The sequence below is a fragment of the Lethenteron reissneri genome, chromosome 56, assembly GCF_015708825.2.
Source record: "Lethenteron reissneri isolate LAM-NWPU_2019-01 chromosome 56, ASM1570882v1, whole genome shotgun sequence".
Taxonomy (NCBI): Eukaryota; Metazoa; Chordata; class Hyperoartia; order Petromyzontiformes; family Petromyzontidae; genus Lethenteron; species Lethenteron reissneri.
In genome coordinates, this window is record NC_083834.1 from 1,601,624 (window position 1) to 1,673,712 (window position 72,089).

The window sequence follows — 72,089 nt, forward strand, 5'->3', positions numbered from 1 at the left end:
CCAGACCTCTTGGTGTTTACAACGTGAGCTCACCACTAGACCCCCAGACCTCTTGGTGTTCACAACGTGAGCTCACCACTAGACCCCCAGACCTCTTGGTGTTCACAACGTGAGCTCACCACTAGACCCCCAGACCTCTTGGTGTTTACAACGTGAGCTCACCACTAGGCCCCCCAGACCTCTTGGTGTTTACAACGTGAGCTCACCACTAGGCCCCCAGACCTCGTGGTGTTTACAACGTGAGCTCACCACTAGGCCCCCCAGACCTCGTGGTGTTTACAACGTGAGCTCACCACTAGACCCCCCAGACCTCTTGGTGTTTACAACGTGAGCTCACCACTAGGCCCCCCAGACCTCTTGGTGTTTACAACGTGAGCTCACCACTAGGCCCCCAGACCTCGTGGTGTTTACAACGTGAGCTCACCACTAGACCCCCAGACCTCTTGGTGTTCACAACGTGAGCTCACCACTAGGCCCCCCAGACCTCGTGGTGTTTACAACGTGAGCTCACCACTAGACCCCCCAGACCTCTTGGTGTTTACAACGTGAGCTCACCACTAGGCCCCCAGACCTCGTGGTGTTTACAACGTGAGCTCACCACTAGACCCCCAGACCTCTTGGTGTTTACAACGTGAGCTCACCACTAGACCCCCAGACCTCTTGGTGTTTACAACGTGAGCTCACCACTAGGCCCCCAGACCTCGTGGTGTTTACAACGTGAGCTCACCACTAGACCCCCAGACCTCTTGGTGTTTACAACGTGAGCTCACCACTAGGCCCCCCAGACCTCTTGGTGTTCACAACGTGAGCTCACCACTAGGCCCCCCCAGACCTCGTGGTGTTTACAACGTGAGCTCACCACTAGACCCCCCAGACCTCTTGGTGTTTACAACGTGAGCTCACCACTAGGCCCCCCAGACCTCTTGGTGTTCACAACGTGAGCTCACCACTAGGCCCCCCAGACCTCTTGGTGTTTACAACGTGAGCTCACCACTTGACCCCCAGACCTCTTGGTGTTCACAACGTGAGCTCACCACTAGACCCCCCAGACCTCTTGGTGTTTACAACGTGAGCTCACCACTAGGCCCCCCAGACCTCTTGGTGTTCACAACGTGAGCTCACCACTAGGCCCCCCAGACCTCTTGGTGTTCACAACGTGAGCTCACCACTAGGCCCCCCAGACCTCTTGGTGTTCACAACGTGAGCTCACCACTAGACCCCCAGACCTCTTGGTGTTCACAACGTGAGCTCACCACTAGGCCCCCCAGACCTCTTGGTGTTTACAACGTGAGCTCACCACTAGACCCCCCAGACCTCTTGGTGTTCACAACGTGAGCTCACCACTAGGCCCCCCAGACCTCTTGGTGTTCACAACGTGAGCTCACCACTAGGCCCCCCAGACCTCTTGGTGTTTACAACGTGAGCTCACCACTAGACCCCCCAGACCTCTTGGTGTTCACAATGTGAGCTCACCACTAGACCCCCAGACCTCTTGGTGTTCACAACGTGAGCTCACCACTAGACCCCCAGACCTCTTGGTGTTTACAACGTGAGCTCACCACTAGGCCCCCCAGACCTCGTGGTGTTTACAACGTGAGCTCACCACTAGACCCCCCAGACCTCTTGGTGTTTACAACGTGAGCTCACCACTAGGCCCCCCAGACCTCTTGGTGTTTACAACGTGAGCTCACCACTAGGCCCCCAGACCTCGTGGTGTTTACAACGTGAGCTCACCACTAGACCCCCAGACCTCTTGGTGTTCACAACGTGAGCTCACCACTAGGCCCCCCAGACCTCGTGGTGTTTACAACGTGAGCTCACCACTAGACCCCCCAGACCTCTTGGTGTTACAACGTGAGCTCACCACTAGGCCCCCAGACTTCGTGGTGTTTACAACGTGAGCTCACCACTAGACCCCCAGACCTCTTGGTGTTTACAACGTGAGCTCACCACTAGACCCCCAGACCTCTTGGTGTTTACAACGTGAGCTCACCACTAGACCCCCAGACCTCTTGGTGTTTACAACGTGAGCTCACCACTAGGCCCCCCAGACCTCGTGGTGTTTACAACGTGAGCTCACCACTAGACCCCCCCAGACCTCTTGGTGTTTACAACGTGAGCTCACCACTAGGCCCCCCAGACCTCTTGGTGTTTACAACGTGAGCTCACCACTAGGCCCCCAGACCTCGTGGTGTTTACAACGTGAGCTCACCACTAGACCCCCAAACCTCTTGGTGTTCACAACGTGAGCTCACCACTAGGCCCCCAGACCTCTTGGTGTTTACAACGTGAGCTCACCACTAGGCCCCCCAGACCTCTTGGTGTTCACAACGTGAGCTCACCACTAGACCCCCAGACCTCTTGGTGTTCACAACGTGAGCTCACCACTAGGCCCCATACCCCGTGGTGTTTACAACGTGAGCTCACCACTAGACCCCCAGACCTCTTGGTGTTCACAACGTGAGCTCACCACTAGGCCCCCCAGACCTCTTGGTGTTTACAACGTGAGCTCACCACTAGGCCCCCAGACCTCGTGGTGTTTACAACGTGAGCTCACCACTAGACCCCCAGACCTCTTGGTGTTTACAACGTGAGCTCACCACTAGACCCCCAGACCTCGTGGTGTTCACAACGTGAGCTCACCACTAGACCCCCCAGACCTCTTGGTGTTCACAACGTGAGCTCACCACTAGACCCCCCAGACCTCTTGGTGTTTACAACGTGAGCTCACCACTAGACCCCCCAGACCTCTTGGTGTTCACAACGTGAGCTCACCACTAGGCCCCCAGACCTCTTGGTGTTTACGTGAGCTCACCACTAGGCCCCCCAGACCTCTTGGTGTTCACAACGTGAGCTCACCACTAGACCCCCAGACCTCTTGGTGTTTACAACGTGAGCTCACCACTAGAGCCCCCAGACCTCTTGGTGTTCACAACGTGAGCTCACCACTAGGCCCCCAGACCTCTTGGTGTTTACAACGTGAGCTCACCACTAGAGCCCCCAGACCTCTTGGTGTTCACAACGTGAGCTCACCACTAGGCCCCCAGACCTCTTGGTGTTTACAACGTGAGCTCACCACTAGAGCCCCCAGACCTCTTGGTGTTCACAACGTGAGCTCACCACTAGGCCCCCAGACCTCTTGGTGTTCACAACGTGAGCTCACCACTAGAGCCCCCCAGACCTCTTGGTGTTTACAACGTGAGCTCACCACTAGAGCCCCCAGACCTCTTGGTGTTTACAACGTGAGCTCACCACTAGAGCCCCCAGACCTCTTGGTGTTCACAACGTGAGCTCACCACTAGGCCCCCAGACCTCTTGGTGTTCACAACGTGAGCTCACCACTAGACCCCCAGACCTCTTGGTGTTTACAACGTGAGCTCACCACTAGAGCCCCCAGACCTCTTGGTTTTTACAACGTGAGCTCACCACTAGAGCCCCCAGACCTCTTGGTGTTTACAACGTGAGCTCACCACTAGAGCCCCCAGACCTCTTGGTGTTCACAACGTGAGCTCACCACTAGAGCCCCCAGACCTCTTGGTGTTCACAACGTGAGCTCACCACTAGAGCCCCCAGACCTCTTGGTGTTCACAACGTGAGCTCACCACTAGAGCCCCCAGACCTCTTGGTGTTTACAACGTGAGCTCACCACTAGGCCCCCAGACCTCGTCGTGTTCACAACGTGAGCTCACCACTAGACCCCCAGACCTCTTGGTGTTCACAACGTGAGCTCACCACTAGACCCCCAGACCTCTTGGTGTTTACAACGTGAGCTCACCACTAGACCCCCAGACCTCTTGGTGTTCACAACGTGAGCTCACCACTAGGGCCCCCAGACCTCTTGGTGTTCACAACGTGAGCTCACCACTAGAGCCCCCAGACCTCTTGGTGTTCACAACGTGAGCTCACCACTAGACCCCCCAGACCTCTTGGTGTTTACAACGTGAGCTCACCACTAGGCCCCCAGACTTCGTGGTGTTTACAACGTGAGCTCACCACTAGACCCCCAGACCTCTTGGTGTTTACAACGTGAGCTCACCACTAGACCCCCAGACCTCTTGGTGTTTACAACGTGAGCTCACCACTAGGCCCCCAGACCTCGTGGTGTTTACAACGTGAGCTCACCACTAGACCCCCAGACCTCTTGGTGTTTACAACGTGAGCTCACCACTAGGCCCCCCAGACCTCGTGGTGTTTACAACGTGAGCTCACCACTAGACCCCCCAGACCTCTTGGTGTTTACAACGTGAGCTCACCACTAGGCCCCCCAGACCTCTTGGTGTTTACAACGTGAGCTCACCACTAGGCCCCCAGACCTCGTGGTGTTTACAACGTGAGCTCACCACTAGACCCCCAAACCTCTTGGTGTTCACAACGTGAGCTCACCACTAGGCCCCCAGACCTCTTGGTGTTTACAACGTGAGCTCACCACTAGGCCCCCCAGACCTCTTGGTGTTCACAACGTGAGCTCACCACTAGACCCCCAGACCTCTTGGTGTTCACAACGTGAGCTCACCACTAGGCCCCCATACCCCGTGGTGTTTACAACGTGAGCTCACCACTAGACCCCCAGACCTCTTGGTGTTCACAACGTGAGCTCACCACTAGGCCCCCCAGACCTCTTGGTGTTTACAACGTGAGCTCACCACTAGGCCCCCCAGACCTCGTGGTGTTTACAACGTGAGCTCACCACTAGACCCCCAGACCTCTTGGTGTTTACAACGTGAGCTCACCACTAGACCCCCAGACCTCGTGGTGTTCACAACGTGAGCTCACCACTAGACCCCCAGACCTCTTGGTGTTCACAACGTGAGCTCACCACTAGACCCCCCAGACCTCTTGGTGTTTACAACGTGAGCTCACCACTAGACCCCCCAGACCTCTTGGTGTTCACAACGTGAGCTCACCACTAGGCCCCCAGACCTCTTGGTGTTTACGTGAGCTCACCACTAGGCCCCCCAGACCTCTTGGTGTTCACAACGTGAGCTCACCACTAGACCCCCAGACCTCTTGGTGTTTACAACGTGAGCTCACCACTAGAGCCCCCAGACCTCTTGGTGTTCACAACGTGAGCTCACCACTAGGCCCCCAGACCTCTTGGTGTTTACAACGTGAGCTCACCACTAGAGCCCCCCAGACCTCTTGGTGTTCACAACGTGAGCTCACCACTAGGCCCCCAGACCTCTTGGTGTTTACAACGTGAGCTCACCACTAGAGCCCCCAGACCTCTTGGTGTTCACAACGTGAGCTCACCACTAGGCCCCCAGACCTCTTGGTGTTCACAACGTGAGCTCACCACTAGAGCCCCCCAGACCTCTTGGTGTTTACAACGTGAGCTCACCACTAGAGCCCCCAGACCTCTTGGTGTTTACAACGTGAGCTCACCACTAGAGCCCCCAGACCTCTTGGTGTTCACAACGTGAGCTCACCACTAGGCCCCCAGACCTCTTGGTGTTCACAACGTGAGCTCACCACTAGACCCCCAGACCTCTTGGTGTTTACAAACGTGAGCTCACCACTAGAGCCCCCAGACCTCTTGGTTTTTACAACGTGAGCTCACCACTAGAGCCCCCCAGACCTCTTGGTGTTTCACAACGTGAGCTCACCACTAGAGCCCCCAGACCTCTTGGTGTTCACAACGTGAGCTCACCACTAGAGCCCCCAGACCTCTTGGTGTTCACAACGTGAGCTCACCACTAGAGCCCCCAGACCTCTTGGTGTTCACAACGTGAGCTCACCACTAGAGCCCCCAGACCTCTTGGTGTTTACAACGTGAGCTCACCACTAGGCCCCCAGACCTCGTCGTGTTCACAACGTGAGCTCACCACTAGACCCCCAGACCTCTTGGTGTTCACAACGTGAGCTCACCACTAGACCCCCAGACCTCTTGGTGTTTACAACGTGAGCTCACCACTAGACCCCCAGACCTCTTGGTGTTCACAACGTGAGCTCACCACTAGGGCCCCCAGACCTCTTGGTGTTCACAACGTGAGCTCACCACTAGAGCCCCCAGACCTCTTGGTGTTCACAACGTGAGCTCACCACTAGAGCCCCCAGACCTCTTGGTGTTCACAACGTGAGCTCACCACTAGGCCCCCAGACCTCGTGGTGTTTACAACGTGAGCTCACCACTAGACCCCCAGACCTCTTGGTGTTCACAACGTGAGCTCACCACTAGGCCCCCCAGACCTCGTGGTGTTTACAACGTGAGCTCACCACTAGACCCCCCAGACCTCTTGGTGTTTACAACGTGAGCTCACCACTAGGCCCCCAGACCTCGTGGTGTTTACAACGTGAGCTCACCACTAGACCCCCAGACCTCTTGGTGTTTACAACGTGAGCTCACCACTAGACCCCCAGACCTCTTGGTGTTTACAACGTGAGCTCACCACTAGGCCCCCAGACCTCGTGGTGTTTACAACGTGAGCTCACCACTAGACCCCCAGACCTCTTGGTGTTTACAACGTGAGCTCACCACTAGGCCCCCCAGACCTCGTGGTGTTTACAACGTGAGCTCACCACTAGACCCCCCAGACCTCTTGGTGTTTACAACGTGAGCTCACCACTAGGCCCCCCAGACCTCTTGGTGTTCACAACGTGAGCTCACCACTAGGCCCCCCAGACCTCTTGGTGTTTACAACGTGAGCTCACCACTAGGCCCCCCAGACCTCTTGGTGTTCACAACGTGAGCTCACCACTAGGCCCCCCAGACCTCTTGGTGTTCACAACGTGAGCTCACCACTAGGCCCCCCAGACCTCTTGGTGTTCACAACGTGAGCTCACCACTAGACCCCCAGACCTCTTGGTGTTCACAACGTGAGCTCACCACTAGGCCCCCCAGACCTCTTGGTGTTTACAACGTGAGCTCACCACTAGACCCCCCAGACCTCTTGGTGTTCACAACGTGAGCTCACCACTAGGCCCCCCAGACCTCTTGGTGTTCACAACGTGAGCTCACCACTAGGCCCCCCAGACCTCTTGGTGTTTACAACGTGAGCTCACCACTAGACCCCCCAGACCTCTTGGTGTTCACAATGTGAGCTCACCACTAGACCCCCAGACCTCTTGGTGTTCACAACGTGAGCTCACCACTAGGCCCCCCAGACCTCGTGGTGTTCACAACGTGAGCTCACCACTAGACCCCCAGACCTCTTGGTGTTTACAACGTGAGCTCACCACTAGACCCCCAGACCTCGTGGTGTTCACAACGTGAGCTCACCACTAGACCCCCAGACCTCTTGGTGTTTACAACGTGAGCTCACCACTAGGCCCCCAGACCTCTTGGTGTTTACAACGTGAGCTCACCACTAGGGCCCCCAGACCTCTTGGTGTTTACAACGTGAGCTCACCACTAGACCCCCAGACCTCTTGGTGTTTACAACGTGAGCTCACCACTAGACCCCCAGACCTCTTGGTGTTTACAACGTGAGCTCACCACTAGAGCCCCCAGACCTCTTGGTGTTCACAACGTGAGCTCACCACTAGACCCCCAGACCTCTTGGTGTTTACAACGTGAGCTCACCACTAGACCCCCAGACCTCTTGGTGTTCACAACGTGAGCTCACCACTAGGCCCCCAGACCTCTTGGTGTTTACAACGTGAGCTCACCACTAGCCCCCCAGACCTCTTGGTGTCTACAACGTGAGCTCACCACTAGACCCCCAGACCTCTTGGTGTTTACAACGTGAGCTCACCACTAGACCCCCAGACCTCTTGGTGTCTACAACGTGAGCTCACCACTAGACCCCCAGACCTCGTGGTGTTTACAACGTGAGCTCACCACTAGGCCCCCCAGACCTCGTGGTGTTTACAACGTGAGCTCACCACTAGACCCCCCAGACCTCTTGGTGTTTACAACGTGAGCTCACCACTAGGCCCCCAGACCTCGTGGTGTTTACAACGTGAGCTCACCACTAGACCCCCAGACCTCTTGGTGTTCACAACGTGAGCTCACCACTAGGCCCCCCAGACCTCGTGGTGTTTACAACGTGAGCTCACCACTAGACCCCCCAGACCTCTTGGTGTTTACAACGTGAGCTCACCACTAGGCCCCCAGACCTCGTGGTGTTTACAACGTGAGCTCACCACTAGACCCCCAGACCTCTTGGTGTTTACAACGTGAGCTCACCACTAGACCCCCAGACCTCTTGGTGTTTACAACGTGAGCTCACCACTAGGCCCCCCAGACCTCGTGGTGTTTACAACGTGAGCTCACCACTAGGACCCCCAGACCTCTTGGTGTTTACAACGTGAGCTCACCACTAGAGCCCCCCAGACCTCGTGGTGTTTACAACGTGAGCTCACCACTAGACCCCCCAGACCTCTTGGTGTTTACAACGTGAGCTCACCACTAGACCCCCCAGACCTCTTGGTGTTCACAACGTGAGCTCACCACTAGCCCCCCAGACCTCTTGGTGTTTACAACGTGAGCTCACCACTAGGCCCCCAGACCTCTTGGTGTTTACGTGAGCTCACCACTAGGCCCCCCAGACCTCTTGGTGTTCACAACGTGAGCTCACCACTAGACCCCCAGACCTCTTGGTGTTTACAACGTGAGCTCACCACTAGAGCCCCCAGACCTCTTGGTGTTCACAACGTGAGCTCACCACTAGGCCCCCAGACCTCTTGGTGTTTACAACGTGAGCTCACCACTAGAGCCCCCAGACCTCTTGGTGTTCACAACGTGAGCTCACCACTAGGCCCCCAGACCTCTTGGTGTTTACAACGTGAGCTCACCACTAGAGCCCCCAGACCTCTTGGTGTTCACAACGTGAGCTCACCACTAGGCCCCCAGACCTCTTGGTGTTCACAACGTGAGCTCACCACTAGAGCCCCCCAGACCTCTTGGTGTTTACAACGTGAGCTCACCACTAGAGCCCCCAGACCTCTTGGTGTTTACAACGTGAGCTCACCACTAGAGCCCCCAGACCTCTTGGTGTTCACAACGTGAGCTCACCACTAGGCCCCCAGACCTCTTGGTGTTCACAACGTGAGCTCACCACTAGACCCCCAGACCTCTTGGTGTTTACAACGTGAGCTCACCACTAGAGCCCCCAGACCTCTTGGTTTTTACAACGTGAGCTCACCACTAGAGCCCCCAGACCTCTTGGTGTTTACAACGTGAGCTCACCACTAGAGCCCCCAGACCTCTTGGTGTTCACAACGTGAGCTCACCACTAGAGCCCCCAGACCTCTTGGTGTTCACAACGTGAGCTCACCACTAGAGCCCCCAGACCTCTTGGTGTTCACAACGTGAGCTCACCACTAGAGCCCCCAGACCTCTTGGTGTTTACAACGTGAGCTCACCACTAGGCCCCCAGACCTCGTCGTGTTCACAACGTGAGCTCACCACTAGACCCCCAGACCTCTTGGTGTTCACAACGTGAGCTCACCACTAGACCCCCAGACCTCTTGGTGTTTACAACGTGAGCTCACCACTAGACCCCCAGACCTCTTGGTGTTCACAACGTGAGCTCACCACTAGGGCCCCCAGACCTCTTGGTGTTCACAACGTGAGCTCACCACTAGAGCCCCCAGACCTCTTGGTGTTCACAACGTGAGCTCACCACTAGAGCCCCCAGACCTCTTGGTGTTCACAACGTGAGCTCACCACTAGAGCCCCCAGACCTCTTGGTGTTTACAACGTGAGCTCACCACTAGGCCCCCAGACCTCGTGGTGTTCACAACGTGAGCTCACCACTAGACCCCCAGACCTCTTGGTGTTCACAACGTGAGCTCACCACTAGACCCCCCAGACCTCTTGGTGTTTACAACGTGAGCTCACCACTAGACCCCCAGACCTCTTGGTGTTCACAACGTGAGCTCACCACTAGACCCCCAGACCTCTTGGTGTTCACAACGTGAGCTCACCACTAGGGCCCCCAGACCTCTTGGTGTTTACAACGTGAGCTCACCACTAGACCCCCAGACCTCTTGGTGTTTACAACGTGAGCTCACCACTAGCCCCCCAGACCCCCTGGTGTTCACAACGTGAGCTCACCACGAGGGTTTTTGGGCCCCTCCGCACTTAAAGCGTGAGTTGACCACTAGAGCCCCCACGCCCTCGGTGCACACATCGAGGTGACACCTGGGGGGGCCCCTTGGCACACGCAGCGCATGCTAAAAACGAGAGCATCTCGAAGTGTGCAGTGCTTCTGTACAACTGAGCCACTGGTTGACACGCTGCAATATGCTGTGACGTGATGAAATATTCACCAACAAGTCAGTTCATTCTAGATTTGAAGCTTTCGTGACTGCAAGGATTCATACTCTTAGGTTCTTTCGGTAAAGTCACGTAGGTAAAAACATATATAAATAATAATATAAATAAAAAAATAAATCACGACGTTTCGGAGGCAACACAAGTCTCCGTCATCAGGTGGGACCGTCACAGCCAGATTTACTGTATCGCTAAATTTAGCTGTGACGGTCCCAGCTTAGTTGCTCAGACGGCAGTAGCCCAGAGGCTGACAAGTTTGTTTTAACATGTTACAGTCACTGTGCACATTTTGCTCTTCATCCACACACAGATGGGGGGAAGTCTTTCGGAAGACAGATGTCAGACCGAGATTAAAATCGTTGTCCAGTACTCGGTGGAGTGCTCGGGCAGAGTCAACCAAGGCACTGTGGAGACATTACACCCACATCAGAGAGGCCTTCGGTGGTGTGTGCAATGATGGTAATGAGAAAAGAGATACTCGAATTGAGGCCGCTGGACCACGTGCTAAATTGGACACCTTAGAGGTGGTGTTCATGGCACATTTCTGGGACGTCGTACTTGACCGGTTCCACGCTACAAGCATGCACCTACAGACAAGTGACATTGACATATCTGTAGCAGCACAGCTTTTGTCTTCGCTGAGGGATTTTGTGGCTGGACAGCGAGACCAGTTTGAGGCTTTTGAAAGGGCAGCCTTCAATGTGACAGGCGTCTCTCAGTCATCTGAGCACGATCTTCAGCGACAGAAACAAGAAACATTTTCAGAGGAGAGCTCAGAGCCAGGTGTGACACATGAGGCGAGGGAGAAGTTCAAAAGAGAAACATTTGATGTGGTCACTGATAAGCTAGTGGCATGCCTTGAACGTCGCTTGGACGCTTACAAGCGTTTGAGCAGTCTCTTTGGAGTTCTGTTTATATCAGATCGGGTGTCTAACAGTGATGTCATAGTGGAAAAGGTAAATGCAATCTTGATTTGAAGCTTTCGTGACTGCAGGAATCCATACTGTTTGGTTCTTTCGGTAAAGTCACGTAGAGTAGAAAATAAAATAAATCACGTTTCGAGCGCAACACAAGTGTCCGGCATCATGACGGACGCTTGTGCTGCGCCTGAAACGTCGTTTTTATTTTATTGTATACCTACGTGACTTTACCGGGGGAGGGGTGGGGGCCCCGGGGGGGGGGGGTGGGGGCCCCGGGGGGGGGGGGGGTGGGAGGGGCACGGGAGGGGCACGGGAGGGGGCACGGGGAGAAGTGGGGGGCACAGGGGAGGGGTGGTGGGCACGGGGAGAAGTGGGGGGCATAGGGGAGGGGGCACGGGGGGACACAGGGGAGGGGTGGGGGCACGGGGGGGGGCACGGAGGGATTGGGGGGGCACGGGGGAGGGGTGGGGGCACGGGGGGGTGGGGGAGGTGGGGGGGTGACACGACCCGCGGGGCAGACTTCGTCCCACGAGCCCCAGTGGCCACGTGCGGTCAACGTCACCAAGAATTTCGCATTAACATGCTAATGTTTACATGGCAGCCCTTTGATTGGTGGAAGACCAACCACCGTCGGGTTGGCTGCCCACCACTCGCATTGTCATTGGCTGCTGACATTTGGGCCACGCCCGTTTCAAACCCTAAAAAACAGTTTGCCTTGGAAACTAACCCCCCTTTTCCTGAAGATGACCGCTTGTGTTGCGATCGAAACGTCGTTTTTTGTTATTTTCTTTGAACCTCTTCTTGGTTCTTTCGGTAAAGTCACGTAGAAGGGAAATAATAAAATAATAAAAATAAAACATAAAATACAATTCTCATTGTGAGAATAGTATTTTATTATGTTTTATTTTTATTATTTTATTATTTCCCTTCTACGTGACTTTACCGAAAGAACCAAGAAGATAAATCTCTGCAGTCACGAAAGCTTTAAATCGAAATTTTAATTCTTTGAACCTATCTACGTGACTTTACCGAAAGACCCATAGAATATAGTTGTTATTTGATCAATGTGCTTATTTCATCAGTGCTTTATTTGATTTGTTTTTATTTGATCGATATTATTTGATCAATGGGCTTGTTTGATCAATTGGTTTATTTGATCAACTGGAATATTTGATCAATGGGTTTAATATTGTTTGACCAATGGGCGTATTTGATCACACTATTAAGCAACGGATACTCACTGTGGTCCCGTCCCTGCGAGCATCTTAACCGCATGAATCGGATACTGCAGGGCGTGTATATTGCGTTATAGGGAGAGACTCCGTTCCTTGTGAACATTCAACTTGGGAACTGTCAGAGATACGAACAAACCTGTCCATATGTCCAGTTGCCCGTTCGGACCGGGAGTCGTAAGTTCAACCGCCCCGCGCAATATACGGCGGTAGTGGCATTTGCAAAACATTAAGACCCAGTGGCATCTACATCTGCAGAACGTTAAGAACCAGTGGCATCTATATCTGCAGAACGTTAAGAACCAGTGGCATCTATATCTGCAGAACGTTAAGAACCAGTGGCATCTACATCTGCAGAACGTTAAGAACCAGTGGCATCTATATCTGCAGAACGTTAAGAACCAATGACATCTACATCTGCAGAACTTTAAGAACCAGTGGCATCTACATCTGCAGAACGTTAAGAACCAGTGGCATCTACATCTACAGAACGTTAAGAACCAGTGGCATCTACATCTGCAGAACGTTAAGAACCAGTGGCATCTACATCTGCAGAACGTGAAGAACCAGTGGCATCTATATCTGCAGAACGTTAAGAACCAATGACATCTACATCTGCAGAACTTTAAGAACCAGTGGCATCTACATCTGCAGAACATTAAGAACCAGTGGCATCTACATCTGCAGAACGTTAAGAACCAGTGGCATCTACATCTACAGAACGTTAAGAACCAGTGGCATCTACATCTGCAGAACGTTAAGAACCAGTGGCATCTACATCTGCAGAACGTGAAGAACCAGTGGCATCTATATCTGCAGAACGTTAAGAACCAATGACATCTACATCTGCAGAACTTTAAGAACCAGTGGCATCTACATCTGCAGAACATTAAGAACCAGTGGCATCTACATCTGCAGAACGTTAAGAACCAGTGGCATCTACATCTACAGAACGTTAAGAACCAGTGGCATCTACATCTGCAGAACGTTAAGAACCAGTGGCATCTACATCTGCAGAACGTGAAGAACCAGTGGCATCTACAGAACATGAAGCAGTGACATCTGCAGAACGTTAAGAACCAGTGGCATATACATCTGCAGAACGTGAAGAACCAGTGGCGTCTACATCTGCAGAACACGAAGAACCAGTGGCATCTACATCTGCAGGAGATTATACAACTTTAAAGCCCTTCCCCGTGTCTAGCTGACACGCCGTACAACGCGTTTGGAATCGACAGGAGTAAAGTTGGACTTACGAACAAATCGACTTACGAACAGACCTCTGGAACCCAACTCGTTCGTAAGTAGAGGAGCCCCTGTACATCTACACACAATACACAGAACGTGATTTTGTTGAGACCTAGCAACAACACCGGGTACGTGTATAATTGGAGCGAGCGGAGGGGATCAATGATGTCACCTCGTGTGGAGGAGCTGGATGGTGACCAACTGCTAAAGGCCGTTTTCGGGGCAGAGCGCCCATCCAGCAGTGGGTAATTAAATTATAAATTAAATTATAAATTTATTTACACGACTCGACGTTCACATGGTGCCAGGGTCAAGAAGTTACCACGGGGGGGGGGGGGGAACTTAGCGATGTTTTTCAACGTTGGAATTTTTTTTTTATTATGCAACAAGTTCTAAACGAAAACAGTGTACACATTGTTGTTGGCCTTGTTGTAAAGCTGAGGTATATCATACACACACAAAGGGGGCCGAACAACAACAACAACAAATAACACAAAAATCGTCAACGCACAGAAGCCACACAAACCAAGTGGCCGTCCAAAAGGCCGACGCCTTCGACCCGGGGTGACCAATCCGAGGGCAACCAATCCATTCTGTCTCCGTGTTGCCCCCACCCCCTCCCACCCCTCCCCCCCCCTCCCACCCCCTCCCCCACCCCCTCCCACCCCTCCCACCCCCTCCCACCCCTCCCACCCCTCCCACCCCCTCCCACCCCTACCACCCCTCCCACCCCCTCCCACCCCTCCCCCCCTCCCACCCACCACCACCCCTCCCACCCCTCCCCGCCCACCCACCGCCCACCCCCCCTCCCACCCCCTCCCACGCCACCACCACCACCACCCCTCCCACCCCCCCTCCCACCCCTCCCACGCCACCACCCCCACCACCCCCTCCCACCAACCCCTCCCACCCCCCTCCCACGCCACCACCCCCTCACCACCCCCTCCCACGCCACACCACCACCCCTCCCACCCCCCTCCCACCCCTCCCACGCCACCACCACCACCACCCCCTCCCACCCCCTCCCACGCCACCCCACCCCCCCCTCCCACCCCCTCCCACCCCCTCCCACGCCACCACCACCACCACCCCCTCCCACCCCCCCTCCCACGCCACCACCCCCTCCCACCCCCTCCCACCCCCTCCCACGCCACCACCACCACCCCTCCCACCCCCCTCCCACGCCACCACCCCCTCCCACCCCCTCCCACCCCCTCCCACGCCACCACCACCACCACCCCTCCCACCCCCCCTCCCACGCCACCACCCCCTCCCACCCCCTCCCACCCCCTCCCACGCCACCACCACCACCACCCCTCCCACCCCCTCCCACGCCACCACCACCACCACGCCGCTAACACCGCTTCACATTCAAAATAAACTCGGGGGCCGTACGGCGCCCAAAACCAAGATAGACCGCACGCGCAAGGCAGCCGACGGCTCTGATATCATTTCTGTTTGCGAGAGACGTTTTCAAATCCGCTGCCGCCGCCGCCGTTTCTTGGAATGCGAATACAACCATCAGCATCGCCCGTGTCCACCCAGCGGGCTTCCAAACGCCGAGGTCAACCATCACATCCACCTCGCACCTCCTCCGCCTTATTCCCGTTCGCACGGCTGCACTTGTAGAATTCCCTCCCTCCCTCTCATCCCCGTCGTCGTCTCTGATCGCACCACCAAAGCTCCTGCTTATTCAGACTAGTAATAATAACCCTGGGCTCACAAATTCAAGATACGCGTGTTACAGTCTTACCAAATGAACCCTTTGATAAACAGTGCTGTTTGTCGCTGGCCGCTTGGCATTTTAGGCCTCTGGGCAACTGCGCCGAGCGGCTGCGTGTGTTCAAATGATAAAACCACAACAACAACGGGCATCTCGGCCGTCCACGAAGTCCGGACGAGCCTGCAAGAATGTAGGACGCACACGTGGGGCTGCTTGCCTTCACGAGGTTTAATCCACTTTAAAACAATCCTGCCAACCACGAAGCAAAGAAAATAAACATTCTATTTGTAGTTCAGCACAGGGTCCAACATTTGTGCAAAAACTACAAAAAAAGAACCATCGTTCCTGCTCTTTGGGTTATCGTTGTTATTATTATGATGCGTATTCACCCAGAGACGCCTCGCCGATTAGCTGGTTATCCATCGGCATTGGGATGTTTTGGCCAATACTGGCCACGTTGTATGGGGGGGAATGGGGGTTGGTTTTGTTTAGATGATTGAGGAAAACAGAGAACCCGGAGGAAACCCATGCAGAACATCGGGGGCGAGAGAGAGAGAACGTAACACCACTCCACTGAGAGAGGGATGACCGAGTCACGAATCGAACCCAGGCACTTCTTGCTGTGAGGCACCAAGGGTGACCCCCACGCCACCACTCTGAGGGCTGGGGGGGGACGTTGAGAGGGCTTAGAAATATTGTATTTCTACGGCAGAATGACCGCATTTCTGTATTCTCTTGGGAATATAAGGCGCTGGCCCGGTACCAGTAGGATCAAACAAAGATCCCCCTGTAGAGCCTGAACAGACTATTGGGGCCTGGTCACACACACACAACTTACGGATAAAAAAAGATGCACCCTCCTCCCCCCTCCCTCCCTCCAGCTTTTGCTTTTAAAACGCCGATTAATAATGGTTATTATTAAATCACACTTAAACTTAAAATTTAGCAATCTTTGGCAGAACGTAATCAACCAGGTCAAGTGTTAACTGTTGTGTTAGCAGACTCTCCGTGTTGCATTGCATTACATTTCTAAGTTTACGAGGTTTGTTTTCTCAAACTTCCAATTTCTCTCCCCCTACCGCTCTCTAAATTTTACTAGATTTGTCAACTTCCAATTTCTCATCCCCTACCGCTCTCTCTATATATAATGCCTCGTCACAGAGGCGTTGTTTCTCTGTCTCTCTCTGCGTGTCTGTGTCTCTCCCCCATGTGTCTCTCTCTCTGTCTCCCCCCCATGTGTGTCTCTGTCTCTCTCTGTGTGTGTCTCTCTCTCCCCCATGTGTCTCCCTCTCTGTGTCTCTCTCCGTGTCTGTTTTTTTCTCTCTCTGTCTCTCTCTCCATGTCTGTGTTTGTTTGTCTGTGTCTCTCTCTCTCTGTCTCTCTCCCTCTCGGTATCTCTTTCCGTGTCTGTGTTTGTCTCTCTCTGGATATGTCTCTCTCTCCGGGCTTGCATTCATTCACACCTGTTGACGGTTGCTTGTGTTGCAATCGAAACGTCGTATTCAATTACTTATTTTATTTCTACGTACCTTTATCGAATACGGTTTGTGTGGAAAAGTATTTTAGTAATACATTAAATCCTTCAAACCCCATCACCACCACCAACATCGATTCGATAAATATCAACAATTCGTGTTTGCGACTCAAATCAAAAGATCACTTGCCCGTCTCGTTTACTTGTTATAAAAAAGTGTTTTTACATCTCTAATTCATACACACAATTGCTGTATTCCAAGTCGCAGCTCGGCTCTGGATTGGATCAATCGCGGCTCAAGCTTTGAGCCGCTCAGCCTGATGAGCGATTGGGCTCCCCCGTGGCTCAGCTGGTGGAAAATCCTGAAGTGCGGCTGGGACCCCCCACCCACCACTGCTCCGAGCCAGCTCCAGTGAAAGCGCGTGGCTGCTGGCTCACCTGAAAGCAAGAGGGACGCCCGAGACAAACCTGCGACTTCAAGCGACGTGCGAGCGAGCCTCAAGTCTGTGCAACCTGCCGCGTTCGTGAATATCCCCGCACGGGCACAAGCTCGCGTTACAATCGTTACAATCGCCGCTGGTCTCGGGGACACACTCGCGCTTTTATTACACCATACGGATTTTCCCAGAACGACATTTACACGCCGGCCATCCTTGTGCGTTAAAAAAAGCAGACAATGATGCTCTGCGCGCATACGCGCGCGTGCGTCATGTGGTGGAAATGTAAGGCCGTGTCTCTCCCGTGCGGAGAGGTGCAGCGATTCACTCCCTCCCTCCCTAGGTCGACACCAGTTGGTTGGAGGGAGGGGAGGGGGCGGTCACGATCCACTTATTACTTTATAACACTGTGGTTTAATGTAGCGGCCTCTAGTGGCTGCGGGGGGGGAGGGCGGGGAGGGGGGTCAGGCGAACCCGTGATGTACAATGTTCACGGCGCGAGCAGAAGGGGATCGACACGATACCATGGATGTCATCGTTTGCACCTCCGAATCGTGCGTCATCACGAAATCGCGCGGACCGATTGCTCGCCCGCATGTGCATGTGTGCGTGTGCGTGCGCTCGCTCACGCAGGAGTCGAACTGGCGCGGCAAACCCTTCTGTCGCTTATTTAAACGGACGCACGACGGGTATGGAAAAGAATCAAAGAAAAAAAAAGAACAACAAAAATACCGGTACTTCACTATTTACAATTCTCTCATAAACATCGCTCGCGCACAACGTGAGCGGACGCCGTGTGGGGGGAGCGGGGGGGGGGGGAGCGGGGGGGGGAGCGGGGGGGGGAGCGGGGGGGTGGGAGCGGGGGGGGAGCGGGGGGGGGGAGCGGGGGGTGGGAGCGGGGGGGGGGAGCGGGGGGGGAGGGGGGGTGGGAGCGGGGGGGGAGCGGGGGGGGGAGCGGGGGGGGGGAGCGGGGGGGGGGGGGGAGCGGGGGGGGGAGCGGGGGGGGGGTGACGCGCGGGTGAACGCGGCGGTAGCCTGCGCTCGAGAGCCGAGGCGACAAGAAGGCCGCTCGCGTCGAACTTGGCGGCGCGTGCGTCGGCCCGAGGGGCGATTGCTTTTGACACGACGGGACGCCTCGGTCCCCATCGACGTTCCTGCCGATTGCAGGGCAATACACACAGCAGCTCCCCGCCCCCTCGCCACCAAATTCCACATTACTATGGCCGGGACTAACAACAGTTGACATTCCACACGGTTGCAATCGTCATCGTGACTATGGAGGGATGATGGTCGAGTGGACCCTCGACCCTGGATTGGAGAACGCAAGAGCACGTTGAGTTTCGCTCTCCTGAGCTCGTTATTGATCAACGGTGGAGGGGCGGTGGGCCAAGTGGCACCCGCCAATGACATGAGAATCCGCTTCTCATCCGCGTGCAAGCAGAGCGAGGCTTAACTAATGACGGCAAGCAAAGGAGTTGCAAGCGTTGCACACGCAAAGACCCCGCCGTGTCGACGTGACCAGACTGTCGGGCAAGTGCTGCAAGCACCCGATGGCACACAAGGGGGCGGGGGGGCCGACAACACCATGCCGGGCCGCCTTCGTCTCCCCAGTGCTGATGTTCACACACTGCACCAGGTGCTCATTTGAGGCTGAGTCAACCTATGGGAGGCACAGGACTGGTTCAGTTGGAATGAAGCTCGGTTCGTCGGGATCCTAGCACGGCACGCCAACTACTGCGCCACCGCTCCCCACTCACACGTGCGCATTCATACTCTCGCACGCACGCGCGCATTCATACTCTCGCACGCGCGCCGACGCGCAACCACGCACACCGCACGACCGCCGTCACGTCTCGACGCCGAACTTTTTGTGCTCCGACTCGTCCGTCGTCGTCGACGAGGGATTCGAACCTCGAACCAGCCCCCCCTCCTCCTCCGTCATGAACTCCAGCTCACAGTCGTTGGACGACTCCACCACCCGCTCCTCCTCCTCCTCGTCCTCCCGCTCCGACGTCGTCATCTCCTCATCGGCCTCCTCCTCCTCCTCACGATCCCCTCTCTCTTCCCCGCTTCTCCTGCGCCGCGAGTCCCCCGCGGGCTGCTGCTGCTGCTGCCCCTCTCCCGAGTCTCCCTCCCTGCGGGGCGCCCCGCACGCGTCCCCGTTGGCCTCGGGGCTCGGAGCGCCGGAGGAGTCGGGGGTGGCGTGCCGAGGTGAGCGGTCGCGCGGCACCGTGCGGGGTGCGCGCTGCAGCTGGTGGTGCAGCAGCAGGATGAGCTGCTGCAACTCCGTGCGCTTGCGCTTGACGCGCTCCTGCGGAAACCAGTTCTCCAGCTGCAGCGGCAGCTCGAAGGACGTGACGGGGCTCTGGGGGAGAGGGACGCGGTCCGGGAGGAGAAGGGTCGATTAAGAGCCACTCGTCGACATGCAACTATAATCGACTACTTTTGTGTTGGCTGCGAGGATCGTTCCGCAACTCGCCGCTCGGTGCGGTGAAACAAGAACAATTGGCTGGGTCGGGTGGTGGAGGGTCTTACGAGACAGTCTGTTAAGGCTGTAGATGGGATCTTTGTCTCGTGTGTGTTTGTGCGTGTACAGAGCTGGATGCGGTGGAGCGCACGCAAGATTCATCAAGTGACGATGGCAAACTTCAATATGAGTGAGACACGGAACGCACGACACTCACAGCACTCGCCACACTCAACTCACCACACTGACCACACTGACCGCATTCACTACATCACACTCAACTCATCACACTAACAACAACACCTTCATCTCACCATTCACCACACTCAACTCACCACACTCACAACACCACATCCATCTCACCACACCCGACACACCACACTCACCACCACCACCACCACGTGGGGTAGCAGTACCTCAAAGAAGCTTTCCACGTACTGCAGCAGGTACACGCCGCAGTCGCTGAAATTGTCCTGCTGCGGCACCTTGGGGCAGCAGTATCTCATGGAGTCCTTGGTGAAGGGCCGAGATTCCCCTCGGCGGACGAACCACTCCACCTCAAGGTACCTGCCCAGAAGCCAAAGCGAGTTCCCGCTCAACCGAGTGCCGGGTCATTGGCGTGCGCATCCCCGTGTCTGCGTACGTAAGCTGTGCGTACGCACGCACGTGCGTTGAACCTCTTTAGCACCGTACGTAGCCGACTGCTGCAAAGTCAGTGGTGGAAATTCCACAACGAGGCATTGACGTGCGCATCCTCCGTTTTACATATGTACGTTGTACGTACGTACGTACGTGTGTTCAACTTCTTTCGCATCGTACGTAGCCGACCGTGCAAGGCCAGTGCTGGAAATTCCTCATTCCTATGGCGTGGGAAAAGTCCATGCAAAGGACAACCCTTCACTGAGCTATAGCGACTCGTTTTCAGGAGGGTCCTGCCAAGAGTTGGGAGGCGTTGATGCTTCCTGCTGCTGCTGCATCTCAATTGAGTAATTTGCAGGTAATATTTCAGCATTGGAATGTTTCGGCCAATACAGTCATATTGTGTGTGTGTGTGTTTAGCCGTGGGAGGAAACCGGAGAACCCGGAGGGAACGCACACAGAACAGGGGGAGAGACACAGAACACACAGACAGAGATGCGCCCGAGTCTGTAATGGAACCCAGGAGATTCTTAAACTAAACTAAAAATAAACTTAGTTTTTTTACCAGATAAGGCCCATTGAGCTGTAACAGCTCTTTTTCAGAAGCAAAGTGGATTATCACGTGGACATTTACAGCAGCAGCCAAATACGTCGATTCTAAACGTGGAGGGAAAGACTGGAGAACCCGGAGAAAAATCCACACGACCACGAGGAGAGAGAGAGACACGCAAACTCCAAATATACAGCAGCAGGCGTCAGGGTCGGGATCGATCCCACGACCTCCTGTATACCAGGCGAGGTAGTTAACATCTCGCCACCGCGGCACCCTCTCTCGTGTGTGTGTTACCACCGTGCCACCACCCTGTCGCTGCAAACGACGGGTCCGGGTCAACCACCCGCTCTCCCGCCGAGCGCTGCCGAGCCACCGACGGCGCGGCACGGCGCGGTGGGGGAAGAGACCCGCGGCCGCCTGGCCGCTACTCACTCGCGCAGCGTCTTGGCGACCGCGTTGCGACACGAGCCCTTGAGGGAGTCCATGATGACGATGCAGGGCCTGCGCACACAAAGACAAAGATCCCCCGCCCCCCGTGTAGCCTTAGCGGACTGCTGGGGCAAGTGTTGTGCAGCATCTACGAAGGCCGGCACGGCTCACGAGGGGGTGGGTGGCCAGCACCACGCCCGGCCTCCTTTGTCTCCCCAGTGGCGATGTTTTTACACACCGCATCAGGTACTCATTTGAGGCCGAGTCGACCTCGGGGAGACACAGGACCGCTTCAGATAATTGTCACTGGTGTTGGCTGTGAGCGAGAATCGAACTGGGGTCGCCGGGTTTGTAACTCCGCACACACAGCAAGGACGCCCGAGTTTGGAATCGAACCCAGGCCGAACCCTTGATGCTGTGAGCCCACGGGTGTTACAACTGCACAACCATGACCACCCTTTCCCCGTTCTGAGGCGTCTGCAAGTTGCACGGGGGGCGTCTCCGTTCACTGCCGAATCTCCAAACGCGCGAGCGGCTTGGCATTCATTTAATAGTAGTAGCAGTAGCAGCAGCGCAGTTGTTGTAGTAGGTTTTTACCCTTCAACTGGTACAAAACTGACACCTTTATACAAGGGATCATGTTTGCAATAACCACAACACAAGCAGTCAAAATGCAAACAAAAAGAAACAACTCTGATGATGATATGCACTGTCCATATCATTATCAGAGTTGTTTATTTTTGTTTGCATTTTGACTGCTTGTGTTGTGGTTCTTGCAAACATGATGCCTTGTATAAAGGTGTCAGTTTTTTACCAGTTGAAAGGGTAAAAACCTACTACTATATTTTGCCACTGGTAAAGGGGATGTCTCATAGAGTGGAGTTGTTTTTAAGGACGTCGTTACGCACCGCGGAGTATCGACACGACCACCGCACTCTACGACAGCCGGCGCCAAACTGCGCCACGCGCCCTCCCGCGTGCCCTGGTGGGAGCCTCGGTACCGATAAAGTCGTTCTGCTCGGCGACGTACACGCGAGTCGTCGGAATGGCGAAGGGTTAGCCGGGTCGACGCGGTGCGCTCGGCGAGCTCGTCGCGGGCCGCACGACCATCGCGGCACCGGCGTCACTCACTGCTTGCAGACGGTGTCCGCGTCGCGCTGGCAGCGTCCCGAGGTGCGTGCCGCTGGGACGACGCCGTTACGCGCGGGACGCTGCCCCCCCTCCTCGCTCTCCCCCACCTCCTCGCCCGAGTCCTGGGCAGGGTGCGACACGCCCACGTCATCGTCGTCGTCACTGGCCCACGGCAGAGAAGTGTGACTCGCAGCATTGTGGGCGACGTGGTGGAGAAGAGCGGCTCGGTGAAGGTGAGCGGCTCGGTGAAGGTGAGCGATGCGGTGAGGGTGAGCGGCTCGGTGAAGGTGAGCGATGCGGTGAAGGTGAGCGATGCGGTGAGGGTGAGCGGCTCGGTGAAGGCGAGCGATGCGGTGAAGGTGAGCGATGCGGTGAGGGCGAGCGATGCGGTGAAGGCGAGCGATGCGGTGAGGGTGAGCGATGCGGTGAAGGCGAGCGATGCGGTGAAGGCGAGCGATGCGGTGAGGGTGAGCGATGCGGTGAAGGTGAGCGATGCGGTGAGGGCGAGCGATGCGGTGAAGGCGAGCGATGCGGTGAGGGTGAGCGATGCGGTGAAGGCGAGCGATGCGGTGAAGGTGAGCGATGCGGTGAGGGTGAGCGATGCGGTGAAGGCGAGCGATGCGGTGAAGGTGAGCGATGCGGTGAGGGTGAGCGATGCGGTGAAGGCGAGCGATGCGGTGAAGGTGAGCGATGCGGTGAGGGTGAGCGATGCGGTGAGGGTGAGCGATGCGGTGAGGGTGAGCGATGCGGTGAGGGTGAGCGATGCGGTGAAGGTGAGCGATGCGGTGAGGGTGAGCGATGCGGTGAAGGCGAGCGATGCGGTGAGGGTGAGCGATGCGGTGAAGGCGAGCGATGCGGTGAAGGTGAGCGATGCGGTGAGGGTGAGCGATGCGGTGAGGGTGAGCGATGCGGTGAAGGTGAGCGGCTCGGTGAAGGCGAGCGATGCGGTGAGGGTGAGCGGCTCGGTGAAGGTGAGCGGCTCGGTGAAGGCGAGCGGCTCGGTGAAGGTGAGCGATGCGGTGAGGGTGAGCGATGCGGTGAAGGTGAGCGATGCGGTGAAGGCGAGCGATGCGGTGAGGGTGAGCGATGCGGTGAGGGTGAGCGATGCGGTGAGGGTGAGTGATGCGGTGAAGGTGAGCGATGCGGTGAGGGTGAGTGATGCGGTGAGGGTGAGCGATGCGGTGAGGGTGAGCGATGCGGTGAGGGTGAGCGATGCGGTGAGGGCGAGCGATGCGGTGAGGGTGAGCGATGCGGTGAGGGCGAGCGATGCGGTGAAGGTGAGCGACTCACGTTGTTGGACGAGTGCTCCAGGCTTATCGTCTGCTGCATCAGCTGCTCCGTGGTGTCGTCTGACCCGGCCTGGCTCTCCGTCTCTCCGTCCTCCTCCTCTGCGACCTTCGACCCATCAAACACCTCCACCCTGGTGGGGGCAGCATTGCTGCTGCTGCTGCTGCTGCTGTTGCTGCTGCTGTTGCTGCCGTTGTTGTTGGTGGGGGTGATGGTGGTGCCGCCCTGCTTGCCGCTGCTGTTGCTAGCTGCGAAGGCGAGGCTCTTAGCCTTTGGGACGTAGCACTTTCCCTGGAGCCCAGGGAAGCAAATGATGGCCAGGAACCAGTGGGAACTGTACAGAGACACACAGACACACAGACAAGCTCGTCCCCGCGCCCGTCCCCGCGCCCGTCCCCGCGCCCGTCCCCACCACTCACGTCTCGTTGATCGGTACGAAGACGAAGTCCTTGGCGAAGATGTCTACGTGGCGCGTCCAGGTTCGCACGCGCCGGTGCCTCCGCTGAGGCAGCCTGGGACGAGCACGTGGGGGGGGGGGGGGGGGATGAGCACACGTCGGGGGGGGGGGGGGGGCGTGCACGCAGAAGGTCAATAAGCCTTTCACTGAGATATCTGCTCACCCGCCGATACACTCGCTCACATGAAGACAAAGATCCCCCGGACAGCCTGCACGGCACACGAGGGGGTGGGTGGCCAGCACCACGCCCGGCCGCCTTTGTCTCCCTAGTGTTGTTTTACATATCGCACCGGGTACTCATTTGAGGCTGAGTCGACCTAGGCAAGGTCCAGGACCGGTTCAGATAAGCGAGAATCGAACTCGGGCCACCGGGTTCGTAGCGCAGCGCTAACCGATACACCAAATCTGGACTTGTAGCTTTCGTGACTGCAGGAATTCATATTATTTGGGTCTTTCGGTAAAGTCACATAGATAGGTTCAAAGAAAATAACAAAAAACTACGACGTTTCGATCGCCGCTTGTGTCGCGATCGAAAACGTCGAAGTCAAACACTGCCATGCAGAGCACACACACACACACACGCTACCGCACACTCCGTCTTGGGGTGCGAGAAGGCATGGGGGTCGGTCGGGGGGGGGGAGCTCACGTGAGGCCGGCCGCCTCCTCTGAGCGGCTCTTGTCGCGCTGGTTGAGTCGCTTGTAAAAGAAGGAGCTGAAGATATGGATCTTTTCAGAGTCGGCCTTGGCCAACTTCTCCATCACCAGGTATCTGGGTCGGCGGCGCGCACAGGAAATGTGACGTACGCCACACACACACAGCACACACAGCACGACAAACGTGACGCACGCCAAACACACACACAGCACACGCAGCACGACAAACGTGACGCACGCCACACACACACAGCACACGCAGCACGTCACACGTGACGCACGCCACACACACACAGCACACACACACACACAGCACACACACACACAGCACGACAAACGTGACGCACGCCACACACACAGCACACACACACACAGCACACACACAGCACACACACACAGCACACACAGCACAACAAACGTGACGCACGCCACACACACACACAGCACACACAGCACGACACACGTGACGCACGCCACACACACACAGCACACACAGCACGACAAACGTGACACACGCCACACACACACAGCACACACAGCACGACACACGTGACGCACGCCACACACACACACACAGCACACGCAGCACAACAAAGGTGACACACGCCACACACACACAGCACACACAGCACGACAAACGTGACACACACAGCACACACACAGCACACGCAGCACGACAAACGTGACGCACGCCACACACACACAGCACACGCAGCACGACACATGTGACGCACGCCACACACACACACAGCACACACACACGCAGCACACGCAGCACGCCAAACGTGACGCACGCCACACACACAGCACACGCAGCACAACAAACGTGACACACGCCACACACACACAGCACGACACACGTGACACACGCCACACACACACAGTACACACAGCACGACAAACGTGACGCACGCCACACACACACAGCACACACAGCACGACACGCGTGACGCACGCCACACACACACAGCACACACAGCACGACAAACGTGACGCACGCCACACACACAGCACACGCAGCACGCCAAACGTGACGCACGCCACACACACAGCACACGCAGCACAACAAACGTGACACACGCCACACACACACAGCACACACACACAGCACACACAGCACGACAAACGTGACACACGCCACACACACACAGCACACACAGCACGACAAACGTGACGCACGCCACACACACAGCACACACAGCACGACAAACGTGACGCACGCCACACACACAGCACACACACACACACAGCACACGCAGTACGACACACGTGACGCACGCCACACACACACAGCACACACAGCATGACAAACGTGACGCACGCCACACACACAGCACACGCAGCACGGCACACGTGACGCACGCCACACACACACAGCACGACACACGTGACACACGCCACACACACACAGCACACACAGCACGACACACGTGACGCACGCCACACACACACAGCACACACAGCACGACACACGTGACACACGCCACACACACACAGCACACGCAGCACGACACACGTGACGCACGCCACACACACACAGCACACACACACACACAGCACACGCAGCACGCCAAACGTGACGCACGCCACACACACAGCACACACACACACAGCACAACAAACGTGACACACGCCGCACACACAGCACACACACACACACACAGCACACACACACAGCACACACACACACACACAGCACAACAAACGTGACGCACGCCGCACACACACACAGCACACACAGCACACACAGCACACACACACAGCACACACAGCACGACAAACGTGACGCACGCCACACACACACACAGCACACGCAGCACGACACACGTGACGCACGCCACACACACACAGCACACGCAGCACAACAAACGTGACGCACGCCACACACACACACAGCACACACACACGCAGCACACGCAGCACGCCAAACGTGACGCACGCCACACACACACAGCACACACAGCAAGACACACGTGACGCACGCCACACACACATCACACGCAGCACAACAAACGTGACGCACGCCACACACACACACAGCACACGCAGCACGACACACGTGACGCACGCCACACACACACAGCACACGCAGCACAACAAACGTGACGCACGCCACACACACACAGCACACACAGCACGACACACGTGACGCACGCCACACACACACAGCACACGCAGCACAACAAACGTGACGCACGCCACACACACACAGCACACACAGCACAACAAACGTGACGCACGCCACACACACACACAGCACACACAGCACACGCAGCACGCCACACACACACACACAGCACACGCAGCACGCCAAACGTGACGCACGCCACACACACACACACAGCACACGCAGCACGCCAAACGTGACGCACGCCACACACACAGCACACACAGCACGACAAACGTGACACACGCCACACACACAGCACACACACACACAGCACACACACACACACAGCACACGCAGCACACACACACAGAACACACACACACAGCACACGCAGCACGCCAAACGTGACGCACGCCACACACACACAGCACACACAGCACGACAAACGTGACACATGCCACACACACAGCACACACAGCACACACAGCACACACACACACAGCACACACACACACACAGCACACACAGCACGACAAACGTGACGCACGCCACACACACACAGCACACGCAGCACGACAAACGTGACGCACGCCGCACACACACACACACAGCATACACACACAGCACACACAGCACACGCAGCACACACACACACACACAGCACACACACACACACAGCACACGCAGCACGACAAACGTGACACACGCCACACACACACAGCACACGCAGCACCACAAACGTGACGCACGCCGCACACACACACAGCACACACACACAGCACACGCAGCACGACAAACGTGACACACGCCACACACACACAGCACACGCAGCACCACAAACGTGACACACGCCACACACACACAGCACACACAGCACACGCAGCACACACACACACAGCACACACACACACACACACAGCACACGCAGCACCACAAACGTGACGCACGCCACACACACACAGCACACACACACACACAGCACACGCAGCACCACAAACGTGACGCACGCCACACACACACAGCACACACACACACACACAGCACACGCAGCACGACAAACGTGACGCACGCCACACACACACAGCACACACACACACACAGCACACGCAGCACCACAAACGTGACGCACGCCACACACACACAGCACACACACACACACACAGCACACGCAGCACCACAAACGTGACGCACGCCACACACACACAGCACACACACACACACAGCACACGCAGCACCACAAACGTGACGCACGCCACACACACACAGCACACACACACACACACAGCACACGCAGCACCACAAACGTGATGCACGCCACACACACACAGCACACACACACACACAGCACACGCAGCACCACAAACGTGACGCACGCCACACACACACACACAGCACACACACACACACAGCACACGCAGTACGACACACGTGACGCACGCCACACACACACACACAGCACACGCAGCACCACAAACGTGACGCACGCCACACACACACAGCACACACACACACACAGCACACGCAGCACCACAAACGTGACGCACGCCACACACACACAGCACACACACACACAGCAGAGACCATCAACGCTGCACTGCCCGTGGAACCCGGGTGGTTCATCGCCCGCGATCTCGGCGCTGTGGCCCCTGAGCTGCCGGCCCTCCTGCATAGGCCGAGGTCTTGACGCTCACTCCGCCGCTGCTGGTTCTGCTGCCGCTTCTGCCGACACTTCTTCTGCTGCTGCTGCTACTTTTACTGCCGCTGCTGCAGCTTCTACTACATCCGCTGCCCCTGCAGCTTCTGCGACTGCTGCTACTACTGCTGCTGCTACTTTTACTGCCGCAGCTGCAGCTTCTACTACATCCGCTGCCGCTGCAGCTTCTGCGACTGCTGCTACTACTGCTGCTACTACTGCTGCTACTGCTGCTGCTACTACTGCTGCTGCTACTACTGCTACTGCTGCTTCTACAGCTACTTCTGCAGCTTCTGCCGCTGCCGTGCCACTCACTTGAGATAGAAATCGATGATGACGTCGTTGAGGAACTCTCCCGGGTTGAGGCAGGAGAGGTCCTCGCTCGTCACACTGATGGCGCCCTTGGCGGGTGGCGGAGGGAACACCACGAGCCTGGAGAGCAAACGGGGCGGGGTAGAGCACGCGGGGCGACGCACGTGCCTCCGTGTTAGTGCCATCGCGGTGTTTGTAAGTACGTACGTTGAACTTCTCTCACACCGCACGTTGCCAACCGTCGCAATCGGCGGTGCGGCACCGCACTGGTGGCGGTGCGGCACCGCACTGGTGGCGGTGCGGTGTCGGACGGAATAATTGCGGTTTAGTTTGAAGGAGTCCCTCGGGGGAGATGGGGGCGGGGGACCCACACGGTGTGATTTTCCCCAGGCCCAAAACACCCCCTCCTAGGGCCGGCCCTGGTGGCGATGATGTTGGCGGTGGCGATGCACCGTCGGCGTTCGTCGTTCTGTGTCGGGTCGCGTGCGGCCGTGCTCGGCGGTGAAACTGACTTCTCCACGGTCACCGAGAAGCCGTCGGCGCCGGTCGGAGAGGCGCTCGCGCTGCTCGCGCTGCTCGTGCTGACGGCGATCCTCCGCGTGGTGCGCAGCTGGTACGACGGGAGCGTGCAGGCGGGCGCCTGCGTACGCGGCAAAAGAGACGGAGAAAGATCCCCCCCCCGGGGGAGGGGGGGCAAAAGTGCCATTGGCGAGCGCCGGTGAAAATGCCGGCAACGGCACACGAGGGGGTGGGGTTGATCGGCGCCGCGCCCGGGCCGCGGCCGCCTTTGTCTCCCCAATGACGACGTTTTGCATCGCCGCGCCAGCTGCTCATTTGAAGCCGAGTCGACCTAGGGGAGGCCCAGGACCGATTTTACATGCTGCGCCAGGCACTCGGTAAAAGAGGGGGTGGGGGGCACAGGGAATGTTGACCTAAGGCAGTGCACCTAGCCTGGCACAGGGTACTGTGGCCGTTGGAGGAAGGTAGGGAGGGGTGGGTGGGGGGGAGGTGAGTGGGCACAGCGTCGCCCAAACCCCGCTCTCGCTCCGCAGGCCCCCCCCCCCCGCACCTTGCGACCAGCGGCGGGCGACGGGGCTCCGTCCTCGGCGGACGACGAGGAGGCGAGGGCCTCGTCGGCCGCCGCGGCGCCCGCCGGCTCGGCGGTGCCGGCGGTGCCGGCGGTGCCGGCGGTGCTCAGGATGAGCCTCTGGTTGGCCTCGAGGGTCTTGATCTGCCGGCAGAATCCCCGGATGCTGTTGCGGCATCCGACGGCTTCCATGAGGGTTTTCAGCTCCTTCTGGGCCGGATACTCGGGGTAGCTGTCCAGCACCAGGATGATGTACATCTCCTTGGGGTCTACAAAGACACAGACACAGACCCCCCACCACCATCATCACCACCACCACGACAATCCGTAAACCCGTCACGGACTGTTGGGACGAGCGCTGTTAGCGAGTACCGGCACTTGGCAAGGCCGGCGCGGGTTGGGTGGGTCAGCGTCACGCCGGGCCAGTGGCAACGTTCACATATCGCGCCGGGTACTCATTTAAGGTTGAGTCGACCTTGGGGAGGCCCGGGACTATCATTTGTCGAAGGTGTTACTCGTGAATGGGAATCAAACTCGGGTCACCAGCTACAAAGTGCAGGGTGCTAACCGCTGACCCACTGCTCACCGGGCTCCACACACACACGTCTCCGCCTTCACTCACCGTTGCCTGTCGGGTTGAACCATTCCTGCTTGTCGCGGCTCATGTTCAGCTGGTGGCAGAAGCGTTGCGCGGCGATGGATGTGGTCTGGATGAAGAGCATGGAGCACGTGCGGCTGAATGCCATCTCAAACGACGTGAGCTCCCTGGCGGCCAACGTCAGGGCCTCCGCCTTCATGTCTGTGGAACGAGAACCATGTGTGTCAGCGTGTCAGTGTGTCAGTGTGCGTGTCAGTGTGCGTGTCAGTGTGCGTGTCAGTGTGTGTGTCAGTGTGTGTGTGTGTCAGTGTGTGTGTGTGTGTGTCAGTGTGTGTGTGTGTCAGTGTGTGTGTCAGTGTGTGTGTCAGTGTGCGTGTCAGTGTGCGTGTCAGTGTGCGTGTCAGTGTGTGCGTGTCAGTGTGTGTGTGTGTGTCAGTGTGTGTGTCAGTGTGTGTGTCAGTGCGTGTCAGTGCGTGCGTCAGTGCGCGCGTCAGTGCGCGCGTCAGTGCGCGCGTCAGTGCGCGCGTCAGTGCGCGCGTCAGTGCGCGTGCGTGTCAGTGTGTGTGCGTGTCAGTGTGCGTGTCAGTGTGCGTGTCAGTGTGCGTCGTCAGTGTGTGTGTCAGTGTGTGTGCGGAGCGGCAGTGTAGGGGTTAACGCACTGCGCTACGAACCCGGCAACCCGAGATCGATTCCTGCTCACGGCCAACACCGGTGACGATTATCTGAACCGGGCCTGTGCCTCCACTAGGTCTACTCATCCTCAAATGAGTACCTGGTGCGGTGTGTAAAAACATCGGCACTGGGGAGACAAAGGCGGCCGGGTATGGTGTTGGTCACTCACCCCCTTGTGCCCCGTTCTGACCTTCACAGGTGTTTGCTAACAGCACATGCCCCAACAGTCTGTCGTGACTATACGGGCAATCTTTGTTTTTGTTGAACTTCTTTCACACCGTACGTAGCCAACTGTGCTAATCGGAGGTGCGGGGCGGGGGGACATCAAACTAAACTCGAATAAGCCGTTCTAAAGAAATGAGTTTTCAATCTAGATGTAAAAGTGCGTGGCTCCAGTGGCCACCTAATATCGGAAGGAAGAGAGAGTTCCAGATGTCCTCAGAAGCTTTTGGAAAAAGCGCGATGCGGCGAGCGCCTTTGTTCGATGGCTCGCCAAAAGCCGCTGCAAAGACGACCGGAGTTTGCGTGATGGTTCATGCTCCTTGACAAGATGAGCGAGGTGTTGCGCTTTATTTGTGTAATGAGTGGCACAAGGTAAACCAGCGCCTGGCCTGCAACCGGGCATAAGTCTGCCGGTATTGGGGGCGATGATTGCCATGTGGTCTAGCCTCGGGCACCCCAGGGGGCAGCTATGCTTACAGCTATTCTGTACAAGTGCCTGGGGTTGATTCCCGAACCGGGCGCCTTCCCGCGTGTAGTTTTGTACATCCTCCCCCTGTTCTGCACGGGGTTTGTCCGGCTAAAAATGTAACCGGCGATGCCTCAAAACATCCCGAATGTCTTCGAACAATTGCCTGCAAGTCACTCAATGGGGATCACGCAGCAGCAGCAGCATTGCCCCCCCCCCCCCCACTGTGACAACGTTGCAGGACCCTCCAGAATCTTGATTGAGACTTGTGGAGACTTTCCTGGGTGGACAGTAGTAGTGATAATACTTATTTGTATTGGTATCGGTGTGAATGTCGCCTTGCGATCGTCTCTTCCCGCTGGCGAGCGTGCGACTCACCTTCAAACCGCAATCCGTCCTCCGAAAACTGAAAGATAAACAAAGTAAAAAAATTATTTAAACACATACACATAATTTGGATGCTGCTGTTTCCTCGTGCGCAGGGTTTTCTCCTCCCAAATGCAAAATCATTCAATCAAATCAAGATGTATTTGTTACACGGAAAGCCCCGTGTAGCCCGTTACCCAGCTAGGTTTGCAAGGCAGATCCGTGGTGCAGAGGAACAGGCATCAGAGTGATCCGTGCGGAGGAAGAGAACGCATCGGAGACACGGCCAAGAAAAATGCGAAAAGAAAAACAATGAACAATGTCAACGAAAGAAAAAAAATTGCCCAAAGGTCCCAATGCAAGACCCTCCCTGACCCAACGAGTCTCAAGCAGCTCAGCGAGACATTCCCGGGGTAAACAAATGGCAGAGCAGAGATTTCCCCTTCCCCCCCCGCCGTCGTCAAGTCTGCGTACGAGCGAAGCCCTCTGTTCCGTGGTGGCTGGGGTGGCGGTGGTGGTGGCGCCGGCGGTGGTGGTGGCGCCGGCGGTGGTGCCTGCGGTGGTGGTGGCTGTGGTGGTGTTTGTGGTGGCAGTTGTGGCGGTGCCGGCGGTGGTGCCTGCTGTGGTTGTGACGGTGGATGTGGTAGCGGTGGATGTGGTAGCGGTGGCAGCGGTGGATGTGGTGGCGGTGGCAGTGCCGGCGGTGGTGGCTGCGGTGCTGTTGGCGGTAGCTGTGGTAGCGGTGGCTGTCGTAGCAGTGGATGTCGTAGCGGTGGCTGTGGTGGCTGTGGTGGCGGTGGCGGCGGTGCCGGCGGTGGTGGCTGCGGTACTGTTGGCGGTGGCTGTGGTTGCGGTGGCAGGGTGTGTGAAGCCGCGTGCGTTGTTACCACGGCGAGACACGGCTCCCTGATCTTGAGCGTCCCCACACGGAACATGCGGCACACCAGGCTGATGGCGGCCGACTCGTCGAGCCCCGCCAGGCTGCTGGGGGCGGCCGTCGCCGCCGGCCTGGCGGCCGTGCCGGCGCCGCTGCTGCCGCCGCAGGACCCCCTCCTCCCCACCGCGATGCGCGGCCGCTTCACCGGCACCGGGCTTTGACCAAACTGCGAGGTCGCACGCACAAGCAAAGAAAAGGAGACGCCTCCTCACCACACCGCATCCCTCTAACAGACTGCTGCACGCACGCACGCTGAACTTCTTTCGCACCGTGCGTAGCCAACCGTGCTGTTAGCGAGCGGCCAGCTACCAAGGTGGGGGAGCTTCCATTTCCGTTCCCTGAAGAAGCTGCCGGCACCGTGTAAGGGGGGAGGGGGGGTGGGGGGAACGGGGTGGGGGGAAGGGGGGGGGCAAAACGTCGGAAATCGCGCGACAACCAGAGACACGCCGGAGAGCTACACAGCGGTGGCAGCAGCAGCGGCGGCGGCGCGACCACGACGAGCGACTGGCGCGACCGTCGCCGGGGTTGCTAAACCCTCTGTGGCAGCCTTCTCAACAGCCCTGTTCTTCACCTGAGGACGGCTGCTTGCGTTGTGGCCGAAACGTCGTGAGAATTATTTTGTTATGTTTTATTTTTATTATTTTATTACTTCCCTTCTACGTGACTTTACCGAAAGAACCAAGAAGATGAATCCCTGCAGTCACGAAAGCTTTAAACCAAAAATGACTCCTTGTAAAAAAAAATGTGTCAGTTTTGTTACCAGATAAAAGGGTAAAAAACCAATTATCAAGATAAAATAACTTTATCGGTACTAAGGATCCCGCAAGGCCATTCGGGAAGGGCGTGTGGCACAGTTTGGCGCCAGCTATCGTAGAGTGGCGGCGGTCGTGCCGCTACGGTTCTGTGTGGTGAGCAGCAACATCTTTAAAAACGACGACGCTACGACGACTCCCCGAACAAAAGTTGACTGCGAGCCGCTGGCGCGTTCCGAGATTCAGCGGTGAACGGGAAAAGTGGTGAATGTCTACTCGTATATATTTATACATTCCAGCGAGCCAGGCCCTCGCAGGCCCAGCGGGGCGAGCTCCCCCACCTTGTTCTTCATCCTGGCCTTGATGCTCATGGTGGATTTCGTCGACATCTGGAAGAGGCTCCCAAAGTCTCCGTAGTCGTCGTCTCCTCCCGCGGGCTGGTCGCCGGCCGCGGGCCGTTCGTCCACCGACGTCGCGTCGTCGCTCAGCAGCGCGGGACGCTCGTCGGCCGAGCACGGGCCCGAGCACGGGCCCGAGACGGGCGACGAGGTCTCGCGACGGTCGCTCGGCTCTACGGGGACAGGGACGGACGGACGGTCAGACGGTCGGTCTGATGGACGGACAGTCCGACGGATGGCCGGACGGTCGGACAGATGGATGGTCCGACAGACGGTCCGATGGACGGTTGGCCGGTCGGACGGACAGTCCGACAGATGCCCAGCCAGTCGGTCGGACGGATGGATGGTCCGACGGACGGACGGACGGATGGATGGTCCGACGGACGGACGGTTGGTCGGTCGGACGGACGGACGGCTGATGGACCATCTGTCGGTTGGACAGATGGTCCATCGGCCGGTAGGACGGACGGAGAGTCGGACAGACGGAAGGACGGTCTGTCGGACGCGAGTTACTTTCCACATCCTTTAATAATTTATCACGGGCTTGTTTTTGCAAATAGTCGTTTTGTGTGGACTGTTGTTGCGGGACGTGTATTTGTTTTTATTGTCAATTTTTCGTTCGACATATCTGCTCTTGCGTATGATGACAAGGTGTGCTCAGGAGCTCGATGACAACCTCGTGGTCTGCTGCTCTACTTTACTCGATGATTCTATTATCCACGAGCTCGAGCCCACCGAGGGATTCGCTATTTTTTCAGAGGCGATCTGGCCACACATGATAATAGCTCAGCAAAGTGGCCGATATCACAATCACAGCGTGGGAGCCAACTAATCTAGACTCGAGTCGATTCTCAATTTGGAGGAGGGAAAACACCGTAGGAACCGGCAGAACGATCCACAAGACCACCCCTGGAGAGAGAGAGAGAGCGAGAGAACAAAGCGGACTCCAAACATATAAGAAGAGGCCTCGTCAGGGCTTCGGATTGAACCCACGAATTCCTGCGCAGCAGGCAAGAGAGATAAACTCTCCCCACCACCACGGCACGCCAGAGCAAACTGGAAACTGCGGTGGACGTCAGAATGATTTCCTGCTGCTCACGAGTACATACCTGTCAACCCCGTATCAGTGCCTACCTTATTACAGACCAAATTAGACCCGATTGGTGACCCCGTGCCCTTATAGATCTCCAAGTCCCATCACAAGGGAGAAACTAAAACACAAAAAAATGTTTTTTTTGCCCGTATTGAAACAGCTGTATGCTGTATGGACCTGAGAACGCAATTTCCCTGCACAAGAATACGAGTAACAGCTATGCGAGTACTTTGAGGCATTGGTGGTCACCTCTTGTTTACCACCCTGCTGAGCCAGCGGTGGAAAGTCCTCATTCCCATGGCGAGGGCAAAGTCTTATCCACAGGACAACCCCGTTAACTAACGTAGTTTTTTTTCAGAAGTGACCTGGCCACAAATGATAGCTCGACGAAGTGGCTTTTCACGTTGAAATTTATAGTAGCCAAATACTGTAAACGCGTGAAGTCGATTCTAAATGTGGTGGGAAAAACCGGAGGACCCGGAGAAAAATCCACGAGACCACGGGGAGAGAGACACGCAAACTCCAAATATACAACAGCAGGCGTCGGGGTCGGGATCGAACCCACGACCTCCTGTATACCTGGCGAGGTAGTTAACATCTCATAGCCACCGTGATGATGATGATAATGGGAGAGGCACGCAAACTCCAAATATACAGCAGCAGGCGTCAGGGTCGGGATCGAACCCACAACCTCCTGCGTACGTGGCGAGGTAGTTAACATCTCATAGCCACCGTGATGATGATGATAATGGGAGAGGCACGCAAACTCCAAATATACAGCAGCAGGCGTCAGGGTCGGGATCGAACCCACAACCTCCTGCATACGTGGCGAGGTAGTTAACATCTCATAGCCACCGTGATGATGATGATAATGGGAGAGGCACGCAAACTCCAAATATACAGCAGCAGGCGTCAGGGTCGGGATCGAACCCACAACCTCCTGCGTACCTGGCGAGGTAGTGAACATCTCCTAGCCACCGTGATGATGATGAGAGAGAGAGACACGCAAACTCCAAATATACAGCAGCAGGCGTCAGGATTGGGATCGAACCCACAACCTCCTGCGTACCTGGCGAGGTAGTTAACATCTCCTAGCCACCGTTGACTGCCACTGCTCACCTCTGATGCTGCGGCGGCCGGCCACGGGACTCGTGGTCCCCCTGGGCGTGCCGCTGGTGATGGACGTGGCGATGGGGGAAGCGCAGGCTGAGGAGTTGGCGGCCCTGGCGGTGCTGGCGGCGCTGGCGGTGCTGGTGGGGGTGGCACACCAGCCCGTGTCGAGCTCAGACACCAACAGCGGCGTCGAGGTCGGGGTGGTGCAGCCGGAGCTCCGAGTCTCGTTCTCCTCGTCCTCATCGTCACTCGACAGCACGACTGGAGGGGAGGGATCGTGGGAGGGAGAAACTATTATTGTGCTTATATATTAGTGTAACACGTAGACTTTCGCAAACCAATGTCATCCATAAGAGGTTTTTTGTTGGGGTTGGATAGCGTAAATGTATAAATGTGTCGTTAAAATCCGCCACCACCCGACAGCCAACGAGTAAGGGTTGTCACGTAAACAGAACGTGCCAATTCGTCACTAGTACAGCACACCGGTGTGTTGGAGAGCCGAATGATCAGCATGAGACTAATAGAACATCAGAGAAATATGAAACTCCCAAATGCAACTGTCAGCAGTAGCAGAACACGCGTGCCAACAAGGACACTCAATTGATTTTGATAATGTTGAAATTCTGTGCAACACTAGCGACTAAAGAAATTAAACAAAATTTTACCGTTCGGATAGCGACTGACTTAGTGCTGCGTGGAAGCAAATCGTCAAATAATACATTGTTTAAATGCACGCCTATACACGGCACCATACTTCAATAGGAATTACCGTTGGTACAGCTATTTAAATACATACAATGGAAAGGAAGGACAAGATCAAAGGGCTCGCATAATGCGCATGCATAATGTACGTTGACTCAGTAATCCTCCCCCCCCACCACTTTGCGTAAGAGCGCAGAAGCGTGGTCACCACATCTGCGCGCTACATAAGGAACGAAACAGATGGACTTCTCCACAAACCTGGCTGTCGCCTGATGAAGCTGGTTGTAATTACTGGCGAAACATCACACTCAGATTGTAAATGTTGTGGCTTTGCTCTCCAACACACCGGTGTGATGTACTAGTATACTACACTATATACTACACTACTATACACTACACTATACACTAGTGCTGTACTAGTATACTACACTATATACTACACTATTATACACTACACTCTACACTACACTATACACTAGTGCTGTACTAGTGACGAATTGGCCACGTTCTGTTTACGTGACAACCCTTACTAGTTGGCTGTGTCAGGTGGTGGTGGGTTTTAACGCCACATTTATATATTTACGTGATCTATCGGTAAAAAAACCTCTTATCCTTACATATTATATTACGTAACATATTGCAAGGCAAATAGTCTGTAATTATTTTATGACTTGAGAAACAAAAGATTAGGTTTTACTCTTTGTGGAAAATATACAGGTGTTAGGATGTTCAAACACCAAATAAAAAGCTTCATCAAGGAGAGGCAATGCATTTTTAATTATCGGAACATGCTTTGTTTGCATATCCGCCACAAGCACGTGCGGTTAATGCAGACTTTATTCCTTGCTAAAGGGGTTGCTGTTTGGCGATTGAACATGTTCGTGTTTTTTTTGTTGCGGTTGCCCCCGAGTCAAGATCCACACGGCTCACAGGGCTGTCGCCAATAAATGAAATTGAATCTTAGCACCGATTGTTTTCTTGCCACAAAGGGTGAAACCTATTCTTATTAAATCCTTTATATTAAGTTCACTTGCTTGCGTGCTTGCGCGCTTACGACCGTGCAAATCTTTCGGTCGTTTTTTAACCCACTTCTCGTGATCCAATCGAGCTGACATTTTGCACACAGACTCGTTGTGCGTGACAATTTTTTTTCGTGAAAATTTTTTTCCATAACTTTACAATTTTTAGGAAAATAAATTATATTTAATTACCAATTGCTTAATGGAGGCAGGCAATCATCTGACCCATAGGTGGCAGCCATCTCAAGCCAGAGGACGAGAGGACTCTAGCCGCCACACATATAAAGGATTTATAGTGAAAAACTTTGTTTTTACGGGTTAATTTTTTTTTCATACTTGATTCTGGCAAAAAAGGTCCCATGTTATATTACTTCTGCTGTTGTTTTTGCATTTCGAGTACAGTAAACTCTCGATTATCCGCGCTAATGAAGGGAAGGACGACCGCGGATAATTAAAAATCGCGTTTAATCTATAAAGATAAATTTTCCGCGGATCTCTAGTCCAAAAACTAACGATCGACCGATGGATGCGCGCGTGACTCAGTGATGACAACTTTCCTTCTAGATTTGAAGCTTTCGTGACTGCAGGAATCGTACTCTTTGGTTTTTTCGGTCAAGTCACGTAGGTAAAACAATTAATAAAATAAATGAAAACAACTAAATGTCTCATCACAAATAAGTCTGGCTACAGTTATTTTACCGTGCCTTTTTACACCTGATGAGGGAGGCTTGTGTTGCCTCCGAAACGTCGTGATTTAATTTAGTTGTTTCCATTTATTTGATTTTATTGTTTTACCAACTGCAGCAGCAGCAGCAACTGCAGCAGCAGCAGCAACTGCAGCAGCAGCAACTGCAGCAGCATCAGCAACTGCAGTAGCAGCTGCAACTGCAGCAGCAGCAGCAACTGCAGCAGCAGCAGCAGCAACTGCAGCAGCAGCAGCAACTGCAGCTCCCTTTGATGCTGTTAATCCTGCATAATGCACATGCATATGTAGTACTAATCACATTCCTGCATTTCCCATAAATATGCTAAATTCCTCTTTATATGCAAATTATTTTGTCAAGGCGCCCAGCTTATATATATGCTCCAAGCTCGTGTGCTGTTTCATTCAGACTCTGTCGCCTCGACGGACCTGGTTTTCACCTGAGGACGGCAGCTTGCGTTGTGGCCGAAACGTCGTGAGAATAATTTTATTATGTTTTATTTTTATTATTTTATTACTTCCCTTCTACGTGACTTTACCGAAAGAACCAAGAAGATGAATCCCTGCAGTCACGAAAGCTTTAAATCGAAACACGTGACTAGTAATGAACATTTCCAAGAATAACAATGTAGAAATGATTTTTGAACGTGAATTTCGGCTTCAGGGAAAATCCATGAGTTATTAATCTACGTCAAAATCTCAGGTGCGCGCAGCTTATCTGAAAATTGGACAATCCGCACGCGGATAATCTACAGTCGACTTTATTTCACAGACGGGTGTTGTTTTTGTTGACAAGCCCCGGCCATCCGGAGTCCGGCTCACCGGGGGTTTCCACCCCGTGATTGTAAACACGTCGCTGACGACTCGACTACCAGGCCCGGAGGTCGTGCGGCTCGTCCAGAGGTCACTCACTCGGCTCCGTGGGCAGCTGAGGCTTCCGTGCCCCACGACCCCTCCCCCTCCCCCTGCCCCGCACGGACGCGCGAGGGACGGTGCTGCTGCCGCTGCGCGCGAGTTTGACGTGGTCGGGTCTGCCCAGCGGCGACACTCCGCTGAAGTCGTTCGATCTCAGCCTCAAGGCAGCCGACTGCACTCGCAAGCAGAGACAAAGATACCTCCCTCGTAGCTTTTGCAGGACGCGGCGGGGCGAGTGCCGTTAGCGAGCGGCCAATTCGTGAGCGGCCAATTCGGAAGCGCGCGCGCAACCAGTTCCGACTGCACGCGCGCAACCACGGTTAAGACCGCACACGCAACCACAGCCGCGATCACGGGCAACCACTTACAACTACACCACAACCACAGTCACAACCACAAGGCAACCACTCACAACTACACCACAACCATAGTCGCGACCACACCACAACCACAGTCGCGACCACAGGGCAACCAGTCACAACTACACCACAACCACAGTCACATCTACAGTGCAACCAGCCACAACTACACCACAACCACAGTCACAACTACAGTGCAACCACTCACAACTCCACCACAACCACAGTCGCGACCACAGGGCAACCACTCACAACTACACCACAACCACAGTCACAACTACAGTGCAACCACTCACAACTACACCACAGTCACAACTACACCACAACCACAGTCACAACCACAGTGCAACCACTCACAACTACACCACAACCACAGTCACGACCACAACCACAGTCACAACTACACCACAACCACAGTCACAACTACACCACAACCACAGTCACAACTACACCACAACCACAGTCACAACAACACCCCAACCGCGGTCACGACCGCACGAGCAAGCCGGCCACATTCTCCCGAAATCGCCGCAACGTCGGCTCACAACGGGGCGACTCTGGTTCCCAAGGGCGAGGGGAGGTTGTCCACCCACCTCTACGGCCTGCAGGCGCTCCTCCGGCGACCTGTACGCATTCTGCGCCCGCAGGCTCAGCGTCAGCAGCAGCGGCGACCTCTTGCCGATCGCCGTCAGGTGCTGGTAGTTGCTGGACGTGCCGCTCCCCGTCCCGCCGGCACTGGTGGCGGCGCCGGTTCCGCCGCCGCCCTCGGCCGCTTCCTTGAGGCGCTTGCGCGCCGTGTCGGGGATCAGCTTGTGGCACGAGTCGCAGGTCGTGAGGTTCTCGCTCTTCTTGCCACAGTTGTTGCAGACCGCCCAGAACTGTTTGTCAGCGCCGTCGAGAGACGGGCGCAACTGGGAGAGCGAGCGAGCGAGCGAGCGCATTAACATACTGCGGTGACCTCGACTCGGCACGGCCCACGACCTCGTCTCGACACGGACACACGGAGAAACCGATCCCGCACCTCCGATTAGCACGCTTGGCTATGTCTAGTAAACCCATTGAGACACAGAGAGACACAGAGAGACACAGAGACCTATAGAGATACATAGATACTCACGGAGACACAGAAACACATAGATACGTTAATCACAAGCCACAGTAACGCAATTGTGGCCATGCAATGCAAACCATGGACCGTATAGTCAACCAATTGAGACACACAGAGACTCAGAGACACATTCACAGAGATACTTTAAAGACGAGCCACAGTAGTGGGATTGTGGCCATGCACCAACCCTACAGAACCACACAGTAAACACCGCTGTTATCTACACTCCTTCAACGGAGGCGGAGGCAGGGGGGAGGGCCGCACAAACTCTCTCTCTGCTGAAGCGCTCTCGTCACGACAGCAGCAGCAGCCCTCCTCGACATCGACACCGAGCCCCTGACCGCACTGCCGCCATTGTTCTTCCCCCCGCACCTCCGATGAGCACGGTCGGCTACGCACGGCGCGAAAGAAGTTCAGCCAGATGCCTACGTACATGCACACGAGTGTGGGTCTCTATGGGTCTCTGTTAGTTCTCTACAGTTCGATACGTACATGCACACGAGTGTGGGTCTCTATGGGTCTCTGTGGGTTCTCTACGGTTCGATACGTATGTAGTGGTGATACGCGCTGGGGTAGGGATCGTGTACCAGCGCGTAGTGATTGGCTGTGTATGTGGTGACGCGCGCTGACGGTGGAGGATCAGGGGTCAGCGCGGGGTCGTGGGTTACGTGGTGCTGATTGGCTGTGTGCCGGTGACGCGCGGAGAGGGAGTGACCGGGTGGCAGCGCGGTGTGATTGGTTGAGTAGTGTTAACACGCGCTGGGGAAAACGGATCGTAGAGATAGCGCGTCGTCATTGGTTAACTAAGGAGCGATGCTCACGTCGACGTCCGCATCAGCTCCATCTCCCGTGAGCAGGGGCTATAAAAGGGGATGCACACAGGCGTAAGGGCAGTATGTAACCAGCGAAGAATGAAGACGGGGATCGAAGAGATAGGGCCCTGTGGTACCTAGTCCCGCTGTCCTAACGGGACCGGGACTCTGTGTAACCCAGAGGCGAATGCATTGTGTGTAGCCATAGGCATAGGGTCTACACGAGTCGAATGCATGGTGTGTAGCCAGAGGCATAGGGTCTACACGAGTCAAGTGCATTGTGTGTAGCCAGAGGCATAGGGTCTACACGAGTCAAGTGCATTGTGTGTAGCCAGAGGCATAGAGTCTACACGAGTTAAGTGGAGTGTATAGTCAAAAGAATAGAGACCACACGTTGTATTGTGACACGTCAAGATTTAATAAAAGTGTGTTACCCGTCAAGAAGTTCCTGCCGTCATTTCCAATACTTCACGTACATACACATGAGTGTGGGTGTCTATGGGTCTTGGTGGGTTCTCTACGGTTCGATACGTACATACACATGAGTGTGGGTCTCTATGGGTTTCTGTTAGTTCTCTATGGGCTCTCTGGGTTGTCTATGGTTCTATATGAGGATTTTTGTGGGTCTCTTCCAATATGAGGAAGCCATTGGGAGCTGTGCACTGCTTTTTGTGCTTAGTTTGTTGTCCTTCTACCCCCCCCCGCACCTCCGATGAGCGCGGTTGGCTACGTATGGCGCGAAAGAAATTCAACGTACACACACACACACGGAGGGCGCAGCAGCAACCGACGCGGCTGCAGGTGCGCAGGGATTGACGCCTCGCGCTAGGCCGCAACGTGGGGCAAGGGGCAAGGGGCAAGGGGCGGGCGTTCCTCTCACCGCCGAGCGATGGGCGGTGACGTTGGCGGAGGGCGGCTCCGTGGGCGTGCCGGGAGAGAGCAGGAGGCTGCCCGCCGTTACGTCCCTGCCGCCCCGCTTGAAAATCACCTTGCGGCAAAACTCCGACACCTTCTCCACGTTGGCGGCGGCGGCGTCCAGGGCGTCGTCGTCTGCGCGCACCAGCGGGCGTCACGACGCGCCGGGGGGAGGGGGGGGGTGGGTGGGGTGGGGGGAAGAAGCACGCACGGGCGTCAGGAGTTTCGTCAGCTTTATTTTTGTTGCAGCAGGCGAGAAGTCACGTGGCTCAGGAGAGAGTGGGGGGGGGGGGAAATCTCGTTTGCAAGAGCGAGATGTTAACTACCTCACCTGGTATGCAGGAGGGCGTGGGTTGGACCCCGACCATGAGGCCTGCTGCTGTATATTTGGCCCTCCGGTTTTTCCCTCCACATTTAGAATCAACAACACACGTTTAGGGTATTTGGCTGCTATAAATTTCCACGAGATAAGCCACTTTGTTGAGCCATCATTTATGGCCAGGTCACTTCTGAATAAGGAGCTACATAGCTCAGAGGGCCTTAGGCCTGGTAAAATAAAACTAGACTCGAGCGATAGCATCGAAGCGAGTAGAGCGACGACGCAAACCGCAACCGGAGCAACGACAACGACGAAAACAACAGCGGCAGCCGAACAGAAATCTGGGAGCGAGAAAAACAACAACCGCATTGCAGATGAAATCCAAAATGGTGCACAAAACACAAACCGATGCCAAATCAGACGGCCGAGAACCGACGGCATTCCGGGCGGCTTTGCTCATCGGCCTTTATTTTTCAGACACGTTCGAATTTCAAACCGGGGTCGGCCTCCACTGCCGCGCTGCCCAGAGGAGCACGCTTGCTGTGGTTCACAAGGACTTGAGCGCAGTTACCTGCTGCATCAGCAGCGGAGGTCACCCGGGTCACGGAGTCACTGCCATTGCCGAGTCTGTCCTTCACTCCCAGCACCACCACGGGGTACAGATGCGGCCTCACAGTCGTGTCACCATCCTTGCTGTTAGACAAACACAGCGGGGCGGGGCGGGGGGGTTCTTATTCGCGTCTCTCACCACACATGCTCATTACACACTCGCTCGTAACGAACACTCTGCTCACACGCTCGTAACACACACTCACAACACACACTCGTAACAATCAATCCACTGGCGCAATCATATCACACACTCACAACACACACACTCTCACAACACACACACACAACACACACACTCACAACACACACACTCACAATACACACACCCGTAACACACACGCTCGTAATGAACAAGCAACGGCTTTAGGCGGGCATTCCAACAAAGATGGTCACAACATCGCGGCACTTTCAGATGCACTTCTGCAGCCGTCTGGAACGCTCTCCCCTCCGATATTAGGAAGCCACTTTGATATCGTCTAGAGTGAAAACTGATTTCTTTAAAACTGCTTTGTGTGTTTAGTTTGTTGGCATCCCTCCGTAGAGCAGAGAACCTACGGAAACGCAGAAGGAAGAAAGAACAAACTAGAACTCGATTCTATAAAGATCCCTTCAAGTTCCTTAAAAGTCTCTTCACGAAGGAAAAAAGTGGAGTTCTAAAAACAACAAAGAAAGACCTAGAAGAGCACCTGAGAACAACAAACTTTGACTCAAAGCGACATGAACATCTGGCCATCCCATCAGATGTCCCACCCATTGAACCCCCGGAACATCATATTGAGACCAGCCCTCCGACATGGAAAGAGGTGGAAAACACAGTTCGAAGGGCAAGAACAGCATCAGCCCCGGGGCCAAATGGAGTCCCGTACAAAGTGTATAAGAACGCACCAGACGTCCTGAGGTTCCTCTGGAGGCTTATGAGAACAGCTTGGCAAAAGAAGATAATACCCAAAGTGTGGCGTAGGGCAGGCGGGGTCCTGATCCCTAAGGAGAAGGATGCAGTGAACATCAGCCAATTCCGCCCAATCTCCTTACTGAATGTCGAGGGTAAAATCTTCTTTAGGGTCATTGCCCAGAGGATGGCCGAGTACCTGCAAAGGAATGCGTACGTCGATACATCTGTACAGAAGGCAGGAATATCAGGGTTCTCTGGCTGCTTGGAACATTCCAGCATGATCTGGCACCAGATCCAAATGGCCAAGGTGGAGAAAAGGGACCTCCATGTAGTCTTCCTCGACCTCGCCAATGCATTTGGCTCTGTGCCCCATGAACTCCTGTGGTCTGCCTTCAGATTTTTCCACATACCGGACACCATCACAACCCTGGTGAAGTCGTACTTTCAGGATCTGCAGTTCTGCTTCACCACCTCAGAGTTCACCACCTCATGGCAATGCCTGAATGTAGGTATAATGGCGGGATGTACCATTTCTCCATTGGCATTCATAATGGCAATGGAGGTTATCATCAGATCCTCAAAATGGGTTGCTCGTGGACAGCGAGTCGACTCTGGTTTTCGCCTCCCTCCACTCAGAGCCTACATGGACGACATTACAACATTGACCACCACTGTCCCATGCACCAGGAGACTGCTCAGAAAACTCGAGGAGAACATCAGCTGGGCCCGTATGAAGATTAAACCATCCAAGTCACGCAGCATCTCGATTGTGAAGGGAGTACTCTGTGACCTGAAATTCTTCATCGGAGATGACCAAATTCCAACAGTGTCTGAGCAGCCGGTAAAAAGCCTTGGAAGGTGGTATGATGCAAGCCTGAAGGACAAAGACCAGGTGCAACAGCTGCGCAAAGACATCAGTAGTAGCCTACAGTCCATCGACAACACCCAGCTACCTGGAAAGTTAAAGGCCTGGTGTCTGCAGTTTGGTCTCCTACCCCGGGTGTTGTGGCCCCTAGCAGTGTATGAGGTTCCAATCTCAACAGTGGAGAAGATGGAAAGAGGAGTCACGAGCTACTTAAAGAAGTGGCTCGGAGTTCCACAATGCCTTACCACCATAGGCCTCTATGGAGATGGTGTCCTCAAGCTGCCATTCACCAGTCTAACAGAGGAATTCAAGTGTGCAAAAACCAGGCTCCAGATGACACTGAATGAATCTCGAGACCCAGTGGTGAGCAACAACGCGCCGACCTTGGCAACTGGGCGCAAATGGAGGCCAGGAAAAGCAGTCCAGGAGGCAACAGCAGCCCTCAGACATGCTGACATTGTGGGTCATGTTCAGCAAGGGAGAGGAGGCCTTGGGCTAACTAGCCGTGCTGCTTGGAGTAAGGCCACTGCACCAGAGCGGCGGAAGATGGTAGTGCAGGAAGTACGCCATCAGGAGGAGGCTGCAAGGTGGGCCAAGGCAGTCTCTCTTGCCAAACAAGGACAGTGGACTCGATGGGACAGTGTGGAGAAGAGGAAGATCAGCTGGAAGGATCTGTGGGCCATGGAAGTGAGGCGGTTGAGCTTTTCCATCAGAGCAACATATGACATCCTTCCAACACCAGTTAATCTTCACCAATGGTATGGTGAAGATCCGGACTGTGCCCTCTGTTCCATGCCAGCCAACCTCAGGCACATTCTCACAGGGTGCAAAACAAGCCTCACCCAAGGACGCTACACTTGGCGTCACAACCAAGTCCTTAAAAACCTTGCGTCCGCCCTGGAGGACAAGCGAGCTGCCACCAACTCCCTACCACCCCCAGCAGCATAACACCCCTTACGGACGACCTTTGTCCGCGAAGGGGCTAAACCACCGAAGAGCGGCTCTACACCATTAGAGCGAGACCAGCTGCGCTTGGCCCGCGACTGGAAAATGCTAGCTGACATTGGCCGGCAACTTGTGTTTCCTCCGGAGATCGCAACCACCACCCTAAGACCTGACATGGTGCTCTGGTCCCGTTCGCTCAAGAAGGTCTTCATCATTGAGCTCACAGTACCCTGGGAGGACTCAGTAGATGAGGCTTATGAGCGAAAACATCTGCGCTATGCCGATCTAGCTGCCGAAGCACGGCATCATGGCTGGAGCACAGAAGTCCGACCAGTGGAGGTGGGCTGCAGAGGTTTTGTGGCAACATCTACAACCAGACTGCTTAGAGACCTGGGAATTAAGGGCCAGAGCCAGCGTTCGGCAATCAGAGCTGTATCGGAGGCGGCAGAAGGCAGCAGTCAGTGGCTCTGGATGAAGAGGAAAGACCCCAGCTGGGCCCCAAAGTGAGAGGGCCAGGAGGTATGCAGTCAACAATGCTTGACTCAGGGAGGAGGACGCCCCTGCCATGCATAGTCCCAACAAGGCAACTCCTATGACTAATTGGGAATGGGACGCAAGCGTAGGATTGATCACCCTGTCGCTGGCCGCCTTTGGGGAGGGTGTATAGTATGAAAGGCCGAAACACCCTAGGAACCAAAGATTCACTACTGACGATGCGCTCCCCAAATTTCACCAGGCTCACTGTTCATGAACTCTTGGAAGTGCTTGCACAAAAGATAGTAACATCTCATCCTGTGTTCTTTGGAATCTGTTGTCCTCCGGTTAGCACGGTTGGCTATGTACGGTGCAAAGGAAGTTCAACATACATACACACTACACTACATACTACGCTATACACTACATTACACTACACACTACACACACTACGCAATACACTTCATCATACACTAAACTACTATACATGACGACACTAGACTTATTTCAACATACGTAAATAAATTACACATTCACCAACTTCGAAACTCCCGCAACCTACGCCCCCCCTGCCCCCCCTCCCCTCTGTAAAACACAGCGGCCTGGCGGCAGCGGCAGCAGCAGCCACGGCACGCTGGCACCGGCGCCGGCACCGTAACAAGAACAACGAGAAATCCGCGTGAAGAGCGACTCCCGCCGGAGGCGTCTGGCTGCGCTCACCGCGGGGATGGCTCCTTGCTCTGGGCGTTGGCGTGCAGGAACCAGCGCCCTCCCACCACCGTGCCGGCCGCCGTGGACGCCTGCGGGCTGCTGCGCAGCGGGCGCAGCTGCTCCCTAGGCCAGACGGTGCAGCGGCACAACAAGACAAAAGACAAAGGATCCTCCCCGTATAGCCTTCACACGACCGCCGGGGCAAGTGCTGTTTGCGAGCAGCACCTGTAAAGGAAGGCCGGCACGGCGCAGGAGGGGGTGGGTGGCCAACACCACGCCCGGCGATGTTTACACACAGCACCGGGTACTCATTTGAGGCCGAGTCGACCTAGGAGAGGGCCCCAGGACCAATTCAAGATAATCGTCATCGCTGTTGGTGGCCGTGAGCGGGAATCCAACTAGGGTAATTTGCCTGGTTCGTCGCGCAGCGAAGCACGAACCGCTGCGCCACCACAATGGCTGCTGTTGAATTTGTAACAGCTGCGAGGTTGTCGCGTAAACCACAGACGGACGGGAGGCAAGGCGGACAGAACCGGAGCCAACAACAACTGCCTGAGCTCTGGGGTCCTATGTTGGGATGTTTTGGCCAACTCGGTTATTAATAATAATGGCTGTTTATTCATTAATAATTTCATTTTATAGAGCGTCATTCATGCAATTGCATCCCACAACGCTGCACATCAATTATCCAGTTCCGTACAAAAAAGTTCCCCACTACTTAGCAAATTAAAAAAATATGAATACGTAAATAACAGGAAAAAAATGCACATGACAAGCAAAAAATAATCGCAGAAAAAATGTATTTAAATAAATCCGTTCGTTCTCCATACCGCAGACCACAATCCCAACATTTTGCCGGATTCTGGAGAACTTTCACTGGAGAGGTGGTGGAGTGGCCAAAAAGTTACGAGTCAGTTGGACAATAATGTAAATGCCTCTTTTCCAGCGTATGGCAGGAGGAAAGACACGCAGAACAGGGGGAGAGCGTACAAACTCCACACAGAGAGGCGTCACGAGTTGGGAAACGAACCCAGGTGCTTTCTTGATGCGCGAGGCCGGAGCGTCGGCACTGCGCTGTCACCACCTTGCCACATTTGCCGTCCTTCCCCCCTCCACGCCTTTGATTGGCACGGCTGGCTACGTACGATTCGAAAGAAGTTCAACAGAAGCGTAATGGGCTACAGATTGTGGAACCCCGGAAGCGACCTTGCCGAGTTCTCTACCTGGACGAGTTTTCCGTGGAGGGCAACCGGGCCCTGGTCTGGGTGGGCGACGCTCGTATCCCGCGTCCTCCTTTGGCGAAGTACGAGCTCGTAGACTTCTGCGCACAACACACAACGCGTCACCACCACCACCGCGTCACCACCACCACCGCGTCACCACCACCACCGCGTCACCACCACCACCGCGTCACCACCACCACCGCGTCACCACCACCACCGCGTCACCACCACCACCGCGTCACCACCACCACCGCGTCACCACCACCACCGCGTCACCACCACCACCGCGTCACCACCACCACCGCGTCTCCACTACCACCGCGTCACCACCACCACCGCGTCGTCGCCACCACCGCGTCACCGCCACCACTGCGTCGTCACCACCGCGTCACCACCACCACCGCGTCACCACCACCACCGCGTCACCACCACCACCGCGTCACCACCGCGTCACCACCGCCGCATCGTCACCACCACCGCATCACCACCGCCACATCGTCACCACCGCCACGTCACAAGCACTAGAATTGACAAACTAATTTCTTGAGAACTGCTTCTTGTGATTCGTTTGTTGTCCTTCCCCCTGCAACTCCGATGAGCACGGTTGGCAACGTACGGTGCGAAAGAAGTTCAACATATGTACGCACAAAGGATAGAGAGGCGCAGCCCTGCAACGTCTTACTCGCACCGCTGTTGACGGAAAGACCCCCCAAGAGTGGGAGCTCTGGAGAGCTCCTCTGGGAAGATATTTCTCCCCTTAACCCCACGCCGGCCAGACGTCTTCGGAAGAGGTGGGGGTACCCACACTTTACCCCACCGCACGCGACCTGACGATCGACCAACCGTGGCGCGTAGCTACTGTGACCGCTGCTGAAATCCGCACGACGCCGACCCCAACCTAAACTTAACAATTTTGTATTTTACCAGGTAAGGCCCACCGAGCTATGTAGCTCTTTTTCAGCAGCGACCTGGACGTCACAAACGACAGCTCAACGAAGCGGCTTGTTACTTGGAACTTTCAAGCAGCCAAATACTCTTTGGTTCTTTCGTTTCGATCCCAACACAAGCGGTCGTCATGAAGACAAGCGCTTGTGTTGCGATCGAAACGTCGTGATTTGTTTTATTTTATTTCTACCTACGTGACTTTACCGAAAGAACCAAAGAGTATGGATTCCTGCAGTCACAAAAGCTTCAAATCAAGATTCAGCCAAATACTCTTAAACGCTCAGTGTGGAGGGAAAAACCAGAGGACCCGGGGAAAAATTCACAAGACCACGGTGAAAGAGAGAGAGACACGCAACTCCAAATATACAGCAGCAAGCATCAGGGTCGGGATCGAACCCACGACCTCCTGTATACCAGGCGAGGTAGTTAACATCTCCTAGCCACCGTGATGATGATGAGAGAGAGACACGCAGACTCCAAATATACAGCAGCAGGCGTCAGGATCGGGATCGAACTCACGACCTCCTGTATACCAGGCGAGGTAGTTAACATCTCCTAGCCACCGTGATGATGATGAGAGAGACACGCAAACTCCAAATATACAGCAGCAGGCATCAGGGTCGGGATCGAACCCACGACCTCCTGCATACCAGGCGAGGTAGTTGACATCTCCTAGCCACCGTGATGATGATGAGAGAGAGAGACACGCAAACTCCAAATATACAGCAGCAGGCGTCAGGGTCGGGATCGCACCCACGACCTCCTGTACACCAGGCGAGGTAGTTAACATCTCCTAGCCACCGTGGCAGAACCCACCTTGACATCACCGCATTCCGTATTGAGGTGCCTCAGCGGAGACAGCTGAACCATGGACACGTCCTTGGTCAGATCCGTCCTCAGCGGGATGGTGAACGGCACGCTCTTCACCTCCTTGGGACATAAAAAGCGGCACGCAGATTCAGCCGTGCGGCAAAATGCGGCAGCAGCGGGACGCCGCGGTGGCTAGGAGATGTTAACTACCTCGCCTGGTCTACAGGAGGTTGTGGGTTCATCGCCACGTCCATCACCAGCGGCACGCCTAGAAGAACCACGAGTCCCGTGGCCGGCCGCCGCAGCATCAGAGGTGAGCAGTGGCAGTCAACGGTGGCTAGGAGATGTTAACTACCTCGCCAGGTACGCAGGAGGTCGTGGGTTCGATCCCGATCCTGATGCCTGCTGCTGTATATTTGGAGTTTGCGTGTCTCTCTCTCTCATCATCATCACGGTGGCTAGGAGATGTTAACTACCTCGCCTGGTGTACAGGAGGTCGTGGGTTCGATCCCGACCTTGACGCCTGCTGCTGTATATTTGCAGTTTGCGTGTCTCTCTCTCTCATCATCATCACGGTGGCTAGGAGATGTTAACTACCTCGCCTGGTCTACAGGAGGTCGTGGGTTCGATCCCGACCCTGACGCCTGCTGCTGTATATTTGGAGTTTGCGTGTCTCTCTCTCTCATCATCATCACGGTGGCTAGGAGATGTTAACTACCTCGCCTGGTGTACAGGAGGCCATGGGTTCGATCCCGACCCTGACGCCTGCTGCTGTATATTTGGAGTTTGCGTGTCTCTCTCCCCGTGGTCGCATGGATTTTGTTGTGGGTCCTCCAGTTTTCTCCTCCACATTTAGAATCGACGCCATGCGTGTAGAGAGTATTTGTCTGCTGCGATACATTTCCACGCGATGGAAACCCACTTCGTTGGGCTATCATTTCTGATCGCCAGGTCGCTTCTGAAAACGAGCTATGGAGCTCCGTGGGCTTACCTGGTCAAATAAAAATAGTTTAGTTGAAGAGTTTAGGTGAGCGCGGCGGGAGAGAGCTCGTGGTGGCACTCGTCGCCTGGGTTCGACTCCCCACTAAGGCCGCCCTCACCGAGTGGAGTTGGTACATTATCTCTCTCTGTCGCCTGCTGTCCTGCTTTCTTTGGGTTTCTCCGATTTCCTCCTCCCATTGTTTAAAAATAAAATCCACAGCGTAACCGGTATTGGCAAAAAAAATGCCGGCAATTTACCTGCAAATGACTCAACTGTACGTATTTCTTTCACTCTGTACGTAGCCAACCATGCTAATCAGAGGTGCGGGGGATTACACACAGCAGCAATATCTCCCACATACTGCGAAAACTTGGTAGAACCCTCCTGAATAAGAGTCTCAGTGATGCTTTCCGAGGTAAATCGGTGCAATAGTAATAATTTGTATTATTGTATTGACAGTAGAGCCTACATGCGGTGTGAGTGGACTAGTGGCCACGGGAGGTAATGACAGGGGAGTCAGTTGTGAGTGCGAAGGGACTGGTGGCTACGGGAGGTAATGACAGGGGAGTCAGCTGTGAGTGCGAAGGGACTGGTGGCCATGGGAGGTAATGACAGGGGAGTCAGTTGTGAGTGCGAAGGGACTGGTGGCCACGGGAGGTAATGACAGGGGAGTCAGTTGTGAGTGCGAAGGGACTGGTGGCCACGGGAGGTAATGACAGGGGAGTCAGCTGTGAGTGTGAAGGGATTGGTGGCCACGGGAGGTAATGACAGGGGAGTCAGTTGTGAGTGCGAAGGGACTGGTGGCCACGGGAGGTAATGACAGGGGAGTCAGTTGTGAGTGCGAAGAGACTGGTGGCTACGGGAATGTTCTAGAAGGGAGCGTGGTCAGGTGACGGAAGAGGCCGTGGAGTCTGCCGGTGGAGCGAGCGTCCAGAGTCAACGAGACGGTTCGGGAAGGGGGGCGTGGCCTCGTGTTGGTATAAAAGGGGGAGATGCTCAGGAGACCCGGGGCTGTTGCAGTGGGGGTCTCCGCCGATGTCAAGTGAACGTGTCCGCAGTAAAGTGCCATCTCAAGAGGAGTGTGTCAAGTCGTCATTACAACTGGCGTTAACAACTACCTGCTTGTCATCTGGAGACTCGCTGTCCTCCTCGTTCAACAGAATTATCTCACTGTGCACACACACGCGACACAGGACACAAAAGACAAATGTTGGAGCAAGTGCCGTTAGTGAGTAGCAACACCTATGAAGGCCGGCACGGCACACGAGGGGGTGGGTGGCCAACACCACGCCTGGCCGTCTTTGTCTCCCTAGTGGCGATGTTTACACACCGCACCGGGTACTCATTTGAGGCCGAGTCGACCTAGTGAAGGGCCACGGGACCAGTTCAGATAATAGTGAACTGGTGTTGGTGGCCGTGAGTGGGAATCAAACTCAGGTCGTGGGGTTTGAAGCGCAGTGCGTGTGTGGCGAGAGTGGGTTTGAGAGTGTGTGTTGGGGGCATATGATAACGGTGTATGTTGTGCGAGGGTTGGGGGTGTGGTGAATTTGGTGTGGTGAGTGTTGTGGTCAGTGCAGTGTGGCGAGTGTGGCGAGGCGAATGTGTTGTACTGTGTGTGGTGTGGTTAGTATGGTGTTGTGTGTGTGTGGTGTGCTGTTGTATGTGTGTGATTAGTGTGTGTGGTGAGTGTGGTGTGTGTGGTGAGTGAAGTGAAGTGAGGTGAATGGGGTGAGTTCCGTGTCTCACTCGTGTCGAGGTTTCTCTTCGTCACTTGATGTTTCCTGTATGCGTTCCACTGCATCCAGAGCTGTACACACACACACACGTACACAAGGCTTATGAAGACCGGCATGGCACACGAGGGGGTGGGTATCCGGCACCACGCCCGGCTGTCCTTGTCTCCCTAGTGGTGATGTTTACAGACCACACCTGGTAATCATTTAAGGGCTGAGTGGACCTGAGGGAGATCCACCACCGGTTCAGATATTTGTGACGGTGAGTGGCGAGCGACGTACCTTTTAAGAGTTTAGACCTCCGCTCCGACATGGTCGAGGGAGCGTCGATCCCACTGGGTCTGCTGACCGCCCCGTGCCTCTCCTCCTGCGGCGGAACACAACGCTCAGTAACCACGAGCTTGCTCATCCACTCATTCACTCGTTAACTCACTCATTCACTCACTCACTCGTTAACTCACTCATTCACTCACTCGCTCGCACAGTGACTCGCACACTCAACTCATTGACCATTCACACATTGAGCGTGGTGCTTTAGAACCGAGCCAGGCAGCAGCTTCACAATCTACGCAGTCGTCAACGATGTCATCGTTTGTCTTGCGCCACGGCTACAGTTCGGGTTGCAGCGTAACGAGCCCCTACCCGCCCTAGGCCTTGCTACACACCAGAGGTCGCAAACGGGTACCCGGTTGCGACCTCTGCTACACACACAGGAGGCAGCCTTGGCGAGTTCGGACCCTGCTTGAGGAGGGTCCGGGGTCACAGCGCTGAAGTACAAACCCAAGCCGGGCAGTCCGTTGTATATTTGAAGTGTGCGCTGTCTCGCTCCCCATGGTCGCGCGGATTTTTTTCTGGGTCCTCCGTTTTTTCCCTCCACATTTAGAAACATGCGTTTAAGAGTATTTGGCTGCTTTATATTTCCACATAAGCCACATCGTTGAGGTATCATTTATGGCCAGGTCACTTCTGAAGAAGAGCTATATGGCTCAGGGGACCTTACCTGGTAAAATGAAAATAGTTTATGGTTTTGTTTAGTTTATAGCCAGCAAGATTCCTTCAGTTACGCACTCGCTCATGCAACACACTCATTCACTTATTCATTCACACACCCGTTCACTCCCTAAAGGACTCCCTCAATCGCTTGTCGATGCACTCCTGGCCACTGCGCCACTGCTGCCCATACCGACGCACAAACACTACTTGCCATAACCAAATACACACACAATCAAATCCACGTCACATGCCACCACGCGCTGCGCAATGGAAGTCTGTCTCACTGGGCATCTATTATATAACACTTATCAGATCACACATTGGCACTCGAAATGGAGTGCTACAGAAGGATACTGCATCTCAGTTGCACCCAAAGAGTGAGCAGCGTAGAAGTAAGAAAAAAGTAGCACATAGAAGACAACCTGATGATGCAGGCAGTGATGAGGATGAAACTGGCGCTATTTGGACACACATGCAGGATGGACAACAACAGGGAAATTAACAGCGTGTTGTTCGGGAAAAATTGAAAGGAACCGGACAGAGAGGAAGACCTCACAGAGAATGGCTTGACGACGACATCACAAGAGATTGGTGCCAGTAGCCTGGTGACGCACTCCTTGAGCAAGTTGGCACAAGACGGAGGAAAGTGGAAACAAATGTTCAAGTGTACAGCGGACACCTACGGGCAATCTGCCCATGCATCGTGACGGTGATATTACTCCAGCAATAACGCTGCTCCTTGGACCCAAAATCAACTTTTGAATCGTCCCCATAGCAAAAACATGCGCACTCTAGCTCAGACACACAACTGCCGCTTCAACATGGAACGACCTCCCATGCCACACAGGCGTGCGTGTGTCTTGGCAGAATCGACCCCGCGTGGTGTGACGCGGATAACACAACGGTAAGCAGCTTCTCACGCTGCTCAGGAGGCGGCGGCGGTGACCCCGCACTGCTTATCGGTTAACTGCACTCCCATACACGGAAGTAAATAAACACAACCCATCCCGCCGTTGTTATTTTCTCAGCAACCTTGGCTGCCACAGGAGCCCAAAGGCCCCAAAAACGTCAAGAGACCAGCAACAAACAGCACGATCAGAGATCCATTCAGTATTTGTCTTTTGGGTCAGGCCAAGTCTATTTACCTTACATAGGTTTACATAGCGCCTTAAACCCAAGGCGCTTCACAACAATCGTAACATTGTACGTAAGATGACAGTGGTTGAAATAAAGAGTGGGATTGTTATTAAAGAAACAGGTGGTGGTGTAGCGGTGGTGACAGTTAGAAGAACAGGTGGGAGTGGTTAAGGATGGGTTGGGGTAGTGATAGGGGTGGGAGTAGTGATAGGGGTAGTGAATAGAGGTTGATGCAATGATAGGGGTAGTGATATTGATAGGGGTAGGGATATTGATAGGGGTAGTGATATTGGTTGGGGTAGTGATAGCAGTAGTGATAGGGGTACTGATAGGGGTAGTTATATGGGATGTGATAGGGGTTGGGGTAGTGATATGGGTAGTGATAGTGATAGGGGTAGTGATATTGGATGGGGTAGTGATAGAGATAGTGATAGGGGTTTGGGTAGTGATGGGGGTTGGGGTAGTGATGGGGGTTGGGGTAGTGATGGGGGTTGGGGTAGTGATGGGGGTTGGGGTAGTGATATGGGATGGGGTAGTGATATGGGATGGAATAGTAATAGGAGTAGTGATAGGGGATACAGTAGGCCTGGTCATAGCCGGGGAGCGGGGGCAGGGAGCAGCCGTAGCAGCAGAATGATGGGCTAGGGGTGAAGAGATGGAGGTTGTTTCAAGGGAGTAACGGAAGGAGGTTATAGCGAAGATGATTGTTTTCTGAGCAGTGGGAGTGTGTTCCGGTGTAGGGCGAGTAACAGTCCTACACCAAAATTGTTGTCAACTCAACTCTCCACAACCTTGTCACGCACACAAAGACATAATTCACGCGTGCCAATATATTGATCATATTCTGACCGATAAAGATCCTCTCTACTCAACGGTGGGGGCCTGAGACTTTTCGTGGCTAAATTTGACATCGCCCTGCGAGACGTTTCGCTCAAACTGCTCCTCTATTAAGTCCACCCTTCTGCATCAGGCAGACGGATAGATGTAACAATAGGTGGCCGTGAACGTGTCTGCTGAGTTGAGCAAGGTTTATTACAGCTTCAGGAAGAGAAAGACCCGGAGCGAATTCCCGAGTCAAAGTAGTACGAGGCTGGAAGCTGGAGAGAAGTGTTTGTGTCTTTTGCTCTGATCTGCAGGTGTGGTGGCTGGGTGGGTGAAGTTTGTGAGTTGTCATCGGGCGGGTGTGTGCGTGATAAAAGAGTGCGTTGTGCTCGCTAACAGCATGTGCCTCAAAACTCTATTAGAGCTTTCGTTAAAGTCACGTTGGTATAAAATAAAAGAAGTGCAATTTTCTACCTACGTGACTTTACCGAAAGAACCAGAGAGTATGGTTTCCTGCAGTCACGAAAGCTTCAAATCTAGAATCTGTTAGCGCTGTATGGGGGATATTTGTCTTGTGGTGGTTGAGTGATGGGCACGGCGGTGGTGAGACGTTAACTGCCTGGTATGCAGCAGGTCGTGGATTCGATCCCGACCCTAAAGCCCCTGTACATATTGAGTTTGCATGTTCTTCCCGTGGTAGAGTTCATTTTCTCCGGGTCTTCCGGTTTTTTTCCCGTCCACATTCAGCATCACGCGTTTCGAGTATTCTGGCTTCTGTCTCCTGCTATGAATGTCCCACATGATTAATCACTTCGTTGAGCTGTCATTTGTGGCCACGTCGCTTCTGAAAAGAGCTACATTGCTCAAGCGGGCCTTACCTGGTCAAATAACAAAAAATGCTGAGTTTAGAGTGGGTTTCGATTTAAAGCTTTCGTGACTGCAGGGATTCATCTTCTTGGTTCTTTCGGTAGAGTTGGTGTGTAGGTAATGGGGGAGTGGATGAGTGTGTGTGTTTGGGTGCAATGGGGACCGGTGGTATAGCGGTTAGCGCGCTGCTCTACGAATCCGGCGACCCGAGATCAATGTATTCTCACGGTTAACACCAGTGACGATTATCTCAACTGGTCCTGGGCCTCCCCTAGGTTGACTCAGCCTCAAATGAGTACCTAGTGCGGTGTGTAAACATCGCCAGTGGAGAGACAAAGGCGGTCTGGCATGCTGCTGGCCACCCACACCCTCGTGTGCTGTACCGGCCTTCATAGCCGCTTGCTCACAGAATTTGCCCCAACAGCCTGTTCAGCCTATAGGGGAAATCTTTGTCTTTTTGCTTAAGTGGGCAAATGAGTGGGTGGTTGTGAGATGCAGTGTTGGTGGTGGCGATTGTGCACATTGTGAATGAGATTAAACATTTACGTCTGATACAGCGAGTCCTCAACGTGAGTGAAGGGAATTCGAGTGAGGTTGAATGGATGGATGGTGGCAAGGCGGTACTGGTAAATTAACCTCAGAGGGACCCCTATACACATATGCACCGTGCGTTTCAATCTGTCGAGTTGGAAGCTGTTTGCTGTCATTATCCTCTTGATTCTGTGTGTTGCATGATAATCCGCGCCGTTACAATGTATTGATACGCCATTCAGGTCTCACTTGAAAAATATACTTCTGGATTCAAGAGGGCGTTTTAATAATCAAAACGTAACTATGATTGACAGCCCTTTGACAATCCACAGCCGGATGAAGGCCGTATTGGCCATGGGATGTGTTAGAGCATACTTCACCACCCTGGTCAAGTGTTTGCCAAGTACCGGGTGGACCAGGCAAGATCACTGCAGATATCAATCGCGACTGGCTTCACGATGAAGTGCGCCAACTAAAGCGGCCACAGCTCTCCCCCAGCCAGGTTCTTAGCCCGTCTCAAACACAACTAGAAGCAACATGGAACGTCTCCGTTCACCCACATCTCAAGAGGCTAAGCAGGCGACACACGGGAGACACAAGCCACTGGGGACAAGGGGGCACAAAGGAACAGGAGACACAGGACAGGAGATACGGTGGGGGGTGGGTAGAGACGTGGGAGACAGCGAGACACGGAGACACGAGGGACAGGAGACACAGAGAGACACAGGAGATAGAGAGACGGGGGGGCAGGAGACCCAGGGGACAAGGAGAAGAGGAGACACAGGACAAGAGATACGGTGGATGGGGGGGGGGGGGTAGAGACGTGGGAGACACAGGGACACAGGGAGACAGAGAGACATGGGGGGGGGGGGGTGGACAGAGAGACATGGGGGACAGAGAGACACAGAGAGACACAGAGAGACACAGGAGATAGAGAGACACATGGGACAGGAGACACAGAGACACATGGGACAGAGAGACACATGGGACAGAGACACAGGAAACAAGGTTGACAGTAGACAGGAGATAGAGAGACACGGGGGACAAGGTTGACAGGAGACACAGAGAGACATGGGGGACAGAGAGACACAGAGAGACACGGGTGGACAGAGAGACACAGAGAGACAAGGTTGACAGGAGACAGAGACACGGGGGACAGGACACACAGGCTACACAGAAGACACTGGGGACGGGAGACACAGGAGACGAGGGGAAAGAGGAGACACAGGGAGAATGGAGACATGGGGGGACAGGAGACACAGAAGACAAGGTTGACAGGAGACAGAGAAACATGGGGGACGGGAGACACAGGGGTCAGTAGACACAGAGAGACACAGGAGACGAGGGGAAAGAGGAGACACAGGGAGAATGGAGACATGGGGGGACAGGAGACACAGAAGACACAGAGGGACAAGGGGAGAGGAGACACGGGGAGACAGGATACGCAGGGGACAAGATGCACATGAGACAAGGGGGTAGGAGACACGGAGAGAGAGAGAGACATGGGGAACGGGAGACACGGGGAGACAGGAGACAAGGTTGACAGGAGACAGAGAGACACGGGGAGAGGAGCCAGAAGACACAGGGGGCAGTAGACACAGAGAGACACAGGAGACGAGGGGAAAGAGATACAGGGAGACAGGAGACACGGGGGCCGGGAGACACGGAAACCTGAGGAGAAAACAGGGGGGAACGAACAGAAGACATGGGAGACACAGGCCACGAGAGACCCAATAACTCAGAATTCAAGTTTCGCAGCAATGGAAGCTGCGGCCTGGACTGCCTCGGGCCCCCATCTCTTGCCTGAGCCACGGCCGGGTCCGGGTGTCTCTCAGCCGGGGAGGGTTGGCGGGGGAAAGGGCCGGTCGCTTTGTCGAGGCCCAGGTTCCAGGCACCGCACTTTGTGTGGAACGCAGCAGCAGCAGCAGTCGCTGCAACGGGAGCAGCAGAGACCGGGGGGGAAGCAGAGCCTAGTCGAGGGGTCTGTGTGGAGGGAGACGTGACGTAACTTGGTGACGAACACACGACGTCAACAGAGCTGACGCGCGATGAACCTCTTGGACTGACGTCACTTCGAATTACAAAGATTGCGTCACCGCGGGCAAATGAAGCAACATCCGAGTCAGCGGCCATCTTACTCAGGGAAAAGTGAGATGTTGCCATCTTACTCGGGGTAGTGATGGTGGCCATCTTACTGAGGGGAAGAGGGAAACGGCGGCCGTCTTACTTAGGGAGAGTGAGGCGGAGTTATCCTATTTAGGGAGAGACGGTGTCATCTTACTTCGGGGAGAACGAGACGGTGGCCATCTTACTTCGGGGAGAACGAGACGGTGGCCATCTTACTTCGGGGAGAACGAGACGGTGGCCATCTTACTTCGGGGAGAACGAGACGGTGGCCATCTTACTTCGGGGAGAACGAGACGGTGGCCATCTTACTTCGGGGAGAACGAGACGGTGGGCATCTTACTTCGGGGAGAACGAGACGGTGGCCATCTTACTTCGGGGAGAACGAGACGGTGGCCATCTTACTTCGGGGAGAACGAGACGGTGGCCATCTTACTTCGGGGAGAACGAGACGGTGGCCATCTTACTTCGGAGAGAACGAGACGGTGGCCATCTTACTTCGGGGAGAGCGAGACGTGGCCATCTTACTTCGGGAAGAACGAGACGTGGCCATCTTACTTAGGGTACAGACCGAGATAGTGGCCATCTTCCTTAGGGAAGGAAATTAGATTTTCTAGAGACGTTCATTCGTGTCACAGAAATACAGCAGCGATGGGAGGAGGGGTTGTTAACCCAAATTTGAAAGGAAAAGAAGCGACGTCGCTATAATAGAAGACGTAATTAAGAAGACATCATATAACTACTTCTGACTTCCAATAAGTCACTGCAGGAATTCATATTCTTTGGGTCTTTCGGTAAAGTCACGTAGAAAGGTTCAACTAAAATAACAAAAAATTACGTTTCAATCGCAACCCAAGCGTTCCTGGTGACGCACGCTTGTGTTGCGATCGAAACGTCGTAGTTTTTTGTTATTTTTGTTATTTTCTTTGAACCTATCTACGTGACTTTACCTAAACACCCAAAGATTGAGTCATGGTTGGGTTTTTTGTTGTTATCCGATCCTCTTAAAACATTCGTATTTATCTTCAAGCCTCGATTCCTGCCAATGCCAATTGTGTTGAAAGGGAGAGGTTTGATTTGGATTGGAGGCCATTCAGAGTGAACCACAGACGAACGCCAAAGAAATGAATCAAACGTCTTCAGTCAAAAGTTTAATCGCTCCAGCGAATGTAAATGCATTTTCTACCTTTCAATTGCAAGCATCGTCTTGTACAAAGTGACAATAAACCATTCACGTACACAACGTGGTACGCGTAGCAGAGGTGTAGCAAGGATGCCACCAGTTGATATCAATTATTAAGCGCACGTTACACGGGACTGGAATCGCGTGCATAAGAATCAAACGGTTTCCATTGGTACACGTTGTCAAGGGTTTACGTGACCCCTGAAGCCATCAGAGGCCGCTGCATTCATAACGCGAATTGGGATACATAACGCGATGATTGTATTAGGGAACACATTTTTTATAACGCGATTGAGTGAACGGAACTAAGTCGCACGAGTATGCAGTAAGCAGTTGTACGGCCGCCTCGGCGTAGCATCGCACAAATCGGGATGCTGCTGGATACTTCTAGATGCTACCCACGCGCCCTGAAGTCTTTGTTCGGCCTGCGTACGCGTATCACGTGTTCTCACGGACCCGTGCCTTACCCTACAATATATATTACACTGGTCAACAAAAACACATTTTTTCTGGCCTGGACTTTTGCAGCTGTTTAGACCAATTTCAGGGTGCCGATTCAAAATCTGATCTCAGATTTGCTATATCACATCTCATTTTTATGCTATCGGCATACCCCATTTTCATTGATTTTACCCGAAATTAACTCTGTCACTTATGATTGCAAGTTGTTGCGAGTCAGTGACTGCTTTAGTTTTAAAATATGGTGCTGTATTTTTAGGATAGTGTGTTTATAATATCATTTTATGTAGATATCCACATTTATTTAATATTTTTCTTCTGTAGTTTTTATTGTGATGTGATAGACAAAAACTGATGCCAGATTTGGAATCAGCACCCCCCAAAATTACCTTAAAACCGTTGGAATACCTTATGCCAGAAAAAGTGTGTTGACCAGTGTTATTCATCACGACGCGATCCTTTCCAATCACGCACCGTTCTTTCAGGAACGCAAACGCTGCCGCGTTGCAGGAGGACAGGCCGTCACTCGCGACTACCGAGCCCTCAGCCGCAGGAGCCTCTTCACGGAATCCTTGTAGGCCGCGATCCTGTCCTCCGTGTCGCCCAGGTTCTTGAGCTCCGTCACCGTTCTCCTGTAGCTCTCCACGTCGTCCGGCGCCGCCGCCTCCTCCTCCTCCTCCGCATTGCCACGCGACTGCCGAATTCGCGACAGCAGTTGGGACAGGTTGCGCTCGGAAGGGCTCTTCTCCCACACGTACTCCTCCTGGTCGGCATCCGTCTTCTCGGCCTCCCACGGCTCCACTTTCTGAAGGTGAGAATAAGCGGTCACGTGCGTATGTACGTACGTATGTACGCAGGTGTTGAACACTACACAGCCAACCGTGCTAATTGGTGGTGCAGGGGGAAGGACAACCAACTAAACACAAAAAGCAGTTCTAAAGAAAAGGTTTAAATCTAGATTTAGAAGTGCATAGCTCCAATGGCTTGATGATGAGGTGGTGATGGTGATGAGATGATGGTGATGAGGTTGTGGTGATGGTGATGAGGTGGTGATGGTATATTATGTATGTTGAACGTCTTTCGCACCGTACATAACCAACTGCGCTCACCGGCATTGTGGGGGAAACAACAAACTAATTACAAAAGGCAGATCGAAAGAAGCGAGTTTTCAATTAATATTCAAAAGAGCACAGCTCCAAGTGGTTCTGATACAGCCGCCCTTGTTGACATCCACGTGGCGTCTCGGGGAAGTGGACAAGCAACTCACATCACCATCACTCTGATAGTGCGCTGTCTTTGAGTTGTGCGCCTTTTGGCGTCATCTGGTCCAACACCAATGGAGACTAGGCTCTAAGAAAAGCTGTCTCGGGTGTAGACCAATCAACTTCATGGACAGTGCATACATTATCAGAGTTGTTTCTTTTTGTTTGCATTTTGACTGCTTGTGTTGTGGTTATTGCAAACATGATGCCTTGTATAAAGATGTCAGTTTTTGTACCAGTTGAAAGGGTAAAAACCTACTACTATCACATCACCATCTCAACGCGTTTCAAAGGGCAACCCCAGCGTGGCAGCCGCACCCGGTGACTCGGCGACTTGGCCTGCAATCAGTACATTACTCTGCCAGTAGGGGGCGATGATTGCTGCTATGGTGTCTAGTCTAGGGCACCCCCAATGGCAGCTGTCCCTGTGCGGGACACGGTGATTCGGTACGTATCCTGTAAAATCGGTAAAAGATGCCCGTAGGGGGAGATGATCGCTACGCGCAAACCGGGCTGAGTAAATTGAAGACCGCGCGGGCATTACAAGTTAAAATATGAGCACCATTATCATCACTGGATGCGCATGATTTTGCAGCCAATGTTACGAATCGCAATTGATTTCATTGTTTTGCCCAGCGGGTAATAATCCAACGTAGAAGCCCTGTCGCCTGGATACTTACACAAGATTCGTAGTAGAGGATGGTCAACAGATACATTGCGTAGTCGTGGTTCTGTTTCCGAACAGGACACCTAAAAAACAACAACAGGGGAGGTAGGGACGTGATTACGCACGCTTGCAAGTGCAAATTATTAAGCAGTGCTTGCATGTTACAGACATCATATTGATTGTACAGGTAAGTCAGTGTCCCACCCATCACAACCTCTTCCAAAATGACACCGACATTCTATTCCTAACCTGCAAGTTGCTTACCCAATCCTTTCGTCAAATTCCTACCATCCTGCTGCCACCCTGCTGAGCATCCCTCACCGCGGGCTGGCGACGCACGGACTCGCGCGGTCGTGTGAGTTTGGACCGACGAAACTTCCGACGTACGGGCGTCAGCAGTTTCGTCAGCTTTATTTTTGTTGCAGCAGGCGAGAAGCCACGAGGCCAAGGAGAGAGTGGGGGGGGGGGGGGGAAATCTCGTTTGCAAGAGTGAGATGTTCACTACCTTGTCTGGTATGCAGGAGGGCGTGGGTTGGACCCCGACCACGAGACCTGCAGCTGTATATTTGGTCCTCCGGTTTTTCCCACATTTAGAATCAATATCAGGCGTCTAGAGGATTTGGCTGCTGCTATAAATTTCCACATGAAGATAAGCCGCTTCGTTGAACTATCATTTGTGATAGCCAGGTCGTTTCTAAACAATGAAGCTAATAGCTCATTGTGCGTAAGCTCACCTCTCCTATTGTTATATACAGATAGTCCCCGAGTTACGACGGTCCGACCTACGATATTTTGATCTTACGATGGCGATACGGCAAAATTGTAACATATTTTAAATTTCGCGCAGCAGGCAAACGCAGCAGCGTACGAGGTACGATGCTGTACGTTGGGACGCTGCCGGGATGTACTGTACGCATCTCCCGCCTTGTGTGATGCAGATAGGATTGTTTCCTGAAAAAACTTTCTATTAAATTGCAGTTCATATAGGTAGGCTAAGAATTTACCTCGTTTTTTATTTAACATTTTACTGTGCAATACAGTATTGTAATTAATAAATACATACAGTATATAGTTTATACAATACGGTACTGTAAATTGCTCTGTTTTGCTAAATTATCACCATTCTTTAAGACTCCTGGGTAGGCTAGGCCATCTTCGACTTACGCTATTTTTGACTTACGATGGGGTCGTCGTAACGCATCTCCATTATAAGTAGAGGACTACCTGTATAATATTTTTAGTGATTTCCTTACCCCTCCTATTCTGAGCCCTCCAATCGTGTTTTCTGCGCTGTTTGTTTTTGTAACGTACCGACTCCTTGCCCCTAGTGGACATCTCTGACAAAAAAACAGCTTCATAGCTCATCGGATTCCTGCTGCGGAAGAAATAAACACCCGGACAGAGAGAGTGTGCGCGCGTCACATCACAGCGGCGGTCGGGCTCGGTGTCGGCGCCACGAACCTCTCCGTCCTGATGGTGAGAACGTCGGTCGCTTTGTCGTAGCGGTCTCCCACCAGCTTGACAAGCTTCTTTCTCGCGTGGTCGTCCAACTTCAGGCTGGAGAGCCGGACCTGCGGGGCGGATCGGCGGCGCGGGGAATTTAAATCAACGGATAAGCAAAGGGCACAAGGAAACGACACGCAGACGTTGCAGACGTCCGAGCCAGCTGCAGGCGTACCGAGTGAAGCGAGTGCGGCAGCAGAACACACGGGCGTGTTTAAAGTAATATATTTAAACTATACAGTGGAACCTCGGAGATCGAACGCACCAGAACTCGAACACATCGGTGTTCGAACGATATTTCCAAACATTTTTTTGCCCCGGAAACCGAACGAAATTCGGAGGTCGAATGGGCAATCGCGACTTAAAAGAACCTGTACGGCTGAGACGCGTATGGGCAGCGTGCATGACGCTTGCTCAGACAAAGGGGACTCCCCTTCCAAACAATAACACCACCACCACCTTCCACTCAAGCCAACAACTCTCCTTACTACAAGGTAAAGTTAAATGTTCATTTATTTCATTTATTCCATATATATATTCATTTATTTCATTTATTTATTGTGTTTCTTGTTTTTTTGTATGATTTTATGCATGTAGTTACTGTAAACTTCGTGCAAAATGCTTTATAATGAGAGATTTCTTGTGTCTGGAACCAATTAATGTCATTTACATTCATCTTATGGGGAAAATGTATTCGGTGTTCGAACAAATCGGTGTTCGAATGGCCTTCTGCATCGAATTAAGTTCAATCTCCGGGGCTCCACTGTATATAAATACAGTGGAGCCCCTCTTAACGACGGTGATTGATTCCACAAAACCGGCCATTAAGTGATTTGGTCGTTAAGCGAGTATAGGAAATGCACGTTAATGGCTTAATTCCTTCCGATAGCATCGAAAGTTATCCTTTAGCATCCAAAAAATGTACTTTATGATATTTGAACAATGGATATTAATACGTAAAGATACTAACATTATAAACACATGCTATTGTAGGTAAATATTAATTAACTAGCTTGTTTGCCCGTGCTAGGACGAAAGCTGTAATATTTACGAATAAATTGGGCAGAGTATAATTGTATCTTGTGTAAATTTAATGGCAGTGAATCTTGCACAAAAGTACGTCATCAAACACTTCACTGCATTTCACTGTACCACTGCATATAACTGACCTTCAATTTATATTCTTGGTTCTTTCGGTAAAGTCACGTAGAAGGGAAATAATAAAAATAAAACTATAAAAAAAAAATTCTCACGACGTTTCGATTGCAACACAAGCAATCATCATCAGGTGTGAAAACCACAGAGAATTGTATTTTTTATTATTTTATGATTTCCCTTCTACGTGACGTTACTGAAAGAACCAAGAAGATGAATCCCTGCAGTCACGAAAGCTTTACATCGAAATTTGACCTTCAATTTGTTAAAATTCACTGCTCCGATACTTTATTCTCTTCTGCTTTCGGTCGCTGGGGTTGAAATAAAGTGGAATTCGATAAAATATCTGAAAAATCACTGAGAAATGTCTATGTTACCATAATGTAGAAGCATAAATTAGACTTACATTTTGTCTCAAGTGCTGAAGAAATAAATAAAGACACCAAATCCACTTTGTCGCTGCGTAGAATTATTTATTAGATTCACTTTAAATAAAGAAACGTCAAACTTCAAGCGAATTTGCGAAAAAATTACATTCCGCTCGACCTTCTGCGTGAGTGTAAAAATCCACCCGCTCATGAATATTCATGAGCGGGGGGGGGGGGGAGTGACGTCACGCGCATCACACACAAACACAGACATTCTTGGCTCATTATAGTCGTAATAAACGCGTTAATTAATATATACCGACAACAGCCCGTTGTGAAAAGGAGAATGGTCGGTAAGTGAACACATTGGGCTCTATAGAGGCCAGTCGTTAAGCGATTAGTCGTTAACAAGGCTGCTCGTTAAGAGGGGTTCTACTAAAAAAAACTAACATTTTTTATGATTATTTAAAATAAAAATTACTCCAGCAATGGCTCTGCTCTTCAGTCCCAAAATCAAAAGAGTTTCGTGTCTCGAAGGTAGACAAAGACCCCCCATGTAGCCTTAACAGACTGTAGGGGCAAGTGCTGTTAGCGAGCAGCACCTATGAAGGCCGGAACAGTACACAAAAGGGGGTGGGTGGCCAGCACCACGCCCGACCGCCTTTGTCTCCCCAGTAGCGATGTTTACACACCGCACAAGGTACTCATTTGAGGCAGAGTCGACCTCGGGGAGGCCCAGGACCGGTTCAGATAATCGTCACCGGTGTTGGCCGTGAGCGGGAATCGAACCCGGGTCGCCGGGTTCGTAGTGCAGCGCGCTAACCGCTACACTACCGCTCCCCACAGGTAGAACACACGCACGCACTCTCGCTCAGACACAGATCTGCTGCTGCTTCAACGTGGAACGATCTCCTCCCGGATTCGCTCTCGCGTGCCGCCACCCTCAGCTGAAACCTTTTCCAGTTCCGAGACGTCTCCAAGTCGCAGGGTGGGTGGCAGAGGTCGCAACCGGGTACCCGATACCCGTACCCTACCCGATACCCGGCTACCCGGCCGGGTACGGGTACGGGTACCCATTTGCGACCCTGGTGCGGCCGGGTACGGGTAAGGAATCAAAACCCGTTTGCGACCTCTGGTGGGTGGGGGGGGGTCCCGTTGACCGCTGAACAGAGGAACGCACGAGCGGTTCAGCGTTCATTCTATTCGAAGAGGTCGTAGCGCCGCTGTTTCTAAAGACTCTGCGGTGGGTACCATAGCGCCGCTGTTTCTAAAGACTCTGCGGTGGGTACCGTAGCGACGCGACTGCACTCTACTGGCGGCAAACTGTGCCACGTGCACGCTCCCGCACGGACTTCTACTTCCGATTCCACTCCGGTGATGTACGGGTTACGCCATCGAGACGGAATCGGAAGAAAAACCGAGTGAGAAAGAGTTTTAAGCTATGGGAGTAAAACGGAGAGGGGGGTGGGGAAATCGACGCAGGACAGGAGGAGAACACACAAACTCCGCACGGAAAGGCGTAGGGAGTCAGGAAATCGAACCCGAGGCGCTTGTTGCCGCGAGGAGCGAGGTGTTAAAATGCATGACTTGCGGGGACTCACGGAGAGGGTGACGACGCGGGCGTTGGCGTTGCGTATGGAGGGCCCCGCTGACACGTAGTCCGTGCTCTTCACCTCCAGGGGGAAGTACTCCTCACACTTCTCGTCCGAGTCGAGACCGGCCGGCCACTCCGTGCAAAACTCTGCCATGGGCGACAATGGAAGAGGAGGAGGGAAAAGATGAAGCACACGGGAACGTGTTGCCAAAATTCACTCGGAACAGGCAGCGAGTTTCCACAGCACGATATCACGATAATTGTTTTGGGTTAGGCCACGTAGCAGCGGTCCGAGCCAATTCGGGTCGTCAAGACCCCCCCCCACCGCCCGACGCGACCAAAGCGATCGCCGCGCGTACGAGCTGTCTAACGCACCGGCCGTTATTGTTTCGGCTCGCCGGTAAGCCAAAGAGCGATCGATTTCCACCGCCAAATACAGTGATTGTAGATCGCGGTCCATTTTTTTTGGGTCAGATCGCCCGCGGAAATGAAACGTTTTGTCGTACACCCCTCGTCTGCCCGACACAGGCAATTAACCCTTTCCCGTTCCGAGACGTCTGCTAGTTTTACATCGTCGGTGTTCCGGTCACGGCCGAATCTCGGAACTCGCCAGCGGCTCGCCGTCAAGTTTTGTTCAGGGAGTCGTAGCATCGTCGTTGTTTTTAAAGATGTTGTACCCACCACAGAGAACTGCAGCGGGACAACCGCCGCACTCGATGATAGCCGGCGCCAAACTGTGCCACACGCCCTCCCGCATGGCCTTGCGGGAGCCTCGCTATCAATAAAGTTATTTTATTTAAGTTTTTCTTCCGGTTCCTTTTCAATGACGTACGTGAACGGGAGTGGTTTAATAAGGGTGTCATGTGGTGGAAAAAACGTGGCCGATTTATTACCGCTTCAGCAGCATCACCGTAGTGTCATGGTGACAACTTGAAAAAGCATTCATCTACCAGCGAATTGACTGATGATGATGACGGCTGATGATGATGACGTCGACTAACCCACACTTTACCTTTCAGGGCGGCACAATGTTTCTCGATGGCCGGTGGGGTAAGATGCAAAAAATTTGCGACCTGTAACACATGGGTAAGGATTTGTAGTCATTTGGAGCTTAGATAACATTGCATACATTTAACCATGAGTACAGTTCTTCAAATATATATACATAATGATAACTAAATGCTAACATAAACTTGAACGGTTAATCATGTAAAAAAATTCTGTTTCATTAGACCTCCTTTGCCAGTACCAAAATATATTAATAGGGTTTTCCCCTTTCTCTGGCAACAAAACTGAAACCCATTTACAAGGAATCGCGTCTGCATTAACCACAATACTTGTGGTCAAAATGCAAACAAAAAACACACTATGATAATATATGCATTGTCCTTGAAACCGATTGGTCCACACCAGAGACGGCTTTCTTTTGAGCCTCGTCTCAATTGGTGCTAGACCAGAGGACGCCAAAAGGCGTACAGCTCACAGACGATTCACTGTCAAAGTGTATGTATGTTGAACTTCTTTTGCACCGTACGTAGCCAACCGGGCTAATCGGAGGTGCGGGGGAAGGATGACAAACCAAACACACAAAAAGCAGTTTGAAAGCCACGAGTTCTCACTCAGTCCATCAATTTCTCACCTTAATGAGCTCCAGGTTTCCCCACTTGTCTGGGGGAGCCGCGTTCCGCAGCGGGTATCCCATGCGGAGAGGCAGCGGCACGGCCGCCGGTTTGAAGGAGGCGGCCGTGGCGTAGACATTGCTCCAGTCCTGGTCTGGCTTCATTCTCTCGCTCCGCAGCGTAGCATTCTGCCACGAGGACATTGCGAAAAGCGATTAAAGACCCCCGCCACAACATTACAAATAGGGATGGATTCATTACGCTGCCGTGCGCCAGGCGCGTGCGGGGAAGAATGGCGTGAGCGGTTCACACGCCGCACTATGAACACAAACACTCGAGTTCATCGTCATCATCATCGTCGCGATCCGTGGGTGGGCTGATCGCCCATGGGTGCCCACTGCACCTTGCGTCAGTTTGTTTCGACGTCCTTACCTCACTGCATCGATTTTTGTACTTAGTCGCCATCATACAGTGGTACCTCGGTATACGTCGTTAATTCGTTCCAGAAGGGGTAGGACTTATACCGAAAATAACGTCTACCAAACGAATTCTTCCCATGAGAAATAAAGTGAAAGGAAATAATCCGTTCCAGAGGAAAATAAATTATATTTTATGTGGTATATTATACATTAATGGGGTTGTATAAAATAATTTAGACACTACTTATTACTCAAATGCATACAGAAGCCACGTGACCGCGCTGCTGTCAGCTGTGCTGGTCACGTGGCGTGCCTCAACCCCGCACGTCGCGCGCGCCTCGACCTATCTATACCAAGTTTGCAGTCGATACGACATTGGGAAGACGGTTGAAATTAAGTTACAAGATTTGAGGATACGACAACACACAGAGTAAGTTAAATAAAAGCGTGTAAAATGTTTAAAAATATCAATTATTTATTTTTTATGATAGAATATAGTCTTGTCATCAGTATGACATAAGTATTCTTAGGTTTTTTCGGTAAAGTCATGTAGGTAAAAAATAAAATTAATAAAAAATAACAAATAAAAAATCACGACGTTTCGGAGGCAACACAAGTCTCCGTCATCAGGTGGGACGGAGACTTGTGTTGCCTCCGAAACGTCGTGATTTTTTATTTTACTTTTATTAATTTTATTTACATTTTTTACCTACGTGACTTTACCGAAAAAACCTAAGAATATGAATCCTTGCAGTCACGAAAGCTTCAAATCTAGAATGACATAAGTATACCAAGTTTGCAGTCGATAGCACATTGGGAAGTGAGTAAAAATTGAGTTACAAGATTTTTTGATGATACGACAACAGACGGAGTGAGTTAAATAAAAGCGTGTAAAAGGATCCGTGCTCGGTATACCGCACCTCTAGCCTGAGCCTCCATTTCTCTGGCTGGCGTGCTCCTTTGGAAAATCCCTCCCCACCTGCTCGCACACATCAACAACAACAACAACAGCATCATCAACAACGGAAGCAAACGTGCGGAAATGAAGAGCAAAATACTCTGAACGCACGTTTCTCAATGTGGAGGGGAAAAACCGGAGGAAGCGGGGTACAATCCACACGACCACGGGGAGAGAGAGACACGCAAACTCCAAATATACAGGAGTCAGGGTCGGGATTGAACGCACGACCTCCTGCATACCAGGCGAGGTAGTCAACATCTCCTAGCCACCGTGGCGCCCACAGTTTGCCGTCCTTCCCCCGCACCTCCGATTAGCACGGTTGGCAACGTACGGTGCGAGAGAAGTTCAACATACACACACGTAAACAACATGAACAGCAACAGTCATCTATGACAGCTACAACCTCCCCAATAATAGAGGCACTAAGCATTTGGGGCGTTGATATAAACCCAGCGAAAGATTGCTTGCCACTTGCTTCAGAGGTTAAAGCCCCGCGGCTGCCCTGGTTAACAGAGGTGGGACAAAGTCATTGTTATGCAAGTCCAAGTCGAGTCTGAAGTCATCAAATTCATGACTCGAGTCTGACTCGAGTCCAAGTCACATGACTCGAGTCCACACCTCAGAGGTGGGACAAAGTCATTGTTATGCAAGTCCAAGTCGAGTCTGAAGTCATCAAATTCATGACTCGAGTCTGA

At 53.7% G+C, this 72,089-nt stretch overlaps 2 protein-coding genes across 3 annotated transcripts in view; both read right to left on the reverse strand.

The window, feature by feature from the left end:
- Positions 1 to 18,242: 18,242 nt before the first annotated feature.
- Positions 18,243 to 60,079, reverse strand: LOC133356953 (sentrin-specific protease 6-like). 2 transcript variants are annotated; one of them, XM_061574671.1, is made up of 26 exons: positions 59,884 to 60,079; positions 54,013 to 54,097; positions 53,744 to 53,804; positions 53,116 to 53,167; positions 51,022 to 51,135; positions 49,261 to 49,358; positions 48,047 to 48,160; positions 44,110 to 44,231; positions 43,185 to 43,354; positions 40,978 to 41,295; positions 40,023 to 40,197; positions 36,693 to 36,947; positions 34,424 to 34,653; positions 33,281 to 33,496; positions 32,406 to 32,433; positions 30,692 to 30,868; positions 30,052 to 30,338; positions 29,495 to 29,622; positions 28,986 to 29,102; positions 24,860 to 24,982; positions 24,176 to 24,268; positions 23,760 to 24,090; positions 22,470 to 22,591; positions 21,342 to 21,410; positions 20,134 to 20,284; positions 18,243 to 19,615 (listed from the first exon to the last, which is right to left on the reverse strand). In XM_061574671.1, the coding sequence occupies exons 2-26, from the start codon at positions 54,041 to 54,043 to the stop codon at positions 19,097 to 19,099; spliced, it is 4,101 nt and encodes a 1,366-aa protein (XP_061430655.1). In that variant the 5' UTR covers positions 54,044 to 54,097; positions 59,884 to 60,079; the 3' UTR covers positions 18,243 to 19,096. The 2 variants fall into 2 exon arrangements, with proteins under 2 accessions (XP_061430655.1, XP_061430657.1); XM_061574673.1 differs by lacking the exon at positions 51,022 to 51,135.
- Positions 60,080 to 61,342: 1,263 nt separating this feature from the next.
- Positions 61,343 to 72,089, reverse strand: part of MRPS35 (mitochondrial ribosomal protein S35) — an 11,878-nt gene continuing 1,131 nt past the window's right edge. The window contains exons 2-8 of the mRNA XM_061574703.1: positions 71,354 to 71,412; positions 70,035 to 70,202; positions 69,408 to 69,468; positions 68,403 to 68,542; positions 65,237 to 65,346; positions 63,789 to 63,858; positions 61,343 to 62,651 (exon numbers count right to left, since the gene is read on the reverse strand). Of these exons, the coding sequence (XP_061430687.1) occupies positions 62,379 to 62,651; positions 63,789 to 63,858; positions 65,237 to 65,346; positions 68,403 to 68,542; positions 69,408 to 69,468; positions 70,035 to 70,202; positions 71,354 to 71,412 (881 nt within the window). The 3' untranslated portion in view covers positions 61,343 to 62,378. The remainder of the gene's footprint in view (positions 62,652 to 63,788; positions 63,859 to 65,236; positions 65,347 to 68,402; positions 68,543 to 69,407; positions 69,469 to 70,034; positions 70,203 to 71,353; positions 71,413 to 72,089) is intronic.

Bases quoted from the DNA above. Each gene is read 5' to 3' on its own strand.
- LOC133356953 (XM_061574671.1), bottom strand. From the start codon at position 54,043: ATGTCGGAGCGGAGGTCTAAACTCTTAAAAG. The intron at 48,161-49,260 runs GTAGAGAACTCG...CGTCTGGCCTAG, and splicing joins TCCACGGAAAACTCGTCCAG to GGAGCAGCTGCGCCCGCTGC. The intron at 33,497-34,423 runs GTGGGGGAGCTC...GCGACCTCGCAG, and splicing joins AGGCCAGGATGAAGAACAAG to TTTGGTCAAAGCCCGGTGCC.